This window comes from Enhydra lutris, unplaced genomic scaffold (assembly GCF_002288905.1).
Source record: "Enhydra lutris kenyoni isolate GAN:26980312 unplaced genomic scaffold, ASM228890v2 scaffoldscaffold1, whole genome shotgun sequence".
In the NCBI taxonomy this organism is placed as follows: Eukaryota; Metazoa; Chordata; class Mammalia; order Carnivora; family Mustelidae; genus Enhydra; species Enhydra lutris.
The window spans coordinates 92,468,049-92,540,137 of record NW_019154085.1 but is presented as its reverse complement, the minus strand read 5'-3'; the positions used below and the strand labels follow the sequence as shown (position 1 = coordinate 92,540,137).

Sequence of the window (72,089 nt, the reverse complement as noted above, 5' to 3'; positions counted from 1 at the left end):
AATATGATCTATTTTGGTAAATGGTTCCTATATACTTGAGAAGAATATGTATTCCACTCTTGTGTACAGGGTTTTATAAAGGTCAATCAGATCAAGTTGGTCATGAGTGTTGTTCAAGTCTTCAAGCTCATTTGTCTATTCCTCCTTGTGGTTCCATCAGTTTTTACCTCACTTTTTTTGAAATACTGTTAATAGTTGCATAAATCTTTAGGATACATCCTTTTGATGAGTTGACTACTTAATCCTTATGAAATGACCATTGTAATCATTACAAAATGAAAATTTTACAATAGAAATAAAAATCATTTCATAAGGATTATGAAGGATTAAGCCTGGTAATACTCTCCTCTCTGAAAATGTCTTTGTCTAATGGCCACCTCAGTGTTCTTTTGACTAGTTTTGGCCATACTGCATCTTTTTCCTATCCTGCTAACATATTTCTGTCTTTATGTATGAAGTGTACTTCTCAGAGGCAGCATATAGTTGGATCATGCCTTCAAATCCGATCTGATAATTTTACTGTTTTAATAGCAATGTTTACACTATTTACATTTAATGTGATTATTTATATGCTTAGGTTTGTTTTCTATTTATCTTTGTTAAATATGTTCTTTGTTCCCCCTTTCCTTTTTTCCTACCATCTTTTGATGAATTTGCTGCTTTGTTGGGTTATTCATTATGTCTTTCTTTACTTATTTTATTGATTGCTTTATCTTGTAATAGTCTATGTTCAAGTGATAGTATAACACTTAAGCTCTACAAAAACTTTAATTTCTCCTCCCTGACCTTTATGCTAATGTTGCATGCATCTTACTTATATGATTATAAATCCCACAGTATACTGTTACCATTATTTAAACAGTAAGTTATCTTTTTTTATTATTACTATTACTAAAGAGAAAGAGAGAGAAATAACAGACCAGGGGAGAGGGAGAAGCACAGCTGAGCAGGGAGCCTGACCTAGGTCTCAATCCCAGGACCCTGGCATCATGACTGAAGCCAAAGGCAGATTCCTAACTAACTGAACCACCCTGGTGCCCCTAAACAGTAAGTTATCTTTTAAAGGATTTGAGTAGAAAAATAGATATATATTTACCTATATAGTCACCAATTATAGAGTTCTTTATTCCTTTGTGTGAATTTACATTTCCACCTGGTGGTGGAAATTATTTTGTGTTTGAGGACCTTCTTATAACATTTCTTACAGTATGTGTCCAATGGTAATGAATTCTTCTAGTTTTTGTATGTCTGAAAATAGCTTTACTTCACTGTTGTTGAAAAATATTTTAGCAGGACATATAATTCTAGGCTGACAAGTTTTTTCATTACTGTAAATATGTTCCACTGTGTTCCCATTTGGATTATTCCCAATTAAAAAAAAAATTGTTTTCAGTCTTATCTTTGTTGTTTTGTATGTGTCTTTTATTTTTGGTACTTGTAGGTTTCTCCTTTTTTACCACCATTTTTTAACAATTTAGTGATGATAGACCTTGCTGTAATTTTCTTCATGTTTCTTGCACTTGGGCTTCATTGAGCTTCTTGGATATGTGGGTTTATAAAGTTTGGAAAGGCTTTGAACATATTTATCCAAAAAAATTTTTCTGCTCCTCTCTCTCTTCTCTGGTAACTCTAGGCCACTTGAAGTTGTTCCACAACTCACTAATACTCTTTAATCTGGGAGTTCCTTTTTCTCTGTGTGTTTCACTTCGGATAGTTCCTATTGCTATGCCTACAAACTCTTATCTTCTGTTACACCTTATTTGCTATTAATCCCATCCACTATATTTTTCATCCTAGACATTGTAGTTTTCATCTCTAGAAATCTGATTGGGGTCTTATTTTTTTAAATCTCTACTTATCTCTTTGAATATATAGAATGTAATCACAATTGTCTTGATGTCCATTGCTACTAATTATATTATCTGTGTCAATTTGGAGATAGTTCTGACCAATTGGTTATTCTTATTATGGGTTGTATCTTCCTATCTCTATGCAGGTGTGGTATTCTTTGATTGCATGCATACTTTGTGATTTTATTTTGTTGGGTGCTGGATACTTTTAATTCTCATAAATCTTCTTGAGTTTTGCTCAGGAGTAATGCTGTTATTGGAAACAGTTGATCTGTTCAGGTTTTGCTTTCATGGTTTGTTTGACAGATTGGGAGCAGTTCTGAGTCTAGAGCTAATTATTCCCTGCTAGTGAAGAAGACATTCTTGAGTAATCTACCCAGTATCTTATGAACTATGAGTGTTTCTAGTCAGGTTGGAGGGAACAGGCACTATTTCTGGCCCTTTATGTGTTCCAGGTATAGGTTGTCTTTATTCCTTCCAGATTCTTTCCTGGGCCTCAGGTAGTTTCCTTACAGCATGGGCTGATCAGGACTTTACTGAGCATTTTCACACCAGTACCCCTACACATTGCCAGTTTTCTTTCTGTGTAGCTCTCTGCCCTTTTTCCCTCAACCTATCAACTCTCACTGCCCTAATGTTCCTGGACTTATACATTTGTCTCTTCAATTTATGGTCTTAACTGGGCTTCACCTCAGCTTCCCTTCCATATGTGAGGGCCTGAAAACTCTCTCAAGTTAATATCCTGGGGCAAAAGTAGGTCTCATCTCTTGTTTCTTGTCTTTCAAGAATCAATTTGTAATAAATTGTCCTTTATTACCTGGTATCCAGTGTCCTAAAAGCCACTGTTTAATTTGTGTTGGTTTTGTTTTGTTGTTTGTTTTGGTTGTTACAGGTGGGAAGGCGAATTTAGACCCTGTAACCCCACCTGTAAGCTTTTCTTAAGCAGAGGTAGCAGGAAGCACTCTGAATGGCTCTTCATCAATGTCTTTTCTTCTTTATTGATGATGAGAATGAGAAATTTGGTCTACACACACAGAAACACACACACACACACACACACCGTTTTTTTGTTTTTCAGATCTTTAAACACATGCGTGCGCGTGTGCGTGCGCACACACACACACACACACACACACACACACAGATGGAGCAAACACTGATACCACAAACAAATTCCTTTTCCAGAAACAAGAGAATTCCACTGGGGAACACTCCTTTATGTTGTGGTGTGCTAGCCCAAGCTTTATCTTGATAGTTTAAAAATCCAAATTTCTCCCATAGATGGGAAGTTATAGGCCAGATATAATATACAATTTACTGGGGAAATCGCAGTGAACGTAGAGGTAGGCCTGGCCCAAAGTCATTCAAATTCAGTAGTATGACAGCAAGTAGGAGAGCCCTGACTTTCTGGCCCAACTTTATTGCACATCTTCACCCTCAATTCTTACCACCTACCTCAATCACAAGACTTTTTACTGAAATACCCTATGGGGAAAAAAAATCCTTAAAAGAAGAGCACTATATAATATTAATAATTATAGTTGTATTATTATTAATGCTGATAAGTCCTTCAAAGAGGACCTCTAGCCCCCCAAAGAAAGGTTAACCAGGAGGATACAAAATCATAGATGAGGAAATGAATCTAGCTGCCCTGAAGCAGTAAGTATCCTTTTTACCAGTTTGGGAGAGGCTGTGTGTCCACAAAGCTTAGCAATACACTCATGTTAAGGACAGTACATCTCTCTGTCTTCCCAGCGAAAGTACCCTATTACTACTATCCGCTTTATAATCTGCTTTGGATAATATTTCCTTAAGCTAGGAAGAATGCTAACCAACAGAGAGATGAGAAACTGCTCTTAGAAATCTGTTGACAATATGAGCTAAAAAAGACAGGTTTGGAAAGCTAGAATCAGTATTTTTAAAAATAATAATTTCTATTTTTTAAATAGCTATGGTTTGCTTGCCAGTGGTAATTTAATGATAACTAAGAATATCATATTAGGAATTATAATAATATGAAGGAGTCTACTGATTATGGGCTAGCCAGGATGCTCATAAAACTCTAACTCCTATTGCTACTAAAGGTAGTCTACGCAAGTACAGACCCAGAATATTAAGTCATATTATGACTGAAATATATGTTCCTACTAATATTCAATGATGTCTTAAAGGACATCAAAAGACAGCAACATATGATATTCAGATATAACGTATTAGTGTGTTTTTTAATACCTAATATAAATAACAGAAGGAATTAATTTTATGAAGAAAACCCATCTTGGTTAGGTAGTTTAATCACAATACTAAGCAGGAAGATTAGTCTCTCCAACGTAAATACTTAGTGAGACTCATCACTGCTGTTACAATAACCACTAACTTTCCCTGCAAGGTTTATTGATCGCTTAAGACAAGTTATGTTTCATGGCTGCATTTTTTAAAGTCCTCCCACATAGTCTTCATTTTTAAAAGTCCTTCCTCATAGTCTTCTTTAGAAAGCCAAACTCCATTATTTTTTTTAACAACTTAAATTAATAAGAGGTGACATTTTTCCAAATAGGTTTGGTTCGATCAGTGCTTTTGCTTCTCTTTCTCCCAGGGACATTTGCCAATGTTTACAAAAGTTCTGGTTGTCAAAACTGAAGGGGAGGGTGCTATTGGCATCCATCAGACAGATGCAAAGATTCTACTAAACCTTTTACAAAGTACAGAACAGCCCCCTGCAACAAAGAATTATCTAGTCCCAAATGTCAACAGAACTGAGATTAAGAAGTCATATGTTAGATGTAATGCTACTAAACTTCACTAAAATTCCAATTGGGAAATACCTTTGCTGCAACTTTTAAAGTTACATTTGTTTTAAGAAAAAATAACTAGTCTTACTCACAGTTTTTAAATAACCTCTTGCATTTGCTTCGCATTTTATTGCTTCCAAAATTTTTTCATACGTTTTAATCTCATTTGTTCCTCCCTCTGATGAAGTCATCTTTTCCCTGTTATACTACCAAGGACATGTTGTATAAGAGGAGGCTTGGGGAGGGGAGGGGGACTGTGCCTGGGTCCTGGGATCTAGCCCTGCATTGGGATCCCTCGCTCAGCGAGGAGCACGTTTCTCCCTCACCCACTCTCCCTGCTTGTGTTCTCTCTCTCTCTGTCAAATAAATAAATAAAATCATTTAAAAAGAAGAAGAAGAAGAAAAGGGTTAGAGATTCAAGTAACGTCACACACACAGATTCAAATTCTGGATGAAAAATCCATGCCCTTTTTTGCTATCCTACAGTTGTGACACTCTTGTTAAGAACAATATATAAAAATGAATTTAAAAATTAAAAAAAGCAAATAAATCATCGGCATCCATGAGGATATGACTCCAAAAGACAGATGTCATATGCTCTCAGGATGGAAAGTGGCAGAGAACAGGGAATGGGTTGGGTGTTTTGGGAGGTGAGAAGCAATATGGGAGATAAGAAGCAAAAAGAACAAACACATTAGTCAAACCATGGGGATAAGCACAGATAGATCCCTAAATTTAAAATGACTACTTCTCTGTGAAAATCATTTTTTCCCCTATAAATAGGATAAAATTCTTATGAAAACATAAAATGGACAAAAGTGCTGAATCCGACCAGTAAAAGAAACCACATTCATTACTTCAAACAGAGAATTTGATACAAGGAATCTATTGTACAGGTGATTGGAAAATCTGAGAAGAATCTAGGGATTAGTAACCACAGGAAGCCACAACAGTTTTAAATGGGCAGGAGAGTGGAAACAGTATTGCCAGGGCTCAGGGCCTGTCCAGTAGGAGATGGAACCTGGGAGGATAAACAGTTGTTGCTGAGAACAATGCCTAACTCAGAAAGAGAGGGGGAGAAATACACTGGTTTCTCCCTTCTTCCCACCCTCCAGGCGTCTGACAGTGCTTCCAATTGGCCTAACTCAGCAGGAAGCCAGCGACACAGGGCACAGGAAACAGCTGGGAGCTGGCTAAGATTGGGAGCATAGAAGAGCCAAGGGATGAATCTAAAGGAGACAAGCTTAGTGCCATCACATTGTCCTGTGGGCATTTTGCCAATGCAAGGACACCACAAATTAGTTCAAGGCAGTAAATGAATATTCCCGTACTAAACTGTTTTCCTGCAAGGCAAGAAAAACAGGTCTTAAGTCTATTCTGGACCCAACAAATAAGTAAACTAAAAATCAAACTCAGAAAAGGAATCTGACAGATGAAGCACGTAATAATTTTTCATAAATATCTAGACCTAAGTAGTGACAACTGAGAAAAAGAAAAATACACAAAAAATCCTGCTATAATAGATGCTCAGAAAGGAAGCTTGGATTTTGTCACACCTATTTTGCACACAGTAGGCTCCATATTCAGAACAGAGGCAATTTCTGAGCTCTTGACAACATGAAAATAAAAACATTCATCACCTTTCCTCTTAAATTTGTAGACTATAGCAGAACACGATTTTTAAAAGGCTAGCCTAATTTTCTTTTTGGGAAAAAAAATACTCAGAAAGTAAACTAAAGAGGCAATAATGTATTACTGTAATGTCTCCCTTTTAACTGGTTCACCGTGTGTACTGAATGTGCATAATTCAATTTAAGAAGTAGGTTGAAATTGTAGAAACACTAGTATAAAACTAGAAATCACGAAAAATAAAAGCCAAACTTCTAATGGTTATTTCAGCTAAGTAATGGTTAATATTTAGAAGAGATATTATCTAGGATAATTCCTGGCACATTTGGTTTCTTGTATATACTCTCAATCTGCAATAGTGAATGATCATTAAAACCTTCAGAAAATATAGCAGTGATGCTGTTGGTAACTGAGGCATAAAAGTCCCCCTTTAGGGAAGGAGATACCTAAAGCAGATAAATGTGAATAGGCACTGAAGTTAAAAAAAAAAAAAAATGTACAGTGTGATTTCTGGTAGCTATCCTGCCTCAGACACAAGTGGGCCTTCCTGGTCAGTCCCAGCAGACAGGGTAAGACTGATGCATCCAAAATGCAGCACTGGGCCTGTCTCTTTGAGTGGAAGAGCCACCAGACAGCTGGATGCAGCTGCAGACTTATGAGAGTTCAGTGTGTAGAGAACATCATCATAGCTACAGGGTCAAGCAAACAAATGCCATAGTCCAAAGCTGCAGTTTCCTAGGGGGAGGAGGCTTTAAGATTCTAACGGTGGGCCCCCAGTGGTAGAAGCACTGTGAAAGCAAATCTAGGGTCTTGTGATGCTGGGAAATCCCAGCAGGCCAGCTGGCATTTGGAATAAAGGGAGTGTCTATGTGAGCAGCGTGAATAAAAGGTGAGTGACCTAGGCAAGGAATCAAACAGAGAAGCCCAGTTATTAAAAACCAGAAAAGAAAAAGATTTAATTGATGATAGGAGGTAGAGGGGAGGGCTTGAACCTGAATCCAATGTGGAAGTGCTTATATCCTTCCCTCCCTCCCAGAGCCATTTTTAAAATCCTTTTAGGGTTCAGGTTCTAACTAAAGGCACAACCCCTAGAGTCCTTATGCTTTTCCAGGTTTTACCAAATGGAGAGCTGGAAAAGAAAATATCTTGGCTCTAAAAGCTACAGAAAACTGTGAGGTGAAATTAATATATATTTTAACAGGAAAATTATATGAATCTTTCATTTTGCATAACTGAACATTGTATTTGTCATGTGGGATATGACTGTATTTTTGAGTTTCACAGGATGTGGGCTAAGGCCTCTAAAAGAATATCCAGATATTATGGCAGCCCTTTAGTTGGCCCTTCTTTAGCGTGGCGTAGTTCAGGTGGGGAAGGTCAAGAGTGTGTCAGAACTTTGGCAAGGATGGGCAGGCAAGAAGAGGAAGGCAGAAACCCAAATCACCAAGACCAGATGGGGGTAGGGAGAAGAGGGAGGCTTGGGGGAGGGGTGTCTGAGACAGATGCAGAGGTTGGGCTTGACCGGGAGCTGGGAGGGGCAGTGCACTGTCCCTGGAGATGGCACAGTTTGGTTTCTAATTTTGGAAATGGCCATACCAGGGTTTCCAAACTGGCAGGCAGGCTGGCAGCAAAGGGCTCTGAATAGTAGAGAGAACCATCTGGAGGCAGGTGGCCACTCACTGTTATGGAGGGGTATGATGCAGAATCAGCAACACCTAGACAGTACGGCTTAGTTTCTAAAGGGGGGAAGAGGCAGAAGGGAAGTAAGGACTGAGCCAGAGAACTCAGTCCTTCTAAAGGAGCAGAGAAGTGAAAATCAATGAGTCAAGGAACACTGGGGCACAGAGGTTCCAAGGCTCCCAGGTTCACTTAGTGTGATTGGCTACTGGGCAACCCCAGGAACACTGCCAGAGCTCAACCAATGGACCTCCAGGACTCCTAGTCTGGGAGTCTGGAGCAGGGCCCAATTCTATATGCTTTCCCCTTGAGAAGAGGGGTACCTTAGTCTAAGTGAAACAGGGGGTCATCAGAGATTACTCTGGAAGCACGGCCCCTTAATGTGCCCAGAGAAAATGGCTATAGAGCTATTGTTCCTTGAATCAGGGTCAGAGGGGAGTGAAGTGAAGTGATTTCAATTTTCAGGGAGAAAGCTAGAGACAGGAACCACCCAGCAGGCTTTGCAGGGGCAGATGTTTAAATAAACTCCTCTAGCCAGAAATTGCCCTGATAGCCAGAAGGGTGTGTCTCTCTGGGAGGGGACCAAAGACCCTGACCCGGAGACATTGTGATGATTGAGCAGAGATAAAAGAGGAGGAGACTGAGCAGCTGTACCTCTACAGTCATTTGAGGCTGCTGCAGGGGCTGGTGACCTCTGGCTGGAGAACAGAGCAGAGAGCTCTAGGCTTCCCCTGGGACTATCTCCAAGGTCCAGGATCAACCACAACTGCTCAGGTTACCTAACAGCAGAGCAGGGCGAGGGCACCAGCAAAGGAGAAAGAGCTTAGCTAGCCAACCTGAAGAAGAAAGAGGTCATCAGGGACTACTAGATCATGGCAGTAGCAATCACCTGGATCCTGGCACACTAAAAGATTTCCAGCAACTGTAAGTGACCCCGATGAGAGTGAGTTCTCAGGGCATGCTTGGAGGGATGGTGTAGGGGCTTTGGATAATGTTGTCAAGGAGATCATTTTTGTTGTTTTGTCCTATTACATTGTAAACAGGGAATTTGTAGATTAGGGTAACCAAGATTTTTTTCCAAGACAATTTATTGCCTAGGTAAAAGTTTGCTGTTTCCCATTCATTGTGTATTAGTGATCAAAAATCTAGGGATAATTAATGTTTTAAGAGCCTCAAAAATGTTTCAAAACTGGTTAAAATTAATATCTAGTTGAATGGCTATAAAATAACAGTAAGCCAACTAGTGAACTGCAACTCAACACTTAACTCTTCACATGGTGATAGAACAAAAATAACAAAAATCATCTTTCTTATAGTAGACCCCACAGATTACCCAAAGGACCAAAGCATTAAATACATGAGTACATATTTAATTTGAAACAAGAGTATCTTGAAATATTTGCCATAATGTGGCTGGGGACATGAAAATGAAGGTGCCAGAGAAGGACGTAAAGGACACAAAAATGATCCTGTTCTCAAGATTCTGGGTGGGCCCCATCTCAGTTTTCTGGGAATGTCTTTTGAATAAATAGTACATCAAACTTGCTGGCTCTTTCTTGCTATAGGCATCGCTACACAAAGGTTGTAGGTACTTAATTCTAAAATTCTAAAATTTTTGGATCCTTAATGAGTATCATATAACGCAAAAGTACTACAAAACTAGGAATTCACATGCAAGGTGAAAAGCCAGAGACCCAAGAAAGAAATGGAGGTATGGGAAAAGGAAATGAAATTACGTGTAAATAACTCACAAGTTATTAAAGAGTTTTAGTGTTTTCTTCCAAATAAAAGACCTAAAATTTATAACAGTGAAAAATAATTAGCAACCAAGTTGTTCTTTTCTTTCCACATAAATTCCAAAACATAAATGTTATGTCAAATATTTGTCTGGTCACAAGTGTTAGTTTATGGAAGTAAAGCCTGAGTTTGGTTCCCTTGAAGAAAATTTAAGACAGAAAGGGATAATGGCTAGAAAACTATGAGGAAGCCAGCTCACCAGGAGAGAAGAGCTTGGTGGACATTGGGAAGGTTGGGTATAAGCAAAATGTCCAGGGAAGCACAGAGTACTTCACTTGGGATTCATGAAATATATCATGTTTACCAAAAGCTTAGTACCACTTTCTTGACTCTAAACAGAATAATGAATTTGGGAATTATTTGCTACTGCATGCTTTAGGTTTTTTTTGTTTTTTTTTTTTTTAAGATTTTATTTATTTATTTGTCAGAGAAAACAAGCAGGGGGAGCAGCAAGCAGAGAGAGAAGCAGGTTTCCCACTGAGCAAGGAGCCTGATGCAGGACTTGATCCCAGGACCTGGGGATCATGATCTGAGCCAAAGGCAGATGCTTAACCAAATGAGCTGCTCAGGTGTCCCTGCTTTAGTTTTTTTGATAGCTAGAACTGGAAAATAATAGTACAAAACAGGTGGTGGTATGGAAGGCAGTGATGAGTCTATTGTGTGTACCCAGTCACTAAATGGAAGCATTTGTGATTTTAACTTAGAAAAGAAAAATAAAATGCTGCAGTGACTAAAATACCGAAATGGGACGCATGGTTGGCTCTTCAGATGAGCCTCATAGGGTTAGGTCAAGAAGATCCAAAGTCTAGTCCTCATCTGTGCTCATGACACTCAGAGAACGACTCTTCTGATTTTTATTAACTGCCAACCTATTAATTACAATGAGTAGAACTTTCAAGTCATCCACTGAGGAATGTGAATGGTTTTCTACAGAAAACTAGCATTGGAGAGAAAAATGAGTATCAAAAGGTTATTGGTGTCTAAGGAGTTACAACACCTTGCATTGCCTTGAGCAATGCAAACCCGATAAATGACTAGTGGAAGTACACTATGCACAATACCAGTGATAAAGCTGTTACTTATTTATATATTTATAAAAATCACTTATGGCAGTAATAAACCAAAGCCTATAATAGTTTAGTTTTCCAGTAGATATCCAGTAAGTTCGAAATCAAATCAACAAAGGTAGTTCTTTAGGGGATTGATATAATAGCACCAAGGTTTAATCCAAGCTTATTGATCACTGTGTCATCTTTTACTTTGCCAAACCGTAACAGTTTTATTAGCATTAGTTATAAGCCATATTTACTCTTACTCTTTCTTATTACTTTATCAGTGGATAAAATCACCAAAAAAAGAATGGCATGTCCCAACACTGCAGAGAGAGCAAGCCTAGGGAAAGGACGCTATGAAAATACCCTGAGGAGCTATTTGACATTCTTGTGGTGGAACCACCTCCAACCAGAACCCAGTCAAGTGTCAAAGGTCACCCAAGTACCACTCATTCCTTAATACCCAATTGAAAATCTACTTCAAAGATTTATTATATGATTGCTTGGGTGTATTACATGTATCAGTGCCTAACAATGACTGATCAGTGGAAGAGAGGGTGTGATATAATTTAAGGGGTTGAAAGAGCTAAAAGGCCTAAAAGAAATCTTACACAATTTTCAGTGTTTCACATAATATAAAGTTAACACAGACCTACAATGAGTACAGCAAATAATTTAACTGTTCTTTGTGTTTGGAGAACACGAAATTTTGCACTAATATTTGCTTTCCCCACTCACAAGTCCCTAGCACACTAATGCTCACTTCCACTTTTGCTTTTTTTAACCCTTGACTAAGGTAATTTTGAACTTTATGGTTATGCTGATCTTACCTTTTTTTTTTTTTTTCTGATACTCTTTGGCGCTGGTTGTATCCCTCGCATGTTTTATGTGTTATATCGTGAATAACACAAAGTAGTATTAATTTGAAGTGAAGGAGATCTGCTTTCCTGGTATTCAAACTCCATTCACCCTTGAGTTACTTACTACTTCTGATCCTCAGCTCCTTTATCTGTAAGATGGGAATCATTTCTACCATGAAACTGTAAAGTTGCTGAGAGGATTTTAAAAGATCATCCAAGAAAAAAAAAAAAAAAAGATCATCCAAGTCTGTGCTTACAGTGCTCGATACAGAGAAAAATAGTATTTTTCTTCCACCTCCCCTTTTCTTGGAAAAGCAGGTAAACAGTGGACTGAGGCGCAGTTTTAAAAAGTTAAAGGAACTGGGGGGCGGGGAGGGGCTGTCTTTAAATGATATTCGTGCCTGCACTGTCCCTCAAAACTCTTTAAATGAGTGCATTCTCGGCAGCTAAAGCAAGATTTCTCTCACGAGTGCTGGAACAGTGTTCTGTAGGTGGTCATCTTTCTTTGAACTCCATGAGGAAGTCTCCTCATGTCTTAAGACGTTTGCTTAGATACAGCATTATTTACCGACGTTTAGTCATGGGATGCCACCTGTTCTTTCTTTTGCAAGCAAGCCCAGTCGCCTTTAGGCGGACCCCTTCCTTCCTAGGCCTGAGACTTCCACTGCAGGTTCATCTCCAACCAAAAACCGTTCCATTGTGGCATTTCATTTGCCGACCTGGAGTTGTCTTTATTTCTCCCTGGAGACTGTATATTGCTGTTTTCGTTTTCGCACTTCACATAGTTATGAACTCGCAACAGGGGCTCTGTAAAAGTTGCACCTTGGCTTTCCAGTCTGGTACAGCACCAAGGAAATCATACCGAGAAACGGTTGCCGCCTATAGCACCTACGTCTATCCATTTAAGAGGCGTTATCAGCGGGCTTTTTAGGCAAGGAAAGTTTTACGCTGGGTCGAAGGAAGGTCCCGCAAGAGGAGGGACTCCTGGTCCCCTCCAAGGTTGCCAGTGCTTAGGGCGCGCACAGCCTAGGGCCCACTGCCTGGCGCAAGCCGCGGCGGCAGCGGTGGCTGCGGCGGCTTCCAAAACCCGGCGGTGGATTCCGGCCAGCCCGGAAGTGCCCTGCGCGTGAGGGAGGGAGGAAGAACCTTGCGAGCCCACGCCGCCGCCGCGCGCACGCGCCCTCGCTGGCTGGGGCTGGGGCTGGAGTCGCAACTCGGAAGCCGGAGCCCGGACGGGCCCGGGTCGGGGAAGGGGGGGGCTGCGCGGGGGCGGGAGCAGCGGAGGCAGCCGCCCCTGGCGGCGGGTTTGTTTATCCCGGGGAAGAAGTTTAGGAGCGGGAGATAGGGAAGGAAGGCGGGCCGGGGAGGAGGGATGCGGCTCGGTGGAGGCGGCCGCCACAGGGACTCGCCGCCATCACCTCCGCCGCCGCGGCCGCCGCAGCCGCCGCCTCAGTGGGAGAGAAGTCGCTGCCGGGACTGCTCGCCGCCGCCGCCCCGCACGCCCGGGTAGGTGCCCCTCCCCCTCCGAGGTCCCCGCCGCACCTTGGTTGCTTGCTTTTCCAACTCCCAGCCCTTTCAGCTCGCTTGCGCTGGAGCGGGGCGGCCTCCTCCTCACCTACTGCACCCCCATTCCTCCGGGCTCCGGACCCCTGTTCTTGCGGCGTGCCTTCCCTTTCTCAGGGCTGCTTTTCGCCCCCCCCCCCCCGCCCCCCCCCCCCCCCCCCCCCCCCCCCCCGCCCCGCAGGCCTTAACTTCGCCAGTCTTGGCTTGCCCCTGGCGACCCCCCCCTTATCGATTTCCCAGCCTCCGCCTACCAGGATCCCCGAGACTTTCCTCCACGAACCTCGCCCCTTTTCCTTCTCCAGTCTCGCTCCTTTGTACCTGTGTATCTCCACGCCCGCCCCTTTATACCTGGTCTGTTTTCTTTCCCTCTTGGAGTAGTGCCCAAAGATGGAAGCCCCTTTGCCTCTCTTCTCCCCCCGCTCCCCAGCGTCCCCATCACCTCTCATCCCAAATGTGTGAAGTTATCCCTGTAAGCCCATTTTAGCGTGAATTCTCTGCTCTCCGGCTAGACCACTCAGTGTTTACTGCGGTGTTCAGGCCCTCAACCTACTTCCCTACCTCCAAGCACACCTTGCCCTTTCACAAATTCTCTGTCACGTTCACAAGGTAACATCAAACTAGCTCTGAGGTTCAGGGTTCAAATGTTCACTTTCCCCCTTTATTCCCTTGTGCTATCTTTTCCCCTAACTCCTCTTTCTTTGGAGTCCATGTGTACTGAATACAGGGGAGAGGATGGTCGAGTTTTCTTCCTCAGAGCAGTAGATCCAGTAGAATTAAGATTTACCTTTTACTTATCTCAACTTTTGACCTCTTTTTCTGTGAATTGTGTCATTCAGCCGTACTTTTGAGGCTGTTGAATCTTTGTCTATACTTGAATGATCCCGGGCCTAGATTATTCCATTGTAATACTTGTCTTCGCAGTTTTTCCTTATAGCTGAAGCCACTGTTTCTTAGGAAATTTAAGTAATAAAAGATTAATACCTTGGAAAATTACATCTCTGCTGCCATAATGGGAAAGCTGGAATATTTCAAATCATCATCCTGTTATTCTTAGGAGAAATGGCGCCTAGTGGTTAAGAGCTCTGATGTAGCTGAACTGCCAGGATCTAAACCCCTGCTTTGCCATCTACCAGCTCTGGCCTTGGGCAAGTTATTTAATCTCTATGCCTCGTATTCTTACACCTCTAAAAGGGGGTAGTGGTATTCTTGATAAGATGGTGGTGATAATTGTATAACTTACTGCAGGTAAAATACAACAGTTCCAGGCACCTGGTAAGCATTCAGTAAATGTTCTTGATCATCATCTCTTAGCTTGACTTCTCTTTTCTATTGGTAGGTTAATTTTGAGGAGGGAAGGTGGGAATGGAAGGCTGCTTTTTGCTCTTTTTCATTTAACACCTTTTTTGATGTAGTTATGATTCATATTTTGTTACTGTATAAATTAATTCCTTCTGGTGTGAAAAGTACAGAGGTTTAGCTCCCTGTTTAAGGGTAAGTTACAAGGCTACAAGCAAGTCAGTCCCAGCTTCAGGTGTCCTTAAAATGTTACATTTGTTTTGGGAATAGATGAAATACATAGCAAATTTATCGTAGTGGAAAATGATGGTTTTACTGGTAAATAAAACTGATTGTTCACACTTACCAGTCCTTTATGTTGAATTGGTACTCAAGAACTTGGCTTCATTCAAAAGACTGGTGGCTTTTCTCTCTTAACATATTATGTTTGTATGTATGTTTGTTTGTTTGTTTGTTTTTGAAAGATTTTACTTATTTATTTACCTGACAGAGATCACAAGTAGGCAGAGAGGCAGGCAGGGGGGTTGGGGGGTTGGGGAAACAGGATCCTTGCTGAGCAGAGAGCCCGATGTGGGACCCTGACATCATGACCCCAGCTGAAGGCAGAGGCTTTAACCCACTGAGCCACCCAGGTGCCCCAACATACCATGTTTATTAATACAGCCATGCCTTGATGTTTCCTAGATTTTACTCACTCTTTAGAACCCTGACAGTTTTTGTCATATTTGCTTACATCCTGTGCATTATTTTCTTGATTTTTTTTTTAATAACAACTCAGTTAAAACCCAAATAGGTACTGTTGGTATTGTTATAAATAGTGCCATATGCACTATCAAAATAAAGATGTTGCCCATGTATAGCTTAAAATCATATTTTATGTCACCAGGGGAATGTACTCCAAACTTTGAGTGACAGTGACTTTGCCTATGCTATTGTCTCACCTAAAATAACCTCTGCTCTTTTCCCCACATACCCAGGTTCTACCTATCTTTCACATAGTTTCTGCCAACACTGGTTTCTTTGTCTCTTGCTTTTCCTGCTGTCTGTATGCTGCATTTTTTGGCTTTGAGTAATATAAGCCCTGGTTCAAGAAAAATGACTCCCTTAGAGTAAGACTTCAGAAGTTTATAGGAACTTTGAAGGAGTGGAATGAAATGGACATTTAGCATCTACTTTGTGCTAAGCACTCTTGCTTTGATTTTGTACATATTCATCCTTTCTAAAAATATTTAATGAGCACTTACTTCATGCCAGGCATTGAGGATATGCAAGAGCAGTCCTTCTGAATCAAGAGTTCTAGTGAGTATCAAGCCCTAATGCTCTAGGGCATCCAAGGTATGTAATGAATTAACTCCCCTCCGATGTATCTAAAATGGTACTAGCTATGTACCTTGAGAGAGAGAACTGAGGAAATAATCACTTAACTCGGTTTCTGTAGGGCTTAATTCTCACAGAACCCTGGCTGAGAAAAGCCCCATCAGAGAATAATAACAGACTGCTTTTTTGTAAGTTATTTTAATGTGGCACTGACAGAAAATAAGCAGGAAGGCAGATAAAATTACTTTATAAGAGACTGGTAATATTGAAGATGACGATAATCACTAACATTTACAAAACACTGTACTAGGCACTGTTTAAAATAATTTAATATCTTCTTTAATCCTTGTAATAGTCCTTTGAAGACTTTATTGTATCTCAGTTTCACAGATAAGGAAACTAAGAATTATTTAAGAGCCACAAAATCACACAGCTTTGTAAGCAGTGGAACCAGATGATATTGTTGTAGTCTGTTACCTTTTGTTGCCTCTCAGATCTTTTAGTTCCTTGTTGGTTACTTTAGACAAAGTTCTTCACCTTTTGGGGGAAGAAAGAAAAAATAATTTTGACAGTGAGGTTTCCCTGTCTTTTTAGGTGGTTTAGGGAAGTAAAGGAGATGTAACTTTTGTAAAGCAGGGGGTGCATAGACTTACCCAAGTCTTATACATGACTAGATACTGAAGGCATTTGCATTTTTGTGGTCCTGCTCACCATTATGTTTCCTGACATAGGTTTATTCACTTACCAAAAATTTATTGAATGATGGATAGTGTGCCAGGCACTGTTCTAGGCTCTGGTGATGTATGTTAATGGAAGGAATGTACCTGTATTCATGGAGGCAAAAGCTATTGGGATAAAGAAGCTAAACAGCTAATTACAAAAATAATAATTACAATTATGATTACTGCCACAAAGGAAAATTATTTTAAGCATTGAAAGCCCACTAATGTTAACAGGGAATGCTTCTCTGAAGAAATGACTTTTAGGCTAAATTTGAAGGATTAAGTGAAGTTACCCAAGTGTTGTTGGCAGTTTCAGCTTTCTAGAACTGAAAATCCTGTCGGTGCTGGACCTTAGCATATGAAACTGGTTGACGCAAAATGACACCAGAGCAGATCACAATGGTCAATCATTGTTAAACATTTTGTACTTAAATTCTGGCAATGGGAAGCCACTGGATAATGTTAAAAACCTGAATAAGTTACTTAAGTTTTTACTTTAAAAATATCACTTGACTGCTCTGCAGAGCACACACTGGAGAAAGGCAAGTATAAAGGCAGGGAGACCAGTTAGGCCAGTCCTTCTCAAACTTAATGTGGAGAAGGACCAGTTTTGGTTGGTTTGGTTTGGTTTGGTTTCTAATCTGTACTGGTACTTTAGTGAAACAATAAAATGGATGTTGTGGCAGTTGTCAAATTGCTATAAAAATTTCTAAATACTTATTTCAGTTTCTGTATTTACCTTGTTTCAGACCAGTAACAGTAGTTCATGGATGACTGTTGGTCTACAGAGCACACCTTTGAGTAGAATTGAGTTCAGCTATTATAGTAGATTAGGCAGAAGAGATGGAATCCTAGTCCAGGATGGCAGCAATAGAAAGTAGCTTGAGGGGAAAGTTAAATTGATAGGATTTGGTGATGAGTTAGAGTAGGGGGTCTAGAGAGAGGAGAAGGCAGGTTTCCGGGGTTGGTGTTCTTGTTGGTAACACAGGGAATAATACTAGGGAGAGGAGCAGTTTTTTGTTTGTTAGTTTTGGGGAAGTGAAGAGAGTATTGATCATAATTCAGCTCGAAATCCTCGTTATATGGCTTACAGTTGATATCTTACTGTGGGAGCTGGTGAATGTGATTTCCCAGAGAGAGATGGTAAAGGGATATAATAATCCCCTGTGAATTTTCAGCATTTAAACATTGGGAAAAAGAAATGAAGCAGAGGAGACTGAGAAGGTGTAGCCAGAGTTGGGAAGAAATTTTCCTTGACATTGCTGAAGCCAAGGCAATAGACTGTTTGAAAAAGGAGTGGGTAATCAACTATTTCAACTATGTTGAATGAAGCTGAGAACTCAATTTAGTTGGCAACTAAAAAGTACTCTTTGGATTGAGCAACATGAAGGGAATTTAATTTTATTATTTATTTATTTATGGGGGGAGGGGCAGAAAGAGAGAATTTTTTTTTTTAATATTTTATTTATTTGATAGAGACACAGTGAGAGAGGGAACACAGCAGGGGGAGTGGGAGAGGGAGAAGCAGGCCTCCCATCAAGCAGGGAGCCTGACGTGGGGCTCCATCTCAGGACCCTGGAATCATGACCTGAGCCGAAGGCAGCTGCTCAACCACAGCCACCTAGGCACCCCCAGAGAGAGAGAATCTTAAGCAGGCTCCATCTCACAACCCTGAGATCATGAGCTGAAATCAAGAGTTAGATACTTACTCTAATGAGCTACCCACAACATCAAAATTTTTTATTTCTTAATAGTCTGTCCATAAACCAGTTGATGATGAATTTTGTTTTAACCTGCCAAAGCAACAATCCTAAATTTAGCATAAAATTATCATATCTATAGCATGAGCCATCTTCATTCATCAGTTTAGACCTCATGTTAGACCCATGTTTCTATTTATCACCATGTAGATGTTCTACAAGCATCTTAAATTCTTTCTACAACTCACGCATCAGAACATACTTAAACAGTGTTTTTTAAGGTGTTTATCAGGTGTTGAATACTAAACTTGTAGAAATGTGATTAGACTTAAGAGATTAGGGGCATTGGACAGTTAAATATTGTTACAGTGTATTTAGTGTTGTCACTGCAGCTTATTCAGGTTGCCTTGGAAGCACAGATAAGGCATTAGGGAAGACTTGAGTAGTGTCTGAAAGGTGGAGAGGTGGAAAGGGCAGTCCAGTGTAGTTAGTGATAGAGGAGTTTAAAGAAATGATAAAGAAGGGCTACTAAAGAGATGATACAAAATACAGGTATTTTGAAAGCATGCAAAGGCAAGGAATTGGGACACTAGCATGTGCATGGTAGTTTGGAGAGGTTAGTGTGCCATTCAAAAGTTTTTCTCTTCAACTTATGTTTCTGTTTGCTGTTGTGATTAATATCACTACCCATGTAAAGGCACCAAGCTTGGAGATACCTGCTGAATATTTTCAAAAGTTAAAGATAACTATGTTGTAGCATTTATTGTTCAAGGTGATTATTTTTATTGGTTGGCTTTATATTTCATACACTAACACCCATACTAACAGAATCATTAAGTAATTTATAGCATAATTTAAAAATATTGATTATGCCTTGGGTTTTTTTTTTTTTAAGATTTAATTTATTTATTTGCTAGAGAGAGAAAGAGCACAAGCAGGGGAGTAACAGGCAGAGGGAGAAAGAACCAGCCTCCCCACTGGGCAAGGAACCAAATGTGGGACTCATCCCAGGTCCCTGGAATCATGACCTGAACTGAAGGCAGATGTTTAACTGACTGAGCCACCCAGGCATCCCTGCTTTGGTGATTTTTTAACGGGAGAAATTTAATACATACAACTTTTTTCAAACTTGGAGAGTTGAAAATGAAGGCCTTGGTAAGGATTGCCAAGAGTTTACTACTAAACCTCAGGTATATGGTTAATGATGGTGTTTTTGGACAATGAAGAATAAGAAGAGGCCCCTGATACCGTAAACACTATTTTAGATAGTTGTCTAAATGTCCCTAGATTTACCCTCTTGCACCGTAGTAGAACACAGTTCATCTGCTGGGATTACTCTCTGAAGAATACTGTAGTTGGCAAAACCTTACTGGCACGATCAAAGGCTCATAGAAAATCGTGTGTTAAAAGGGAAAATGAAGTTAAATGTATTTTAAACTTTTAAAACAGTAAAAGTTCTAAAATTGATCTGGGATGGGTTTTATCAAAATTTGCTTCTGAGTTCAGTGAGTTACTGTGGAAATGTTGTTATTCTGATCTGCTAAGGTAGTTTCCCTTAAATTTTGTACTAGAAAATTGTAACTCTTAATTGTTTTTTAATATCTTTTGCTTTTGCCTTCTCCCTGGTTTTTAGGTCCTTAAATCTTGCTGAATTCTTGTGTAACAACTGTATATTTTTCATATGTTACCATGGTTCTTAGAGGCATACTTTTTCAGGCCTCTTTTTATATACATATGTAGAGCTCTGATGTTTTCAGACTTGCCTACATGTTCTAAAGGAGGACAGAATAATTACTAGCATTATATTTTGAATTGTGTTCTATAACTACTATATATGAAACAAAACTTTACATAGATAAAAGATAGCAGATTAAAAAAAATTATCAGCAGATAGAAAATTGTGTTACCTCAAACCAGGATTGGGATAGGTTGTTTATACACTGAGAACAAACGTATGATGGAAATAATACATTTATACAATATGAACATGCTTACAAAATACTCCTTTGAACTTGTTGTATTTGCTTTCATTCTTAATTGGATATGAGAATAAATAAAATTAGGAATGACAATTTAAAAAGAGGTACTTTACACTCCTATTAAGTAATGCAGTATCTCAAGGGTTGTAGTATGATGCTTTTAAAATACTACTTGAGATTTATTAGCAAAGAAGAAACCATTGTTTCCTGTCTGGATATGTTTTTTGAAGCAAATTTAACAATTTTTTTTTTTTAAAGATTTTATTTATTTATTTGACAGAGAGAGATCACAAGTAGGCAGAGAGAGAGGCAGAGAGAGAGGGGGAAGCAGGCTCCCTATGAGCAGAGAGCCTGATGTGGGACTCGATCCCAGAACCCTGAGATCATGACCTGAGCTGAAGGCAGAGGCTTAACCCACTGAGCCACCCAGGCGCCCCAACAATTTTTTTATTGTATATAAATGCATTTGTACTTCTCCTACCACCCTGTTCCCCCAAGGTAATTTAAGTGACTTTAAGGTAAAGAGTGCAGTTGATACAAGGTGTTTTTTTCAGTTGTAATTTGGATACGATTTTTGGTGTTTTAGTGGGAAATTCCCCTAAAGGTAAATAGTTTTCATCCTATAAAATCGAAAACAAACACACAAAAAATTGTTGTATAAATTCATTCTGAAATCATCAAGGCAGATGTCAACACAAGATGCTACCAAATACTTAAATTAATTGAATTTGTTTTAGTTAAAAATTTTGGTGGCAATTCTTAGGACCATTTTAAACCTTTTTTAGTTATTCAGCATGGAGGTTGAGCTTCAAGTTTAATATGTCCAGTTCTGTTAGAGCTCGAGTGGGCACACACTAAGCAGATTGGTCATTTCTGATTGCATTCAAAGTGTATTTTTTGTTATGATGATCATTATTATTTATTTATTTATTTATTTATTTATAGAGAACACGAGCTAGGGAGAGAGAAAGAGAGTCTTAAGCAGGCTCCATGCCCAGTGTGGAGCATGTCGCTCGCTCTATCTCATGACCCTGAGATCATGACCTGAGCCAGAATCGAGTCAGACACTTAACCTACTGAGCCACCCAGATGCCCCTAAACTGTATTTTTAAAACTTAAAAATATTTTTTTTATGTGAGCATTTTATCCGTGGCATTTGAGAACTGGCTTGAAGCAAGTGGTATTTGGGAGTATCTTAATTTGTGCTTTATTCTTGATGATTTTAATTTTCTCAGATGTCTTATTTTCACTGTTGTTTTGTCTGTCTGCTTCCCCCCATAGCGTATCCCTTATCAAAGAAAATTTCCTCATCAAGTTATATAATGAAACCAGTATTTCTTCCTCACAAAGGATATAACATGGTCTTTCTGCATATATAACATTTGCACATGGTCTGAGAAACTGACAGTACTGTAAAGGTATTTTCATAGAATTTTCTTATAGATCATATGGTTTAAAGGGAAGAACTACCCTTTAAAACACTTGTACCATATTTTTTTATATTTTACTACCTTAGGTATAGATAATAGCATAAATTTTTGAAAGCTGCTTGCCTTCAATTACTGGATGCATCATTATACATGTACCCCAAAGAGAGAAAATAGTATCAGTTACAAATATAAAATGCCATCAATTTTAACCCATTTTTTTAACCCACTGAGCCACCCAGGTGCCCCTAAAATGCCATCAGTTTTAGAAATGTTAAAATATGAGAGAAAATGGGCATCTTAGAATTAATGAAATGTGGCATTAATGTACCTCATTTTATGGTTATCACCCAAATTCCTCAAAATAACTAACCTCCCAACATGAAGTGAAATTTTATCCTGCTTTACCTTAGAGCTTTCTGAATTCTAAAATTCTGCTTTACTTCAGAGCTCTTTAAGTAGCATAGCACAGAAATTAAGAGCATGTAACCAGACTGCTATTTAATAGCTTTGTGAATTTAAGCAGTTAGCATCTTTGTCTCAACATTCTCATCTTTGAAATGGAAATGGTAATAGTACTTACCTTGAAAGAGTTTGTTTTATAAGAATGAAATGAGTTATATTTACATTTAGAGTTGTGCTTTATACATAAAATAAATGTTTTGTGTAAATGTTGGTTGATTAAGGACAATATTATTTCTGATTTAGGATATATAAGTAAATGATGTGTTTAAAAGGGAGGGACAAGGGGCCTTATCAAATGGGTCCTTGGTATTTTGGGCACCCAGTGAAGATTATTTTGTTGATTTGTCTTTTTTTTTTTTCCTGTGTCTTTTAACTAATGTGAGATTTCAGTCTTGACAACTTTGATAACAAAGTTGCATTTTTATTTTTATGAAAATAATACTCTATAAAGATTCAGCTGAAATTTGCTTTTCTTTCATCTGTATTATGATACAGTTAGAATTTGACATACTATGACGGATGTCTTGAAAATAGCTTGTGATATACTTATGATTCCTGTTAACCTCATAAGGAATTCATTCAGATATTTTTAAAGAGTTTCAAATTAAAGAACAATGGTTTTTTTTTTTTTTTTTTTAAGATTTTATTTATTTACCCGACAGAAATTACAAGTAGGCAGAGAGGCAGGCAGAGAGAGAGAAGGAAGCAGGCTCCCCGCTGAGCAGAGGGCCTGATGCGGGGCTCAATTCCAGGACCCTGGGATCATGACCTGAGCCGAAGGCAGAGGCTTAACCCACTGAGCCACCCAGGCGCCCCTAAAGAACAATGTTTTAATTTTAGTTTAAAACATCCTACTTTGACATTGTGAAATACATGGGGGAAAATAATGAGGCAGTTTTTGTTTATTTTGATGGTATATTTTATGTGTTCATAATTTTGTTGGTTCATTGGAGATTTAAAAATATTGTCATATGCTTTAATAGTAAAAGTAGATTAAGACCTTCCTTTGTACTTCCGAATTTTTTCCTCATTCTCACTTTTGCTTTGTTTTCATTTTTTCTGTTCTATTTTGAGCTCACTTCATTCATTTATTCCATAAGTGATTATTGACCCAACTACTAAAGATCAGGTTCTGTGTTTACACTGATGTATTGGAAATAGCCCTTGACCTGAAAGCCTCATTATTTGGGATATAATACTGTCTAGTCATTGAGTGCTTAAGCACAGGGCTGCAAATTGTATATGCACTCTTTGTTTTAATCCTTATAACTAGCCTGCTAGGGCAGGTTATTACTTGTCAAGTGTTTCTTCTAAATGATTGGCAGAAGAGTGAACTCTTTGCTGATGGAAGGAAGGTGAAAGTCTGAATGGTCAAGGTCATGGTGGAGGGGAGAGCTTTAGTGGTAAAATTTTTTTTCAAAAATTTTTAGTGTTTTCTTCTGGAAAGGATTTGGCTCTTGCATTCTATAACCTTAATACAACCTTCTTTGTTTTCATATAAAAATGGTTTTAAATTAGCATGAGAGAAGATTCAAAAAAGTGTTCTCTCCCAATTTTAGACTGGAAGGAGCATGGCACTGGGAACAGGATTTTATTACAGACATCTAGGCATCAAGCTGCTTAATTATTTATTAAATTTTTTTTAGATAAAATTTTTATTGACATTTAATATTTAAAGACATGCATACTACATCATATAGCATATACACCCTTGTGTCTGGCTTCTTACACAAAACATTTCTATTTTTTCTTACTTATTTATTTGTTTACTTATTTATTTTTGAGAGAGAGAAAGTGTGGGTGTATGTGCAGGGGATGGTGGGGAGAGGGAGAGAGAATCTTAAGTAGGCCTCACGCCCAGTGGGAAGCCAGATGCAGGACTCAGTCCCACTGCCCTGAGATCATGACCTGAACCAAAATCAAGAGTCAGATGCTTAACCAACTGAGCCACCCAGGTGCCCCCCAAAACATTTATTTTTATATGATCCATTCATGTAGTGTGCAGCAGCAGCTTATTCATTCTCACTGTTCTGTAGTATTGTTTCACTGTTTAGCTATATACCATAAATTACCCACTCTACTGTTAATGAACATTTAGGTTGTTTCCAGTTTTTAGCTACAGCGAATAGTGCTCCAGTAGAATATTCTTGTGTATGTAGTATACATTTTTGTAGTATATGTTCCTTGTAGTGCAACTGTTGGGTCATGGTATGTGCTTGTATTCAGTTTTAGTATGTATTACTCAGTGTTTTCCAAAGTGGTTGTATCAGTTTATACTTTCATCAGTAGTGAATGAGAATTCCATTTGTCCCACAGACTCTGCAACATTTGCTTGATATTGTCTCATTTATTTAGCCATTCTGGTGGGTGTAAAGTGGTACTGCATTGTGGATAGGCTAGGTTTTCAAAATAAACTTGATTTCCTTCCCTGCTAATACCCACATACCCTCCCACATGTGCACCAAGGAAAAGTGGAATAGAGACATGTTTATTTTCACAAAACCCATCAGATGATTCTGGGTGCATTGTCAGTTGATAAGATGCAGGAAGATAAAGCAAATTTAAGTATAGTTTAGGGAAAATGAGCAAAATGAGCATGTCATGAAAATGATAGTTTCATTGTATAGTTCACTGACTTTCTGACAGATGGCGCATTTCTGCCTAACTGTTGCTAAACGTGGGAAGGTTTTAAGATTTTGCAAGCTGGTGAAAAGTTTTGTAGGCTAGTTTATTGAGTGTGTCTGTGACATTGGCTCAAAGCTTTCATTACACAATGCTGGAATGCACTTGCTCTTAACTTGATTTCTACCCAGACTGCAAGTTGTGTAGGTTCATTTCTTTTGTGAAGTTTTGCTACCTCTTAAATAAGGGAAACAACGTCTATACAGCAGGATTTACTCAGTTTTCAGATCTTGAATGTTGAGAAGATTTTACCATATGCCCACAGCATGCTGTGTGCTGTTTTATATTTAATTTCTTGTTATATATGGAGTTTTTTCTTGTGTCAACAGAAGGTTGTGTTGCTAATATATTTTTTGTCATCAGATTGTGTAGTGAAAACCAGGGAATGTAAAAAATGTTCCTACCTGTGAATCCTATTCAGTGTTAGGATTAGGATTGTGGTTATTCCTTATTCTTCAGTGAATGTAGACCTTAGAATTGATGTAGGGAAGTGCCATTCCTTTACCTTCTATTCTTAATTAGTTGTTGACTTCTGCTATTAAAACACACATATGAATTCATAACTGCAGGTAAGATAGTTTTACCTTTTTAACATTCTCATATGCCTTTTCATAGCTAATATTTTTATGTCTGACTTCATTTCTTACTTCTGCAAAATACCGTTCCTGGGTAGAGCAGCTGTTTGATAAATACTTGTATTTATATGTCTACATCATTATACCCTGCATGTACATCACCATTAAAATGACTTTATTTTTCTTAAAAATATTTTCTTGAAGAAGAACATTTCACATAGCTGTTTAGTTTACAGGAATAAAAGAAGGAAAAAAACAGAAAAAAGGGAAAGAGAAAGAAGTAAAGCAAAATGATCCATGAAGAACAATGTGTTAGGAGATCCTAAATTTTAAGCCAGTCTTGTCTGAAGTGATGTAGCACATCGTCGAACTGAACTTAATAAAAGAATGTTATTGCCATCCACCTACCAGCCCTACCTCTCTCATAAGGAAATGCTTTGCAAAATAAACTGAATCGTTTTAATACCTCATGGAAATACTTTAAAGGACATGAATGCCATCTCAGCTCTTCTCATGAGCTAATAATTCCAAGATTCTTATGACTAGCAATAATCAGTAACAATTTAAGAATATGTAGAGTACAAGTATTTATCAAACAGTTGCTCTACCCAGGAATGGTATTTTGCAGAAGAAATGAAGTCAGACATAAAAATATTAGCTATGAAAAGGCATATGAGAATGTTAAAAAGGTAAAACTATCTTACCTGCAGTTATGAATTCATATGTGTGTTTTAATAGCAGAAGTCAACAACTAATTAAGAATAAAAGGTACAGGAGTGGCACTTCCCTACATCAATTCTAAGGTCTACATTCTACATATAGACTACTGCCCTTTATCCTAAAGCATACTATTTTGCCAGTTTTTTCCCAGAGATTTTAATAACTGAAAGGTCCAGTAAGTGTAGTTTCTCTTATCTTTTTCGAGGATGATGGTTTATCCTGCTTTTATTTAAGATAGTACTAATTTTAATTTACGTCTTGTGTCCCAGCATCCTGGTCTTATTCATTTGTAATGTTTAATTTTTAATAAAATACTATTAATAGTTGAATTAAAATAAGCCTAGGTTGGTTTGGTAGATTTTTACTTCCAGCTGCTGCCACGGTCTAGTGTAGTGGTATGTGAGATACTTGTAGTAATGAGTTCTGTCTTTAACAGGTGGTAAAATCTGGAATCTACTAAGTATACCTCTCTTTTTCTAACCCTTCTAAGATACAGTGCAACCAACACCTTCCTTTAATAACAGTATCAGCATGGGGATTTCTACAATTAGAAGTGGGCTGGGATGCAAATGACTAGGAGCAACAAACTCCTTTTGGTCTCAGGTGATGGTAAGAGATAGGTGTGATGCCACTGCCCTTATTGACTGCTTTAGGAACCATTTCTTCCGTGTCGGGTGCTATAGCTTGAAGTCACGAGGAGGGCAATAGATAGTGGGAAATTACAGGTCATGTGAGCCAATATAGTGACTGAGTAGTCCTACAATGGAGTGTGTAGAGCAGCAGTATTTAATAAAGCTTTGTGCAATGGTGGCAGTATTCTATAATCTCCACTTTCCATTTTGGTAGCCACTAGCTGCTTGTGTCTATAGAACACTTAAAATTAGCCTAGTGCAACTGAGGAGCTGAACTTCTAATTTAACTTAATTTAATTTGTTTTATTATTTGGTAAGATTTATTTTGCAACAAACCCTTTTGACAATGGTTAAAAATAGAAATATGTACTTAATGAAAGCATCCACTTAAGAAATTACTCTTCTGCTTATAAAGATTTTTTACATACTCAGAAACCTAAATAAAGGAGCAGACCTTGGGTGGTTAGGTTGATGAGGAGTAGAGGGTTTACAGAATGGTTGTAGTAGAAGAGAAAGGGAATGAAATGTGAAGCATGCTTGCCAGAGAGTGTTTTAAGTGAGGCATTGTGGGTTTTGAGTTTGATAAAGAAGGAAATGAGCCCAGAATGGGCATAATGACTTAAGAATGGAGAGGGCTCAATGAAGTATTGTGAATAAGTATTGGGGGATTAAATTTGTGACAGATGGGAATAAGTTCTCTTATGAAAATGATATACCGAGGGTTAACTTTCATAGTTGGCTTAAGCTATTTTAGGTAATAAGTTCCAAGTCAGGATCTTTGAAAAAGATTGCTAAAATTTCAAGTGGGTGAGATCATTCAGGAAGGTGAAGGAGTTCTGATGCTGGTAGACTGGAAATCAACAGGAGTGCAGTCATCCAGTGTGATGGCAGGAACTGCGAAGAAGACATGGAGACAAGTGTTGAAGTCTTCCACTGTAAAGGAGCCTATCTGGAAGAAAGGTGAGAAGATGAAAGAAGGGAGAAGAGGGTGAGAGAATATAACACTGGAGTCATGCAGTTCTCATACAGTTTTGGCAGAAGATTAGAAAAGTGGTCTGGAAGCAACTCTGGTTGGAAGCAAAAGTGGTTGGAAGAGGGGCACCTGGGTGACTCAGTTGGGTAAGTGGCTGCCTGCCTTTGGCTCAGGTCATGATCCCAGGGTCCTGGGATCAAGCCCCACATCAGGCTCCCTGCTCAGCAGAGAGCCTGCTTCTCCCTTTCCCTCTGCCTGCTGCCTGTTTGTGCACTCGCTATCTCTCTGTCAAATAAAATCTTAAATTAAAAAAAAAAAAAAAAGTGGTTGGAAGAACTGTACTTCCAACTCCCTTTTTCTAGATTCTTTGCAGGTATAAGGAAAGGACCTTATTTTAGTAATTCTGTTTTATCTGCTTTAGTTAGGTATTTATTTCTCTGACCTTATATTTGTTTCTCCAGTGCCTGACCTATTTAGATACTTAATAATGTTTGTTCAGTAAATGCTAGATGAATGTGAAATTGTTCCAGTGTGCTGGAGTTCTAGAACAAAGAGCATTGCTTAGACACTTTCAGAAAATGATTTGAGGGCGCCTGGGTGGCTCAGTTGTTAAGCGTCTGCCTTTGGCTCCAGTCATGATCTCAGGGTCCTGGGATGGAGGCCCACATCCAGCTCCCTGCTTGGCAGTGGAAAGCCTGCTTCTCCCTCTCCCACTCCCCCTGCTTGTGTTCCTCTCTCTCTCTGTGTCAAATAAATAAATAAAAAACCTTAAAAAAACTGATTTGAAAACTAGTAAAAGGAACTGTTACTTTTACACAATTACCCCAATTTAATTAGATATGTTTGTATTTGAAAGGGTAATACCAGAAGTAAATTATGTAACTTTACATAAATCAATGGATGGTAGTTTCTTAATGGGTTATTAAGGGTAGTTAAAATATTTGGGGGACCGTTCTTGATTTTTAAAGGTTGACAAGAGGACATTGCAAAATTGATATATGTCTTTCAGATCTTTAGACAATAAAATTCTAATCTCTGACAATACGTTACTGTGTTGTTTTTGTTATTGGAACATTAAACTCCTGGAGAAAGGAATTGTAGCAGATTGATTAACTTTGCACAAGACAGGTAAAGAAGTCTTCACTTATTTAAGGTAAAAATTTTTGATCCTCGCTAAATGAGCAGGAGGAGAAGTATGAAAGCAAAACATTCCATTATGACTTTGTAAACAAGCAAAACACAACTGGGGGCAAAAACTTTAATAAAACAAAGTTGAGGGGAAAGTAGGAAAAGGGAAATACAGCTTTTATTTTAGGTACATGTTTTAGGACTTAGGTAAATTTGAAAAATGTCTAGGGTTAATGTTAGTGGATCCAGAACTGGCAACTAATGGCAGAAACTACTGTAAGTACTTTTCTGACCTTCTCTCCTTCAGTACTAAAATCTTCCTGGGTGAGTAATTACTCCCTTTCTGAAGATGAGAATGCTAAGGGTCAGAAAAGGAAAGTAACTTGTTCAAAGGTTGTAAGTCCTAATTTTTTTTTAAATTTGCATTGTTTTATATACAGGTCTTTCAGTTATATTTCAGCAAGTTTTAACAAATGTATTCACCTGTGTAACAACAGCCCAGTCAAGATATTGGTCATTTTCATTACTCCAGAAAGTTCCTTTGAATGTTACATAATTCCTAAGAGATATTTGGACATCAGTCTTAACTTTTTCCCTCTATGCCTCCACATTACTTGCATTAAAAGGGAACTGAAACTGTTAGAAATAGCGATGTGAAAGCAACAGAGTTAATAGTTGATATAATATTTATTGGAGAGCCAAGTGATAAAGGTTGAAAAAACAAAAATAGAATCTGAAAATACACATTTAGGGAAGTTTCACTCTGCTCTTCTTAATAGTTCCTGAAATTATTACTGTTTTGTAAACTACTACTATCTTTGAGTTTCATATTGATATTCATACACATTAAACTAATTTATTGAGTGCTTTCTATGTACCAGACACTATCCTAGGTGTTTTCTATACATTCCCACTCAACACAGCAGTCATTTGAGGTAATTACCATTTATTATTTCATTTGTTGAGGTATTACCATTTATTATTATTATTATTACTACTGTTATACAAACAAGAAAACTGAGGCTGAGAGCCCTGACACAGTTTTAGGATTTGAACTTAAGTCTAATATCAGAAACCAAATTTTTAACCCTGATGGTACTCCCTGGATCATTCTGTAGTACTAAATTATATTTGGTACTTTGCTTTTTAGGAGGCAATAAATTATACGCTGCCTAGGAAATATATAATACTTTTCAAGTAACTAACTTCAGATCCAGTCAGTATGTCTTTGCTTACTATCTGCTGCCTTGTATATGAGGCAATGGTTACATAAATGTGAAAGTATAGTACTTAACACATTTGGTTAATTAGAAAAATTATATTATCAACTAAAACTCTTGGATATAATTTTTGACTAATAGGGGTTTTTTGTTGTTTCTTCACTCTATGACCTTAGAGCGCATTGCTTCTGTGTTTCAGTTTCCCTAACTATAAAATAGAAGTAAGTATTTCACAGGATTGTTTAGATGGTCCCATGAGATAATACATGTAAGAGTCAAGTTCTAAAGTGTAAAGTAAAATCTTACAGGTAATTGTACTAATAACTACAATAGATTTGATTAATTATTTGAGAGAGAGAGCGCAAGCACAAGCAGGGGGAGAACCAGAGGGAGAGGGAGAAGCAGGCTTCCCACTGAGCAGGGAACTTGACATGCGGCACCATCCCAGCACCCTGGGATGATGACCTGAGCCAAGGGCAGACGCTTAACCCACTAAGCCACCTACACACCCCTAACTTTGATTAATTTTGTGCAAGAGGCATTGGTTATAAAAGTACTTGAGTGGCTAGGGTATAATTCATTTTACTGAAAAAAATGGTATGGGGGGCACCTGGGTGGCTCAGTGGGTTAAAGCCTCTGCCTTCAGCTCAGGTCATGATCCCAGGGTCCTGGGATCAAGCCCCACATCGGGCTTTCTTCTCAGCAGGGAGCCTGCTTCCTCCTCTCTCTCTCTCTCTCTGCCTGCCTCTCTGCCTCCTTGTGATCTCTATCAAATAAATAAACATTAAAAAAAATGGTATGGGGTTATAGATTGGTTAGTAAAAGTTTTACAAAAGAGGTGGCACTTAAGATGGGCAGATTAAAAGGTGTTGGTACTTAAGGGTTAAGACTAAATTATCTTTGTTAATTAAGATAATTTACTACTCTGAGTTGGGTAAAAGAGTGTGGTATGGTACTGTAACTAACAATGCTTAAAATAAATAAATTAACTTTAAATTTTTTAAATTGTATCAGAAGTTTATAACATTGTATATAGTGCCATGCTGTCACACATGTTTTAAATAAATTATGCACTGGTAATTTCTGATTGTCTTGTTAGGACCTTTAAGCCACTGCTAAAATTTTCAAAATTTAGGCTAATATCTAGGTAAATTTGCTTTTAGAGACTATAGTGAACTCAGAGGTACTGCTTTGGTATTAAGAGTATCTGGATGATCTTGTTCCCTTAATCATGTTTGTGCTGCTCAAAAATATTACGGGGGCACCTGGGTGGCTCAGTTAGTTAAGGGTCTTGACTTTCGATCTCGGCTCAGGTCTTGATCTCAGGATCATGATGGGTTCAAGCTCTGTGTTGGGCTCCACACCCCTACTTTAAAAAGAAAAAAAAAAACACACACACACACACACATTTGGGTAACAACATTTAGTTTTAGTTTTCTGAAATTTTTACCAAAAAAGGCATGATTAAGTTTTTACTTTGTTCTCTTAAGCACATTTGAAATTACAGATTTTCCCTGGGAGACCTATAAGATCTAGTTCAAATGATGAGGTCAGGGGCTGTCTGTCATCCTTCCTTGTTTCCACAGGCTCTAAGTGTACGTTCTCCAGTGGGTTAGTGCATAAGAGAGAATGACTAAAGGAAGGAAGGAATGATTTAAAAAAAAAAAGATATTTTGTAATTTGGCCATATTGAATGAGTAGTCTCCTGACTGCTGGTCTCACCCCTTTTTAGTTTACCACAGTTTATATATTACTACAATTTAATATCTTACCTTATGAGATTATTAACCATACTTAAAAAAACTATCATGTTAACTGAAGCTGATTTTTGAAAACTCCAGTACCATCTTTATGAGATTTCTAGAAATAATCTCCTTTTAAAAAGTGAAATATTTATTTGTAGATAGACTTCTGTTTTTCTTATTGTGCCTTGTATATGATGTATCACATAAGTAATAAGAAAACAATTGAACTTGCAGCAACTAACAGGAAATACAATTGTAGTTGTTTGCAAATGGTTTTTTAAAAGTGGCTTCCAAAGAGCCAGAGTGTCCTTATTATTTTATGCTGTAGGAAAAGCAGTCAGGTTCTGAAATGATCTATAGTTGATTTTTTTTTAAAAGACATACATTGCAGTTTGAGAAATACCATTATTTGATGATACCAAGTAAGTCTTAGTCTTAATGTAGGATATGAGACTTAATAATTCTTGCCTCAAACCCTTTGTGTAGCTAAAAGCTCAGTGCTGTGTAAAAGGGCATGTGGCCTGAAATCTAAAATGGCTGGGAATAGAATCCAGATCTCTCAACACATGGTCCTCAGAGGTTCCCCACCCACCCACCCATTTTTACCATTCTTTTTTTTTTTTTTTAATTTCTTTCTTTATTTGAAAGAGAGAGAAATCACAAGTAGGCAGAGAGCTAGGCAGAGAGAGAAGGGAAAGCAGGCTCGCCACTGAGCAGAGAGCCCGATGTGGGGCTCGATCCCAGTACCCTGGGATCATGACCTGAGCCGAAGGCAGAGGCTTTAACCCACTGAGCCACCCAGGCGCCCCCATTTTTACCATTCTTAAGGAAAATGACATACCTATCTCTAGAAATGCTGTTAAATGACTTCTTACTTCTAGTCTTTTCTTTGAAATTACAATAAAGAAACAGAAATGGAGTGATTTTGGTGGAGTTACGGTGTACGTACCCAGGGGTTGTGTAGTTTGTTCTTGGTTTTTGTTTTAAGGGAGAACTTCGGTGTTGAATGACAAGGCAACAGTAAGGAGGGGCTTTAAATCTCTGTAGAAACCTTCACCAGCATGTATTAATGGCCTTTAGGAGTTACCAAATAGAAAAAGAGTTGGCATTAAATGTCTATAAGTATTTTGCCTATCCTTGAAAAGTTTCTGTGAATGTCTGCAATTAAAATTACCTGCTTACTTTCAGTGTTTGATGTTGAGGATTTCAAAAGAGATTCCATAACATTGGAATAAGACCCTGGAACAAAAAAAAATTGAAAGCTAGCCCAACTCCCCAGGATAACACTTAGATAAAATGGAAGATTCAGTCAGAGCTGAAAGGACACATGGATGGTCAGGCAGTGATGATGAGATTCTTGTGTTTACGGTATTAAAAGCTTTCTGGTCTAACCCTCAGACTAGATCAGTGGTTCTCAAGGTGAGATCCCTAGATCAGCAGCATCAACACCAACTGAGATCTTTGTCAGAAATGCACATTCTATGGCCCAGTTCAGGCACACTAAATCATTAACTCTGGGTTTAGGGCCTTAGCATTCTGGCTTAACGAGCCTTCCAGGTGATTCTAATGCACACTTAAATTTGACAATCACTGCCCTTGGAGAACTATAATTTATAGTTATAATATATAGTTATATAAATATATAGTTATTATAAATCCTTAGCCAATTTTTTTTTTGAGGGTTTTTCATCACCACCTGTTCCTTACCCCTAAGATTCTTCTCAGTAGCACCTGTGTCTAGAAATACTGCCTCTGAGTCAAATTATTATACTGAGTCATAGCTGTTTCTATTTGGAAGAAGAGACTTTCTCACACGGTATGCACATTTTAGTGAACTTTAGATATTTAAGCAATGGCAACTATAAGATGACTTTTCTGTTTTCGTATACGTATATTATAGCTATAATTAGCTATTCCATTAATCCCTTAGACCTTGTAATTAATCCTTCTTCTTCTTTAAACACTAAGGCTTTGCACTATAGAAATAGATAAAACACAAAAAACCTTCAAAAGAGATCATAGTAGACTAAGTAGTAAAATGCACTAAATGAAAGGGGTGATGGAGGTGATAGAGTAATAGAGGAGTGTTTAATGTGAGCTCACTATGGCAGTGAGTAAACAATTTCAGTTTTCTAAATGGGCATACTAAAAAATAGTAATAAAATAAATGGGCATACTGTGTTATATACTGCTCCCCCCTCCTGGCTAATAATACTTTTCAAAAATAGAATCTTAATTGTGTTGAGATTCATGTTACATGAGAGTGAAAAAGATAGAGGATAAGATAGGGCTTCCCTCTTTCCCCTCCCAGTTCCACTTTTCACTCTAAATGGTGCCTGCTTTTATTTCTGTCAGTGGTTTTTATTGATAATGTTATTTTTTATTTATAAGCTCTAGACAGTAGTACCTTCAGGAATGATAGTCTTGGTCCTCTCCTTACCCCCCCCCAATCTCCCAATTATTCATTGTTAATTTTATATCTACATTTTGTTTTGTAACTAAAATTCTTTTTTGCTTTACTTACAGATCAGTTCTAAAAACTTTAAACCTTGAAATATGTACAATGTGATTATATAACTTACTGTAGAACAAAGTAGAATGGTCTTACAGAGAACAAAATGTAATCGTATGTACATTAAAACTTTATAATTGAAAATTTTCCAAATATCAAATTCTGGTGGATTCACCTTTAGTTTTTTTCAATTTCCTTTTCTTCTTCGAGACCTGTTCAGTTCAGTTGTTTCTTCAGTTCCATGTTTTTTTCCCCTTGGATTTCTTTTTCATGTGGTTTAGAGCTGTGGTCTTCAAAATGAGGCATCCATCCACATTAAAGAGGGTATGTGGAATAATTTGGGGGTGTTGGAATATCCTTGAAATTACGTGTTTCATCTGATGATTATTTTTTTTAAAGGTTTTATTTATTTATTTGACAGACAGAGATCACAAGTAGGCAGAGAGGCAGGCAGAGAGAGAGAGGAGGAAGCAGGCTCCCCGCTGAGCAGAGAGCCGGATGTGATGCCGGATGCGATGCGGGGCTGGATCCCAGGACCCTGGCATCATGACCTGAGCTGAAGGCAGAGGCTTTAACCCACTGAGCCACCCACGCGCCCCTATCTGATTATTTTTTAATTTTTACTTTAATGTGCTTTATAATACACAAACATACTAGTATTATGGTGTGTTAATTTTTAAATATAAGATATTATAAAATATTTATAAATATTGAGAGCATATGTTCAAATGGTTTTTACTCATAAAGGTGTGTCATAAACAAAAACATCTGGATTTCTTTGGGCTCAGAATACCTCATTGAGTAATTATCAATATAGACTGGCACATTTTTAAGTATTTGCTGTCTGAAAATATCCTATATTTGGCTTGCATTTATGAATACATTTAAGTATGGAATTCTAAGTTTACATTTTTTCTCTTTATAAATCTTAAAAGCATTAGTTCTGTGTTTTAACAGCATTTAGATTTCAATGTGACTTGTTTCTTTGTGGATAACATGGTGAAATGGAACACTTTTACTAAGATGTGTCTGTGTATAGATATATTTTTCACTAAGCATTTTGGTACTTGGTGAGCCCTGTCTATGAAGTTGTGTCTTCCTTCAGATCATGGTAATAGCTTCGCTTTTTTTTTCTTTTTATATGTCCCTATTTTTTCCTGTTTTTATCCCCTTCAGGAAGCATCTATTAGCCATATTGTATCTCTTCAACCTGACCTTCATGTCCCTTGTTTTTCTTATTCCAATATTCTTTGTGTTTTAGTCTGTATCGTCAAAAATAGTCTTCAACTTTTATTTTGCACTCATGCATCAGTTATGGCCATTTACAAGAATTATAAGAATTAATCTTTTCTGACCACTTTTTCAAAGCAGCTTATTCTTGTTTTATTCAGGTGTACTTTATGAGAAATTTCTTTGAGTGTGCCATTCTGCCCACTGTATGGTCTCCATTTCTATCAGTTGTTTTGTTTTGTTTTCATTTTTGGATCTTTTCCCAAATGTCTGTCGTCCTTGGTTTTCCATTAATATTTTGGGATGAAGAGCTAGGTTATTAAATAACGGTGTCTGTCTGGCATGGTTTTCCCTGAGGTTGCATAGGTCTCTTCCCCATCAGCCTTCTTCCTTGAATGGGAAGGCTGTGCACGAATTCAGTGTAAGTGGACATAGTGTTTCAACATTATCTACTTCTCTGTAGATTGTGTCGGTAGGTTGGGGACTACCCCCTTCCCCATTCCCACACATTTCAAAATAAAGAGGACTTTATTTCATGTAGTAGAGTATTTAATTTCTGTTAGGAATTATCTCTTCTTGTCCCATTCCTAATGTCTTTTATTATATTCAGAGTTTGTCCAGTCTGTGTCCTGTTTGTCTCTTAAGCACTGATAACTCTTATAAGGAATGTATCCAGACAGGTGGCCAGTTTCCCTTAGGGAGCAGTTCTTGGGCTTTGGCATGATGGTAAAAGCCACAGCAGCGAGCCTTGAGAAAGGGGAGGTCCCAGCTGTCTCAGCTAGCCCAAATACTGTTTCTAAAATAATTAACCTTATTATTGCCACTTGGCCTTTTCCTGATTTTTGTATTTGGTGAAAGGTTGGTTCTTCTTTGGGCCTCTTTGAAAGAACTGTGGATACTTCTACTATCTTGGATTGTGATTTTTCTCCCTTAATTTTTCCATAATTTTCCCATATGATTGATGTCTTTGCTAACTTATTCCCATTTATGTGCCTTGAATTTTTCAGAATTTCTGATCCACCATTATCACCCTTATTTTCCAATCCTACTAATGTCTTTATTCTTTTGTGAAAACTTGTCATCTCACTGATAATGTTGGAAAGTAAGAGACAGATAAATGTGCTCAGTTCTCTGCCTATACCTATATTCTGTTTTTGAAGTTCCATCCTAAGTGCAGTATTTGATCTAGGTATTTAGAAATTAGAAAATTGATAGAAGGCTCTATATCTTTCACATGAGTTTGGAAGAGGGTATGAATCTCCTTTGTTCTGTTTTTGGTTTTTTTTTTTTTTTAAGTATTTTTATTTATTTTTGCAAGAGAAAGAGAGAATGAGCAGAGGAGGGGGGTGGGCAGATAGAGAAGCAGGCTCTCTGATGAGCAGGGAGCCTGATGTGGAACTCGATTCCAAGACCCTGGGAACATGACCTGAGCCGAAGCCAGATGCTTAACCCACTGAGCCAGCCAGGTACCCAGTGTTCTGGGTTTTTAAAGCCAGGCTTAAAATTACTTAAAAAAACATAACTTACCAAAACTGAACACAATATGAAAGGGAAAATCATAAGCAGTCCTATTTTGATTAAAATTGAATTCATTATTACAAACACCCCCACAATGAAAACTTACACAGATGGCTTCACTGCATAAGCTCTTCTGCAGAATAGGAGACAGAAACAAACTTCACAGTATGTTTGATGAAACCAGTGTTAACTTTTATACCAAACCAGTCAAGCATTATCATAAGGAAGGTAAGGAAAATCTCTCATGAGCACATATGTAAGAACCCTAAATAAACTAACAGCAAATCAAACCTAGGACTGCATAAAAAGTATTACAATTTCATGACCAATGGGATTTTATTTGAGGAATGCAAGGGCGATTAGTATTAGAATCTATTAATGTAATAGATTCTGTTAACAAAGAAAAATAGATCACCTTGATACATCCAGAAAAAACATTTGATGGAATTAAGTGCCCTTTCAGAACAAAAAAATCTTTACAACTAGGGATTAAAAAAAAAAAAAAAAAAAAAAAAAACTTCCTTAATTTTACAAGTGTCTTAAAATACACACCAACACCCCTACAGGGAGAGTTTCCACTGAGATGAGATAGGGGGCCGTTACCAGTGTTTTCATTCAATACTGTACTGGAATTCTAGCCTTAAGGCAAGAAAAATAAAAGGTATAAGAATTGAAAAAGAAAAGAAAATAATCAGCACTCATAGATAACATGATTGTATAGAAAATAATGAAATTAACAAGCAGTTTTGTTCATGCTGTTGCACACAAGGTCAACATACAAAAATCCATTTTATTCCTATAAGTTAGCAACAAATAACCAGAAAATAAAAATGTTAAAAGATGCCATTTATAGCACAATTTAAAAACCAACTTCTAGAAATAAATCTAGTTAAGGATGCTCACAATTTCTACACAGAAAACTACAAAATGCTGTAAGAGAGCAAAGTTAAGGGTCATACTCTGAATGATTTCAATGACCTGAAATTTGTTTGCAAGGCTTTCTTTATCATGCAAGAATATGATTAGTTTTGGTAAATGTTTTCTGTGTAGTTGAGATGACTTTATTCTTGTGCTGTTGGGTGTTGTGTTCTGTCTCTGTATATGTATGTATATATGTCATTAAGGTTGTTCTTTCACTTGTTGAGGAAATTAGTCTCCTGCTATAATTTTTAGAAGCAGTCCTGTTGTATGCAGACATATTTAGAACTATGTTCTTGTGTGGTTCAATGAGTTGAGCGTGCAACTCTTGGTTTCCAGTTTAGATTTTGATTTCAGGGTGTTAAGATTGACCTGGATAGGTTCTAGTGCTTAGGGCAGAGTCTGCTTAGAATTCTTTTTCTCTTTCTCACTTCCTCTTTACCCCTCCCCCATACATGTGCATGTTCTCTCTCTCTCTCTCTCTCTCTCTTTCTCTCTCTCTCAAATAAATCTTAAAAAAAAAAAAAAAAGAATTACATTCTTGTGATTGACCTTTTTTCTCTTTTTATTACTTTTCTTTTTATCTTTCCTGAGGTTTCTTGCTTTAAAGTCTGTTCTGTCTGATTCTAATGTAGCTATACCTGCTTTGTTTTGGATAGGATTTGTAAAAAAGTATACATTTTCCCATCCTTTTAATTAAAAACTTTCTTACCCTCATATTTGTGTCTTCTGCAAACAACAAATAGTGGCAATTTATTCTTTCCTCACATAGCTTCCCATCCTGTTAACACCATATTAAGTTCTATGTTAAACAACAATTAAATGTAAATGCTTTGTTATTATTGAATAAAACAACAACATTAAATTTAAAAAAAAAGAAACTACCTTTTGTATAACATACGGTTAACTAACTGTAGACTTGAATCAGATTTTTGCCAGTATTCCCACTACTGCCTTTTTACCATTCCAAGATCTGACACTGAACTTAGTAGTTTTGTCTTTGAGTATATTTAATCCAGTCTGATAATTGGCATAGGTAACATACTTATATGTAAATGTAGTATATTTACATTATATATTTAGTATATATATATAAATGTAGTTATTTATATCATCTACCATCTTGCTGTTTCACTTTTATATTTTTTTCCTTTTTTGTTGTTTATCACATATTTTTTAAAGATTTACTTATTTTGGGGGAGAGAGAGAATGAGCATACGTGCACATGAGTTGGAGGGGCGGAAGGAGAGGGAGAGAGAATCTCAAGACTCCATGCTGAGCACAGAACCTGACCGGGGTGGGCAGGACTTGACTCTGGGCTTGATCTCACAACCCTGAAATCACAACCTGAGCCGAAACCAAGTCTGAGACCTGACCCACTGCACCACCCAGACCCCCTTGTTTATCATAGTTTTAGTTAAGCTATCTCACTTCTCTTTTAGTGGTTACCCTAATGATTATAGTATGCTTCATTGACTTATTACAGCTAATACCAGTACTTAAACTTACCATTTCTCCAAGAATGCTAGAAACTTAGACACTTTTTATTCCATTTATCCTGATGTCTTTTACATTCTGGAATTTTGGGATCCCCTGTCCTGATTGCTTGAGCAGCTCTAGATAGATGCCTATAAACAGATTTTATTTTTTTATGTCAAGTTTTCTACTTAACAGCAGAATTTAAGTTGCCTTTTTATATACATTAATTACTTGTTTTGGTTATTATTCACCCTTACCACCACTGCCCTTAACCACCATTTACCCTCAAATGTCACTTGTGAAATTTTCATTATTATATGTGTTTTCTGGTATTCAGTTTGTGCAAAGTGTAAGCATGCACATACCTACCCACATTTTACAATGAAGGAATCTAAAGAAATTTTAAAATTCCATTAATAGAGAAAGGAAAGGCCCAGTGAGTGTAAGATTAAAGAATCCATGACAAAACAGTGATCCAAGCTGGTCTCAGCTTAGAACACTTGCTGTTAAAATCTGTGCTGTAGTTTGTGGTCTTCCTGTCATTTATTTGCTTCTTCCAGAATCCAGCTCAGGGACTATCTTCAGGATATCCTTCTTGTCCTGAAAGTGTTCATTATTACTGTGTACATGCCTCTGTCATATTATCATAGCAGAAGTATGCTACCATGTATCTGTTTCTCCTACAATATTACAGTCTTTTCCAGAGCAGAGACTATATGTTATTTCTTTGCAGTTAAAGGTCCATTAGAGTGCATGATATATATCTAAGCATATAGTAAATACTTATTGTTCTCTCATGAAGTCATTGTATGCTTAATTCAAGAGATTTAAGAAATTTATGATACATGTATTATTATCTTATTTTATAAACATTTTTAAAAATGTTGGAAGAAACTTTTACTTACTTGTTAATATGTGTTGATTGATTATCTTGTATTATTCTCTAGATCTAAATGTCTGCCTCTCTGCAGTTTTGTTGTCTGTACAGAGATTAATGATTTAAAATAATCTTTGACCATAGTATAGGTAAAAAATTGAATGTGTTCTTTTGTATTCATTGATTACAAAGGAGGTTAAATTTTTTCTTTTCATGTGACTTGCTTATATATCTAGCTATTTTTCTGAATATTTTTTGAAATCATTCTAAGTTGCCAGAAATTATATAAATTGTTCTCAGGGCCATCAAATAATGCCATAGGTGTTCTCATACTTAAAATAAAATTTGTAGGTTTTTTTATTAGCATTATTTCCTTCTCTTTTGCCAGGAATTTCACCATTAAAAAAAAATAAGAAGGGTGATTATTAAAACAGCTTTATAATTTATATTCCCATTAGAAATGTATGAATCTTTTGGATTGTTGTTGCCAGTCTGATAGGTTAAAAAATAAATTCTTAATTTTCTTTTAAGTTGTATTTCTCCAATAATGAGAAAAGTTCTTTTTCTGTGAATTATTTGTATTCTTTTTCTAATTTTTAGGAATTTCTTACATACTGGGGAAATTAACCCCTCATGATGTAATACAGTGCAGATATTTTTCTTGGTTTGTGTTTTTGAAATTGTTCATAATGGTTTTATCAGCTTGCTTTAGAGCAGCTGACAAAGTATTAACTAGGATAGGGCCCTTTCACATATTTCTAACAGGTATCTCTGATAATCATTACTCTTTTTAGTACATTTATTAATTGAATTTGGTTAAGAGAAATATCCAATTCATATTTCTGCTCATATTTCCACTCCAAGCCCAGTAAACAACAGTGGCAGTTTTTTCAGTCTGGGCCTAGCCAGGAAAACAGCAGTTTTGCCACCAGATTAGGTCGATTTGATTTGGGGCCAGAGGGTGGGGAACCTGTAGTTTAGTCAACTAAAAGTAACAGACTCAGCAGAAGGAAGGGGAACAGCCTGCAGTTTTGCTAAGTAACTAGACCCAAAAAAAAAAAAAAAAGGTAATAAAAAGCCAGGAGGAACATCAGCACCCACACAGTATGGTGGCAACAGATACTAGTGTTAATTCCAGGCAAGTTACTAAAAAGAAAACAAAAATCCATAGAAAAACAAATCAGAATTCAGAGTTACTACAATATATTAATCATTGTCCAGCTTTCAGCCAAAAATTATGAGATATGCAAAGAAATAGGAAACTATAACACACATTCAGGAAAAACAGTAGAAGCCAGACTTAAAACTACACATGATACAGTTCTATTTAAATGGAACATCTAGGTAAGGTATAACTATGGAAAGCAGATTTTAGTGGTTGCCTAAATGTGGGGGTACAAAGGACCTTTGGGGATCATAGGAGAATTATAATACTGTATTGCATTGATGAGTGCACAACTGTATAAATTCACTAAAAATCATTCACCTATAATGAGTGAATTTTGTGATATGTAAATTATACCTTAATAAAGCTGTTAAATATGTAGGGAGAACTATTATCTTTAAAGTGACTGTTAGTGATCTTAACTTAGTGTTTTGAGTGCTTGTCTTATGTTCTGCTTTCAGATAAAAGTAAATAACCATCTGTGTTTTATAAAAGCAGTTGAAGGTGACAACTTGGAGGTATTTAAGACCAGTACCTAAGTTTTATGCATAAATGAGAAATTCTTGTTAAAGTGACAATGGGCAATGCTCTTAAATTACATATTCACTTTTCTTTGAGGCATGCTGTTTGCCATCATTCATCGCTATTTTGGCTTTTTTTTTTTTTTTTTTTTAAGATTTTATTTGACAGAGTGAGAGCGCACAAGCAGGGGGAGAGTAGAGGGAGAGGGACTCAGAGTTCTGTCCCAGGATCCTGGGATCATGACCTGAACCAAAGGCAGATGCTTAACCCGGCTGAGCCACCCAGGTGCCCCTATTTTTGCTTGTTTTGTTAAGGAACATCCACTTTTTTTTTTTTTTTTCCCTAACCTCTCCTTTAATGCTGTTGTGATTTTTAAGTACTCCTGATAGAATAATCCCAGTGTTATTATTCTGACTTTCTTGCTGGATATTTTGGTGATTCTCACATTTTGCTGTGCTTCAGATACATCACGTGACAAGAACTCTTGTATGTGAGGAACTTGTACAAATATAAGTACATTTGTGTGAGTGTTATTAGTTGTCATACTTTAAAGGAGAAATGACACAAACAGTTTACTCATAAAGGATTAATTTTAAAGTTGTTTCATTTGAAATATTTTCATCATTGCACATACCACTTTAATGAAGTTGCATCCCCTATCCACCCCAAAATTAACTCTTTGGTCTCAGTCTTTCCCATCTGAGTATATGGCATTGCCATCCTCCCCATTCCACCAGTCCCAAGCTATAACCTATCTTTGATTTATCCTTCCTTTAGTTTTATTCTATCACAAATTCTGTTGATTTTTGTGTTTTTAATTTTTTAAAAATTCTTTTTATTTTTAATACTTATTTCAGTTGACAGGACCACATTCCTCACCTCCACTGTTACGCTGTATTAGTCTGTTGTCATTGTCTCTTGCCATACAATTCTTAATACCCTCCAATTTGTTTTCTTGCTTTTATTCAGTTTATTTCCTGAAAAGTTGTAATTCTGATCTTACTACTATCTAAATTACATTGTTAATCTGCTAAAAAATCCATCAGTGACATGACTCCTTTCTTTTCCTTAAATTTTCTCAGATTCTTTCTTGCCCTAGGGACCTGACAATGGCTGCTCTTTCTTCTCTTACACACACCTTCTCCTTGACTTGTCTTTGCTGTTTTTCTTACCTTTTAGTTCTCAACTCAGATATCAACTCTCAGAGCATAAGACATAACAGATTTTCCCCATATCTAGTTGAAGAATTTTCAGCTATTGCATAAAAATTACTTTCCTTCTTTCTCTCTTTTCTTTTAGTTTCATTTACTGTCATTTATTGACTTACTTAGTAATTCATTTAGTTTATTTTTTCCCATGTTTTGTTTTTGAATGAATTAGTTTTCAGTGGTTCAGTGAATTATAATTAATTTGTCAGGTTCTTTTCCTTTAAACTAAACCTTAAATCATTTAAGTTAGTGAGTTTTTTCCCCACAAACCTGGCTTTTGATTTGAAGTAGCTATTTCTTGATCTAAGGATCAGATGAATAGCACCCCTTCCTTTGTAGATTTCTACTGATTTTGTGCCTTAAGAATAACTTACTTCATAATTTTACTTAATATTTTATTCATTTGACTTATTTTGTCACAGTGCTCTAAGAACTTTTTTTTTGATGTCTGTAAAGTTTTAAAACATAGATTTGTTTTACATGTTCAGAGGTATAAAAATGAAAACTTAACATCATGGTGGAAGTTTTTGTCTCTGTTCTTGCTTTTGATTCATCTGACTTTGGCTGGAAAATAATTTGCATGAATTAATCCCTTTAACAAATAGCTCTGGAGGTGGTTTACGTATTTTTACACATCTGGAAATGAATTTCTGCTGCTTTAAACATGAATAAAAACATGATAGAGTGTAGAATCCTTGTGCTACAGCTCTTTTTCCCTTAGAACTCTATAGTAATTATCCTGTTACCCTCAGGCATTTCACAGTGAGGGGAAAAATAGGGCCATCTTGATTTTTGTTCCTTTAAAGGAACACATGTATACTTGTAACATTTTCTTTCTCATTTTGAATTTCACAGAAATATATCTCAGTGGTAGTTTTGTATTTTTATTGTTTATTTCTGGTGCAGATTTTTAATGTGCTTCTTCATTTGTACTTCTAAATTTTTTTATATATTTTATAGGTCCTTTTGTTTCTGTGCATCTTTCCGATAGCTTTCTTCCATCTTTGTTTTCTTTTCATACTACGGTTTCATTGTAGACACAGAACAAATATTTTCTTACGAATTTTGGATGATGTGCCTATGTTTGAATGTAATCTTCAAACACCCCCACCCACACACCTACAAACTACACTTAGATCCTCTTGAGTTTCGCTTTTCTTTTATAGACTTTACACGTTGCAAAGAATCATCCTTTAGTCACTAATATCCTGGCAAGATTATGCTGAATTAATTATGTGTCTAAATGAATGTAGTAAGACAGCAGCTAACTAGGAGGAAATTTTATGATAAGTACATATTATCTGGTAGGGGACACTCTGATTGGGACAAAATCTTCAACAGAGACCTGTTTATCTGAGATAGAGGTAGACTTCTGTGGAAATCTGTGTTATTCTTCACATAAAATATTGCTTGTTAGTTTCTACTCTTGTGTTTTGACCAAAACTTAGACAGATGAGTGACTAATATTTGTAGTTTTCAGGACTGCTCTAACTTCGCAATCCTTTTGATATATCAGAAGATAAAGGTGAATCAGATATTAGTTGACGCTTGAATAACATGGGTTTGAACTGTGCAGATCAACTTATATGAAGATTTTTTTCAATAAATATTGTACAGTAAATGCATTTTCTTTATGATTTTCTTTTTTTTTTTTTTTTTAAGATTTTATTTATTTGTCAGAGAGGGAGAGAGAGCGAGCACAGGCAGACAGAATGGCAGGCAGAGGCAGAGGGAGAAGCAGGCTCCCCGCCGAGCAAGGAGCCCAATGCGGGACTCGATCCCAGGATGCTGGGATCATGACCTGAGCCGAAGGCAGCTGCCTAACCAACTGAGCCACCCAGGCGTCCCTCTTTATGATTTTCTTAATAACTTTTTTCTCTAGCTTTATTGTAAAGATACAGTATATAACATATGTAAAATATGTGTTACTCAACTGTTATGTTATCAGTAAGATTTCTGGTCAACAGTAGGCTATTAGTAGTTAAGTTTCTGGGGAGGCAAAGTGATATGTGCATTTTTGACTGCCAGGAGGTTCAATGCTCCTAACCCCTACCTTGTTCAAGGCTCAATCATAATGTTATTAGTAAGCGTCCATGTTATTTTATGATTTTATGTTTATACTCTTACTATTAAACTATATGTTATTTTTTGCTTTGTGGTATTTTGATAAGTATACCTTTATAAAATAATATCTGTAAGCATTAAGTTTGTTTAGATTTTAAGTGTTATATGGTACAAAATGTTTTTTTTTCTTTTTTAATTATTGAAATAATGAAATCCTTGCACGTTCCCTCATAATCAAATTTGGGAAACTAATTGTCTTTTGACTGTTTAAATACTCCCTCTTGATTCAGTCAAATCTTTTGATCAGTAAATGGAACTTCTTTTCTTTGTAGTAAAGTATTCATCTGTGTGGGATATTGCATAAATCTTGGAAGAGTGCAGTAAAGTGGCAATGTCTCGGGAACCCAGCCCACCTCTCCCTGGAGATATGTCTACTGGTCCTATAGCAGAAAGCTGGTGTTATACACAGGTACATGCTGTTAAAAATGCCTTACTTTATATCACTTAAAAATTTTATAGTATTTTGAAAATATTGTAAAGCATTTTGTTAGAGTTACTACAAGTGTTAAAAAAGTAGGTCACGGGATTTTAACGTGACAAGTTAAAAGCAAAAAAAGTCATCATTATAAAAGTGGTTTTCTGAATCTCTTAGGTTAAAGTAGTAAAATTTTCCTACATGTGGACCATTAATAACTTCAGTTTTTGTCGAGAGGAAATGGGTGAAGTGTTAAAAAGTTCAACATTCTCATCTAGCCCCAGTGACAAAATGAAATGGTAAGATTTTTGTTTTGAATTTTTGTTTTTGATATTATCAGCTACTTTATGGTTTTGTTACTGTTTCTTAATGGGTTATATTAGATTTATAATAAGTTCCTAATAGTATAGAGAATTATAAAGAACTGGAGATATTTAATAGGAGTGCTATTTATGAGATTTAACAACTAATTTCAGCATTGCCTCTCTCTTTTTTGAATGTTTTAAGTTTTATATTCCTCCATATGAGCTTGTTGTTTTATTTTAGGTGCCTGAGGGTAAATCCAAAGGGATTAGATGATGAAAGTAAAGACTACTTGTCCTTATATTTGCTTTTAGTCAGCTGCCCAAAAAGTGAAGTTCGAGCAAAATTCAAATTTTCCCTTCTAAACGCCAAAAGGGAAGAAACAAAAGCAATGGGTAAGTGGTTTGGAGTAAAGTCTCTGAGTAACTATGTGTTAACTTATGTACTTTTGCCTAGAAAGGGATATATTTTTTTTCCCCACTGAAATCTGCTTAACCTCAAACATGCCATGTAGCCATTGTTTAATTTTAAATGTTGGTCTGGACTTACGGTTATTTCAATGAATCTTAGACTTCATAAGACATGTAAAATTTGTTTAAAATAATACTAAAATTCTGCTTTTCATGTCCTAAAACAATATTTACTTGTCACTTAGAAAAATAGTTGCTTTTAGGGCATGGTGCCTGCTTCAATTCCTGGCAAATATAATTGGTGTTCAGGAAATAGTTCTCCTTTGCTGTTTTTCCAGATAATAAAATCTGAGGAACAGTGTGAAAGGAGATTGAATGTTCTGGTATTCTGTCACTAGAATTTTTTTTGAGGGATGGACTGAACACTGACCAAAAGGAAATCAGTTTTTCTTAGTCTTAGGGCCTATTAAGTTCATTTCAAAGCTTCATGTATATAGCCAACTGAAACTCTTCATGATAGAAGAGCATTGTAGGAAATGTATAGTGTGCATAGTAGGAAAATATATCATGAACTGCCACATTAATTTTTTTTTAATTTTATGTGATTTCTAGAAGTGAATCATAAAATCAAGTAATATCATTACCAAAAATAAAAAATAAAAAAACCTTCCTCCAGATAAAATTTTAAATAATACCTTTTATTGCCAAAATAATACAAAGCTTTATATATATTTTCCTCATGTCTGACACTTATGGTAGTGGAGTGTCTTGGTTTAGGCTGCTATAACAAAGTACCATAATAAACAACAGACATTGGCTTCTCACAGATCTGAAGGCTGAAAGTTCAAGATGAGAGTGCCAGCATGGTCAAGTTCTGGTGAAGACCATCTTCTGGGTTGTAGACTGCTAAATTCTCACTGTCTTTATATGGCCAATGGAGCTAGGGAGCTTTGTGGAGTCTCCTTTTTAAGAGCACTAATCACATTCATGACGTCTCTACCCTCATGAACTCATCTAATTCTAATCACTGACCTTCTAATACCATCCTTCAGGGGCATGTGATCACAACATAAGGATTTTGAGGGGATACAAACATTCAGTCCATAATGTGGAGTCTTTCTATTAGATTTATTACTTGTTTTTCACCTCTAGTTAGTACTTTCTGTAACAGATTGTAAATACTTTCTACTGAGGATCTTGTTTATTTTATAATACACAATTCTGTAGTATGCTAGGCATTTGAAACATCTACCTCAGACATTATTTGTTGTCTTTTAAAAATTGTACTAAAATCATCTTTTAGATTTCATGAAAGTTGTTTTTAGGGATGAGGGGATAGATCTAGGAGTGATAAGAGACTTTGTTTTGTTTGATGGATCTTTCTCTAGTTGAGTAAAACTTAAATTAGTGGGATAGATGCCCCAGGAATGTTAAAGGATGCCCTGGTGATACAGAGCATCCATTTTTAGAGGGAGAAGCAAGAATGAGGGGTATGTGTCTATAATCAGGTTTTGATGAGGAGGAATATGACTATGCCAGTGTATTTTGTTCCTCCTCCATTATTCAAGGGCCCACACTGTTAGAGAGATGTCTTCCTTCTCCAAGAGTTTTGATATGGCTTTTCTTCCACTTAGAGATGCAGAAATCTGAATGTGAGCTGATTGATGGTGGCTAGAATTTGAATACTGCTGTGAAACAATCTTGTCCTATGTGATATAACTCTTAAGACATTTCATTTATAAACACATACATCTATAATTCTTATAATGGATATATTGGCCAAGTTTTATTTTTGTGCATTCATTTAACTGTTATCAATTAGATGATTTTTTTTATTTAAACTTCTATTCTGTTTTCCACCAGAAAGCCAAAGAGCATATCGGTTTGTACAAGGGAAAGACTGGGGTTTTAAAAAATTCATTCGAAGAGATTTTTTGCTTGATGAAGCTAATGGTCTTTTACCAGACGACAAGCTTACATTATTTTGTGAGGTGGGTATATTTTTTATTTCAAGGAACTCCAAAGTTATATCTCATGATAAACAAAAATAGAAAGTAGAACAATATTGGGTATACTTTTTTAAATTTAAGGGTATATTTTTAAAATTAAGTAATTGGTATAATTGATAAGGTTTCATTTGTAAGTGTTTTACCAGTAAGACTAGATTGTTTCAGAAATCAGTGTAGTAAGTAGCTCATCCTGAAAAAACTGTCATGTGTATAGCTATAAATTATATATGGTAGTTATACTACCACATACTAAATACTTCTTCCTCCTAGGAAGACTATGGATATGTATATCTTTTTATGAAAATGTGTAAGTATGTTCTTCATTCTGAATAATTCTAACATAGATGTTCATCATTTTTTTGTCATTTTCAGGTCGACCATATTAAACATGATGAGTAGTATATCAATTTGAATACATACTGAAATAGATACATACATAATGAAAGTGCCTGAAAAGATTGGGAAGCTTTTTGTTTATTCAGACATTTGGATTCATTTAATTAAATAGATGTTAGCATTATAAGGAATAGCATCCCAAATTTTTAAAATTTGCCTGTGTCTGTTCACAAACTTGCGAGGTATATTTATTTGTATAAAATGTCATATTTTAATAGTTACCAGCATAGCCCCTGTAATAATTTACACCTATGATTTGTCTTAATTTGAGGCTGGAATTTGCTTTTGTCATTGTTGCCATTACATGGTTTTACTCATACAAATTGTTGAGATTCCTCTTTGGAGTGAATTCAAGGATTATGTTATGTTACCAATACAGTTTATAGAGAATATACATAGTTTTATCAAAATGTTTAAGGTAGTTGATAATTTTCATAGGAAAACTGATTGAAAAGTTATGATCAAGTAAACTCAGTGTTAAATATATTTCAGACCAATGAGTGTCTTGGAAGTATGGTAACTTACTTTAACAGCTACAAAATTAGCCTTAATCTCATTGTAGGAATATGTAGAATTTCTTGGCAACATTATAAACTAATTGTATGATTTTATGCTGTGTCAGAAAAATAATTGAAATGTGGCTCTAGAGACTACATAATGCAAATACAGTGCATCTTATTTTCACTTAGGCAAGTTAAATGAACTGTAGGATGAATTTGTTATGAATATAATTATTTGGTTGGTAAAGCACATACCACTAGTGTCTTCAGCAGAGTTTATCATTAAATAATTTGTAAAACAAATACTAAAGCATTTGTTGCCAATAGACATATATTCAGAGTAATATTTTAAATAAATACAGGTTATATTATTTTAAAATTTTAGCATCCTTAATGTAGACTCTTCCAGAATTTTAGCAGTTATCTTAAATTCCAACATGTTAAATTTTTTAAGTCATATAATCTTTGAATTTAAAGGACCTTAAAAAGTTATGTAATCCAGTTTCAAAAATTTATTGCAGTTAAAAGTCTTTATGTAAATAAACTCTTTTAAGAAAATAATTTCTTTTTGTTGTTGTTGTTAGAATTCAAATAGTGTTAACAGATATTTTCCTAAGCATATTATATTGGAACCTAGTCAACCAAGAAATTCAGAATGAAGGCTGAAATTAAGATCTTTTTTCAATATATACTTTTGAAGTATGTTTTTTAATCCACCTACTAGTGAACTCCTAAAAATATAACCCACCATGACTTGTAAGTTGGCATTGGTCAGATTCAGTTTTGGATAGTTGTAATATGTACCTTTTTACTGATGTAGACTTATACTCTGGGCACTGTATTTAACATCGGTGGGCAAAAAGTAATTTGAACAAACATTCCTCATGCCCTCCACCATTTCTTCCATACCTCTCATTGATGCCCTTCCTTCTACAGCACCTTCAGCACTGCTTGCAGAAGAGGAGGAAGCATTGCACTGCCCTACCTAAAGAACTGCCTCCTCCCCCTCCCCTGCAAGTGGTGCTGTAGACAGGTAAGGCAGTTTGGTGCTACCCTTTTTCTGCAAGACCTAACTTCATCTTGCAACTTCCATATCATGAATCAAGTAGCCAGAGGTAGATATTTCTAGCAGTGTAAAGATCTCTGCCCCTTCTCTCCTTCCCAAAATGATGCAGAAAACAAGACTTGAGGAATATGTTTGAAAATAGAAAACTGTTTAGATTAGTCCCATCTTTTTAAATCCAATAGATTTTTTTTTTAAGATTTTATTTATTTGACAGAGAGAGAGATCAGAAGTAGGCAGAGAGGCAGGCAGAGAGAGAGGGGGAAGCAGGCTCCCTGCTGAGCAGAGAGCCTGATGCAGGGCTTGATCCCAGGACCCCGAGATCATGACCTGAGCTGAAGGCAGAGGCTTAACCCACTGAGCCACCTAGGCACCCAGTCCAATAGATTTTAAACTTCATAGTTTATAGACCCATAGTATTCCATGATTGCAGAAGATTATGTATATACAGATAGAATATATGTATGTATTGAGTTTTTCTTGAAGTTAATTCATTTAGAAGGATACACCGTTTTTCCCATCCTTTTTGTTGCTAAGTTATCACTTCTGTTTTAAAATATTTGTGATAATGGATGGAAGTTAGGTTTTATTCTTTAAAAAGCCCTTTTATGGGGGCACCTGGGTGGCTCAGTGGGTTAAAGCCTCTGCCTTCGGCTCAGGTCATGATCCCCGGGTCCTGGGATCAAGCCCTGAATCGTGCTCTCTGCTCAGCAAGGAGCTTGCTTTCCCCTCTCTCTCTGCCTGCCTCTCTGCCTACCTGTGATCTCTTGTCTGTCAAATAAATAAATAAAATCTTAAAAAAAATTAAAATTAAAAAAAATAAAAGCCCTTTTATGACAAAATGACAGCCTTGTTTCTGTCAACCAAATTTTTAAGAAGGATACCTATCTAGGACAGAAAGTCTAAGATCGGCTATTTTAGAAAATGTGAAATTGGACTATCGAAAGTTTCTTACTGTGGAGCCACTGTGAGGGATCATTAGATAGTTGATTAAGAGTGGCAAAATTTGTACTATGAAGAACCATTGTAAATTCCTAGCTTTTAAAACTAGTTTGGAGAATTGAGATTTTTTAAAACTGGAAACATAAGTCCTTCAGTTGACACTATGGGAGACCCAGGTTTCTAGGGTAGTCACAGTTGATTAGAATTTGTACATGTTCATCTTTAGTCTAAATCCTAATTCTCACAATTGAGCTAAAACCAAATTTGAAGGAGTTTTCAGATGTGTTTCATGTTTTGCTTTGCAGCATTTGTCAGTTTTGAATATTATAAGTTTGCATTTTTATTTTGAAAGAACAATTTAGCCATAGAAAAGAATCTCAGACTTTTTTCTGAATTTTTTACTCTAGGTTCCATTCAGTAAGAATGTTCATTACCTGTGTTTGAAATGTGCTAGAGAAAACTAAATGTTACCAATTTCTTAATAATAGGTATCAAGAAAATAATCAGATTTTATTCTGTTAATTCTGTTAATAGGTTGTTAATTTTTGCTGCATAATATACCTTGAATATACCTTGAATATGTGAAATTGGACTATCGAAAGTTTCTCGCTGTGGAGCCACTGTGAGGGATCGTTAGATAGTTGATTCAGAGTGGCAAAATTTGAATATACCTTGAATATGCCTTGAAGTATGAAATCTTAATTAAGTCTTAGTTAAAATTTGTGGTCACCATGATGATACTGTGTAGGTGAATGTTAATAATACAACTTCTGAATTATGATCACTTATAAAAAATAAAACATTATCAATATCTGTGCCTCATAAAAATAGCTTTATTTTTTCATTTTATTTTTTCTGTCACCTGATTTTGGCCAAATTTTTATATTTAATATATTATTTTGAGTTAGGATAATAGACAATAAATAAAATTTTAAAAATCCTTTCCTAAATTATGTTGTCACATTTTTATGACTTGACTGCATACTTTATGCAAGTAATTGAACTAGTCCACTTCTACTGTCTAGAAATTTTTAAGAGCAGAGCTTGATAGGAAGAAGTAAATATTGTTTATGTGATAAAAAAGTGATCTCTAGGGGTACCTGGGTGGCTCAGTGGGTTAAAGCCTCTGCCTTCGGCTCAGGTCATGATCTCAGGGTCCTGGGATCGAGCCCCACATCGGGCTCTCTGCTCAGCGGGGAGCCTGCTTCCCTCTCTCTCTCTCTCTGCCTGCCTACTTGTGATCTCTCTCTCTCTCTCTGTCAAATAAATAAAATCTTTAAAAAAAAAAAAAAAAAGTGATCTCTAACTAAACCCTGAGTATCAACACCAGCATTTTTTAAGTACCGCTAAGTTATAGTGGGTGGCAAAACAGGATAATTAGGTAGGGATTAGTGAAGTTCTTTTTTTCTTTTTTGTAGTCATTTTAGAAACAATTTAGAAGTTAACAGAATAAAGAACCTTTACTGTTGGATTTCATGTATTTATATATGTACGTACATACACAATATCTTGGCTCCTATATGTAGAAAATCATCTCACAGTGTTTTTGCAATAAATCCTTTTTGAACCATAGTTGCATTAAAGTAGCACTACTGATTTTAAAAGATATCCAAAGAAGTATTTGTGTAGTACAAAGAATGGTCTAAAAACAAAAGTATCTTGAGAATTATAGTCTCTAGTCTTCCTTTGATACTGATTGCTAGTGTGATTGACACATTAGTTACCTTCTTTGATCTTCCTTTGAAGTCTTTCTATAAAACAAGGTGATTAAATAAGATGATTTCTATGACATACAGGATTCCAAATAGTTAATAATACAAGTTGTAAAAACAAAATGGCTAATGAAAATATCCTCAGAAAAATAAAATTTTTCTCTAGAAGTATCTATGTATTCACATGTGATACATGTTTTTATACATCAGGATGAAGGAGGACTTCCTGAAATTTAATATTCTTCAGACATTTTATACTGGGCCAATATTACATGTTCTGTGTTAGCTAACAAATGACCACAAAATTTAGAAGCTTAAAACAGTAGATAACTAACACGTAGCACTAATGCACTAATGGTTCATTTACTCTGAAATATTTGCTTTACTAATTGACTGATATTTTCTTCCACTTATTAAATGTAATATGAACTTTCTAATATTAGTAACATACTTTTTCTAAAAAGACATGCACCAGAATCAATGGTCTTTTAAGATTTTTCGGTATATCGTCATCTTTAATGAGATAAATTTAATCCAATTATATTGAAATCTTTATAAAAGCAGTGTTTTAATCATACTAATTTTCATTTATTATTTCATAGATAAACAGGTCTACAGATTGAACTAAATTGTATTTGTATTATTCTTACTGTTGATTATATTAAAAGATTTCCATGAATTTTAATGAGCACAATTGCTTTTGTGAGAATTCTTGTACTTTACAATTTAAATCATTATTACTAGATATTTAAATCAATTTTACTAGAGTCAAAACATGTAGGAATTACACTTAAAATACTTCAGAAATTGCATGTCATACACTGTAGTTGTATAACCTTTTTTAATACTCTAAAAAGTCCTTTTGAGTGTGATGCCATGTTTATTACATGTATAATAAACTTTAAATGTTGATAGGTCTTTGGTGTAAGTGAGAAAAATTAAAGAAATTTCTTCCTTCATCTCTCAGAAATGTCTCCTGCTTGTTCAGTTCGCCCTTATCTTATGACTTTTATTTTCCTGAGAAATAGTTTTTGTGATTAATTTAATGACCAAGCATTCCAACCAATCGATAAGTCATCTATTTACATAAAATGTCACTTGAAAATGATCTAGTGTTTCTGATCTTTTTCTAGTCTCTCCTTTAAATTGTATCCTTAAATTTAGTTCCCAGTATTAACATTTATGATCAGGAGTACTTTGAATTATCCAGATGATTTTAATGATAAGAAATCTAAGTATAGACTTAATTACTGATACTAATTTATAAAAGTGTTTTTCTTGCTGTCCTTTTTTTATTAGGTGAGTGTGGTCCAAGATTCAGTAAATATATCAGGACATACTAATACAAATACTTTGAAGGTGCCTGAATGTCGACTAGCAGAAGATTTAGGTAATCTCTGGGAAAATACAAGATTTACAGATTGCAGTTTTTTTGTGAGAGGACAAGAATTTAAAGCTCATAAATCTGTACTTGCAGGTACTTTCAACTTTTGGGCAATATTGTACATTTTTTCCATACATCTGTGCATTAAATAATGATGCTTAATCTTGTTACAGCTCGATCCCCAGTTTTTAATGCAATGTTTGAACATGAAATGGAAGAAAGCAAAAAGGTAAACATAGTTTAAAGGCTAATATTTAATTTATGCTAATGTAGAATAGTGAAATGTATGTTTTGAAAGTAACGGTTCATGTTCTCATTCTTACATTATGATTTTAGAAATAGAGGAATAGGGAAAAAATAGGGAAAAAAAATGTTCTGTAGTAGAACAATAGATGTAGCCTAATGTGGGTGAATATTCCAAATAATAGCTATTTTGATGTCCATCTGGTGGCAAAATAAGTGGGTAGTTCTTATCCGAAAGAGTGGTTCTGCTCCATAGCTATTTGAGAGTTCTCTGATTAAGATGTTTATTCTTTTCTAAACTATCCGTTGATCTTGGAATTCTGCATTCTTTTTACCACTAAAATAAGATATTTATTAGATTTTTTTTAAAATGACATAAATTACATCAGTGTTACTGTATGTCTACGGTAACCAGTATCTCTTTGGTTTTCCCGAATGTTTGTCCTTCACTGTTGTCTTAAAATGTAGTCAGATCAAAGATCAGAAATTGATTCTTTGCTGGTTACATTACATAGCAGCCTTCATGCTCTAACTAGATAACTCCAAAGTTGATTTATATGGCTCTCCTTCATTTTTTCTGTAGAACTAAAGGCTGCAGCAAATAGCTGCTTTCTTTCCTTGGATTGTTGTTCTGCCAGATACTATGATCAGCTTTCTGATGACTTCCACACAAGGAAACATGAATAATGTCAAATATTATTGTCAGCAAAGGGTCAGAAAAGTCTGGTATGGTTTAGTGTTGGATGTTTAGCTTCATTGATCCCTTGAGAGAAATCAGATACAAAGATGTAGGAATAAAAAAGGGATTACTGCTCAAAAAAGGGGCGGGGGAGGTGGGGGATTACTGCTCATTGGACTTGAGTATGTTTTGAGCAAAGAGGTGATATGCCCATAGATAGTATGACATGTCATTTTTGCAAAAGGGAAAGTTCCAAGGTAGTGGCTGTGGAATTATATGAAATACCTGACCCTGCTTTTGCTTAGTGCTAGGGAATAGCACCATTGGTTTTGGGGTCATAGGCATTGTGCTACGACCTTGGAATTCAACAAAGAAAAAATTAATAGCTATCTTCTTCTAAGAGAGAGGTTAAAAACTGAACACACATATTTTGTTTGGCCTAAAGGCTTTTGTTTGTTTTTTTACTCTTTTTTAATTGAAAAATTGAGGTTTTATGTACCTACATGGTAGTACTTGTCTGGGTGTGCTTCTGTTAGACCTGCTTGCTTCACTTTGCCTGCTTAGCTTGCTGAAGATTTACTTATCTCCATTTCAAAGTAGAGTTTAAAATAGAGCACTTGGGTGCAGATTTAGTTAAATTATTATCAAAGTTTTGCTTTGGTTCATTTGTGCGTGTGTCTGTTCTTTGAGTGTAACTTTTTAATGTTGTTTTCAATATCAGAATCGAGTGGAAATAAATGATGTAGACCCTGAGGTTTTTAAAGAAATGATGAGATTCATTTACACAGGGAAAGCACCAAACCTTGACAAAATGGCTGACAACTTGTTGGCAGCTGCAGACAAAGTAAGTAATTAGGTCTTAAACAGCTGAAAAATCTCCTCAACTTGTTGTATCTAGAAAGCTATCATCAAAGAAAAACTCCAAATAACTTAAAATATTGAAGAATTAATTTATACTCTTTATAGATGGCTCTTGAGCATATTATGAAATAGCAGACAGTGAAGATAATATGGAAATTAGATTTTTTTAAATCAATAAGGCATCAAAGTATCTTGAACTAGTTAGAATATATAAATAAAATAATAAGATAAAAAAGAAGAAAATATTGGATTTTTTTTCTAACTTAATTCCCTGTATTCAGATATTTATTTTTTAACATGATAGCACAGAAAGAGAAAAAAAATGTTAATGTTACAATGTTCTTTTGTAAGATTTTTGTAAGATTTTGTAAGGTGATTTTTTTTTTTAAAGAAGATTTATGTATTTATTAGAAAGAGAGAATGTGCCCATAAGTGGTGTGGGGAGAGGGGGAAGAAGCAGACTCTCCACTGAGCAGGAGCCCAACATGAGACTTGATCCCAGGACCCCAAGATCATGACCCGAGCTGAAGTCAGATGCCCAAACAATTGAGCCACCCAGGTTCCCCTATAATGGTGATTTCTTAAAGTTTGAGAATCAATGCAAAAATGCCAGAAAATCTCAAATCCAGTAGTTCTCAATCCTGAAGGACATCGGGAGGTTTTTCTGAAAAGTATTGATGTTCATGCCACTTACATCTATGTATATAATATGTAAGTTTATGCATACGCCTATGTGTGTGAATATGTGCATGTATATATACATACATATATACACATATACAGACAGAAGGAAAGAGAGAGTATGTGATATTATACTTTTTTTTTTCTTTTTAAGATTTTATTTATTTATCTGACAGAGAGTACAAACTGGGGGAATGGCAGAGAGAGAGGGAGAAGCAGGCTCCTCGCTGAGCAGGGAGCCCAACCTGGGGCTCAGTCCCTGGACCCTGGGATCATGATCCAAGCTGAAGGCAGACGTTTAACCAATTGAGCCACCGAGGCACCCCAATATTATACTTGTTTTATAAAATATTACCAGCAGGGCCATTACTAGGCCAAATATGTATAGAATCTGATATTTCTTTTATTCCCCCAAGTTGTTATTTAAATTTTTGTTAGTTAGCATACAGTGTAATATTAGTTTCAGGTCTACAACATGATGATTCAGCAATTCCATATATCACCTGGTGCTCAACACAAGTGCCCTCCTTTATTCTCATCATCCATTTAACCCATCCCCCCATCTACTTCCCTTCTGGTAGCCAGCTTATTCTCCATAGTTAAGACTCTGTTTCTTGATTTGCCTCTCTCTGTTGTTTTTTTTTTTCTCTCTTTGCTCATTTGTTTTGTTTCTTAAATTCCACATATAAGTGAAATCATACGATATTTGTTTTTTTCACTTAGCATAGTATTCTCTGGCCCCATTCATGTCACTGCAAATGGCAGGATTTTTTTCTTTTTTGGCCGAGTAATATTCCATTCTGTATATATCACAACTCCATTACCCATTCATCCGTCGATGGACACTTGGGCTATTTTCTTAAATTGACTATTCTTGATAATGCTGCCATAAACATCAGGGTGCATGTATTCCTTTGAGTCAGTATTTTTGTATTTTCTATTTTTAACTTTTTGAGGAACTTCCATACTGTTTTCTAAAGTGGCTCTACCAGTTTGTATTCCCACCAACAGTGCAAGAGAGTTCCTGTTTCTCCACATCTTCACCAGCACCTCTTGTTTCTTATGTTGTTGATTTTAGCCATTCTGACAAATGTGAGGTGATACCTCATTTCAGTTTTGATTTGAATTTCCCTGATAATGAGTGATGTTGAGCATCTTTTAATTGGTCTGTTGGCCATCTGGATGTCTTTAGAAAAATGTGTCTTCTGCCCATTTTTAAATTTATAAGTTCTTAAATTTATAAGCTCTTCATATATTTTGGATATTAACCTCTTACTGGATATATCATTTGCAGATATCTTCTCCCATTCTGTAGGTTGCCTTTTAGTTTTGTGGATTGTTTCATTTGCTTTCAGAAGCTTTTTATTTTGATGAAGACCCAAAACTTTACTTTTGCTTTTGTTTCCTTTGTGTTAGGAGACATATGCAGAAGGAAGTTGCTACAGCCAATGTCAAAGAGTTACTGCCTGTGTTCTCTTCTAGGATTTTTGTAGTTTCAGGTCTCACATTTAGGTCTTTCATTTTGAATTTATTTTTGTGTATGGTATAAGCTAGTGGTCTGGTTTCATTCTTTTGCATGTTGCTGTCCAGTTTTCCCAACACAGTTTGTTGAAGAGGCAGTCTTTTTCCCATTGGATGGTCTTTCCTGCTTTGTTGAACATCAGTTGACATATGATTGTGGATACATTTTTGGGTTTTCTATTCTGTTCCATTGTTCTTTGTGTCTGTTTTTGTGCCAGTACCATACTGCTTTGATTATTACAGCTTTGTAATACAACTTGAAGTCCAGAATTGTGATGCCTCCAGCTTTGCTTTTCTGTTTCAAGGTTGCTTTGGCTATTCAGGGTCTCTTGTAGTCCTATATTAGTTTTATGATTGATTGTTCTAGCTCTCCAGAGAACGCTGTTGATATTTTGATAGGGATTGCATTAAATGTGTAGATTGCTTTGGGTAATAAAACATTTTAACAATATTTGTTCTTCCAGTCCATGGGCATGGAATATATTTCCATTTCTTTGTGCCATCCTAAGTTTTTTCATTAGTGCTTTACATTCTTCAGAGTACAGGTCTTTCACCTCTTCGGTTAGGTTTATTCCGAAGTATCTTATCATTTTTGGTGCAGTTGTAAATGACATTGATTCCTTAATTTCTCCTTCTGCTGCTTCATTATTGGTATATAGAAATACAACAGATGGTTGTATGATGATTTTGTATCCTGAGACTTTACTTAATTCATGCATCAGTTCTAGCAGTTTTTTGGTGGAGTCCCATCTTCTGCAAATAGGGACAGTTTTACTACTTCCTTGCTGATTTGGATGCCTTTTATTTTTTGTTGTTGTCTCCTTGCCATGGCTGATACTTCCAGTACTATGTTAGTGAGACTAGACATCCTTGTCTTCTTGTTCCTTAACATAGGGAAAGTCTCTCAGTTTTTCCCCCAGTGAGGATGATATTAGCTGTGGGGTTTTTATATATGGTCATTGTATGTTGAGATGTGTTCCCTTTAAACCTAATTTGTTAAGGGTTTTTATCAGGAATGGATTTTGTACTTTGTCAAATATCTTTTCTGCACCTATTGAAATGATCATATGGCTCTTATCCTTTCTTTTATTAATGTGATCTGTCATGTTGATAGATTTATGAATACTGAACCAAACTTGCGGCTCAGGAATAAATTCCACTTGATTGTGGTGAATGATTTTTTTTAATGTATTGTTGGATTCAGTTTGCTAGGATTTTCATATCTGTGTTCATCAGGGATATTGACCTGTAGTACTCCTTTTTAGCGGTGTCTTCATCTGGTTTTGGTATCGGTAATATTGGCCTCATAGAATGAAAGTGGAAGTTTTCCTTCTTTTTCTGTTTTTTAGAATAGTTTGAGAAGAATAGGTATTAACTCTTCTTTGGATGGTTGGTAGAATTTGCCTGTGAAGCCATCTATCTAATCCTGGACTTTTGTTGTTATGAGTCTTTTGATTACTGATTCAGTTTCTTTGCTGGTTATCAGTCTCTTCAACTTTTCTATTTATTCCTGTTTTTGTTTTGGTGATTTATATGTGTCTGGGAATTTATCCATTTTTTCCTAGGTTGTCCAATTTGTTGCGCATATAGTTTTTCATAATACTCTCTTATAATCGTTTGTATTTCTGTGGTGTTGGTTGTTATTTCTTCTCTCTTTGTGATTTTATTTATTTGGGTCCTTTCTCTTCTTTTTTGATAAGTCTAGCTGGAGGTTTATCAATCCTATTAATTTTCCCCAACTCCTGGTTTCATCAGTCTGTTCTGTTAGGTTTTTTTGGTTTTTTTTGTGTATGTGTTTGGTTCTGTTTTTAGTTTCTGTATCATTTATTTCTGCTTTAACCTTTATTATTTCCTTCCTTCTGCTGGCTTTAGCCTTTGTTCTTTAGCTCCTTCGGGTGAAAAGTTAAAGCTTGAGATTTTTCTTGCTTCTTAAGGTATGCCTGTTCCATCTTAGGACTGCTTTTGCTGCATCCCAAAGGTTTTAAACCATAGTGTTTTCACTTTTGTTTCCATGTTTTGTTTTGTTTTTTAATTTCATTTTTGATTTCTTGCTTGACCCATTATTGTTTAATAGCATGTTATTTAACATCCTGTATTTGTGGTCTTTCCAGATTTTTTTCTTGTGGTTGACTTGTAGTTTCATAGCATTGTGGTCAAAAAAGGTGCATTGGATGATTTTAGTTTTCTTGTATTTGTTAATGGCTCTTTGTGGGCTAATTTGTGATTATTCAATTGTTATATCTTGTTGGATTATCCCCTTTATTATGGTACAGTGTCCTTCTTCGTCTCTTGTTACAGTCTTTGTTTTAAAGTCTAGTTTTTTTGATATAAGTATCACTACTCTGGCTTTCTTTTGACATTCATTTGCATGTTAATTTTCTCCATCCCCTCATTTTCAACCTGCAGGTATCTTTAGATCTCAAATGAATCTCTTAATAGGCAGCATATATGGGTCTTGTTTTTTTAATCCATTCTAACACTCTATGTCTTTTGATTAGAGTATTTAGTCCATTTACATTCAAAGCAGTTATTAATAGCTATGTATTTATTGCCATTTTATTACTTGTTCTGCCATTGTTTAGAGATTTTTCTCTGATCCTTTCTTATTTTTGTTACTTTTGGACTCTCCTTTGCAGTCAAAGTACCCTTTAATATTTCTTGCAAGGGCTGGTCTAGTGATTAAGAACTCCTTTAGTTTTGTTTTTCTGGAAGCTCTTACTCTCTCCTATTCTGAATGAAAGCCTTGCTGGATCGACTGTTCGTGGCTACGGATTTTTCCCACTCATCACTTTTAATATATCATGCCACCCCCATCCGGCTTGCCAAGTTTCTGTTGAGGAATCCCTGGCTAGCCTTATAGGTCATCCCTTTTAAGGACTTCATTTGATTTTCTGCTTTTAAGAGTTTTTCTTTATCACTATATTTTGCAAACATAGTTATAATATGTCTTGGTATGGGCTTGCTTTAGTTGATTTTGATGGAAATTCTCTATGCCTCCTGGATATGCAAGTCTGTTTCCTTTCCCAGATTAAGGAAATTTTTAGCTATTATTTCCTCAAGTAAATTTGCTGCCCCCTTTGCTCCCTATTCTTCTTCTGGACTCTTAAAATAGGAGAGTTACACATTTGATGGAGACACTCGAGTTCCTAAGTCTTCTCATGTTGTGTAATTCTTTCTCTTTCATTCAGTTTCATTATTTTCCATTATTTCTAGTTCACTAATCTGTTCCTCTGCTTCTTTCAGCCTTCTGTCCATTGCATCAAGCCTGTTTCTGATCCTGTTTATTGTATTCTTCATCTCTGATTGATTCTTTTTTAATTCCTTTATCTCTGTGCTAGGGGTCTCACTGATCTTCCAGTCTTTTCTCAAGTCCAATGAGTATCCTTATGATCATTGCTTTAAATTCTCCATCAGGCACGTTACTTATATCTGTTTAACTTTGATCTCTGGCCATGACCTTATCTTGTTCCTTCACTTTGGGTAATTTTCTCTGTCTTCTCATTTTGTCTCCTGCTTCTCTGTGTTAGAAAAGCCAGTTATGTCTCCTATACCTGAAAGTAATGGCCTAATGAAGAAGAAGTTATGTAGTGCCCAGGGCCTGGCACTTCCAGGGCACGTCTCGAGTGTGTTCTGCATGTGGTCCACTGTTGTATTCTGGTTACTCTGTCCTTTAAGCCAGTTGTCCACAAGACTCTTCTTCTTTGCTGGAGGCCATGTTTCATCCCTAATGTAGATGTGGCAAATTTTAACTAGCTATGCTCTGGGCTGTTTGTGAAATGTGACCTGACACTGCTTCATCTGGAACTGAGGCCCTCAGAACTATGGGCAGGGTTTGTGCTGATTTTCCGGAGGAAGGGCCTGCTATGCTGGGACTGACAGAAGCTTGACTGAGAAGGGTGGTCCTTCTGGAGTGCAAGGGAGTGGGGCTTGGTGTTAGCAAGTAAGGCAGCCAATGTGGATGCAGTGCTGGGTCTGTATTTATGCTGATGGGTGGGGGAGTTAACTGGCACTGACTAGCTCCTTTGTTCTAGGAAAAGTGTCACTGTGAATGCTGCCTCTCAGGGATGTCCTCAGAGAAGAGCAAATAATGTGACCCTGATGTGTCCCAGACATTCTTCAGATAGCTGTTTCCACACAACCTACCCCTGGGTTTTTTGTCTGCCTTCTGTCCAGGAGCAGGGCATTACCCTCCAAACTCTATTCTAGCCAAGCCCACAGAACTCTAGCCCCACTTATTGCAAGAAGTCATGAAATTCAGGTCCTCTCATTTTACAACCCATCATTTTTGGAGAAACATTCCCTTTTGAATTCCTCTGTGTGCTCCTCTCTCCCTCATCCTTCTCCATGACTGCAACTGCCTCCTCTCTACAGCACCCACAATCCATTCTCCACTAAGCCAGGTCTCCACACTTCCTACCTTTATCAGTGTGGCCTCTTCTCTCCCTTTAGCTGTGGAGTTTGTTCTTTCAGTCTTCTAGTCTATTCCTGGGGTATTTAGGATAATCTGATAGTTACCTAGTTGTGTTTATGGAACAAGAGGAACCTAGAGTCCTTCTACTCTGTTGCCGTATTTCTCTCAAGCTGGAATCTATTAATTTCTTAAAACTACACATGAACCATAGCTATCTCAATAAAAATTTAAATTAAAAATGACATTTGCAGTAGCATCAAAAATATTAAATATATAGGCATATATCTGGCAAAAGATATCAAAAGACTGAACTGATAATTATAAGATATTGATAAGTGAAATTCAGGGACTACCTGAATAAATAAAAACAGAAATTTTGGGGGCGCCTGGGTGGCTCAGTCATTAAGCGACTGCCTTTGGCTCAGATCATAATCCCAGGGTCCTGGGATCAAGCTCCATATTGGGGGGGGGGTCCCTGCTCAGCGGGAAGCCTCTTTCTCCCTGTCCCACTCCCCCTGCTTGTGTTTCCTCTCTTGCTGTATCTGTCAAATAAATAAAAAAAATTTTTTTTTTAATTTTTTTTGTTCATGGATTAGTAGTCTCAATATTAAAATTACAGTTCTTAAAATTCACTAGTAGAACCAACATGTCCTTAGCAGGTTTTTTTGTTTTGTTTTGTTTTTTGACAAGTGGATATAAAATTTATATGCAAGTGCAAGAGCCTAGAACAGTCAGATAACTTTGAAAAAGGAGATCAAAGTGAAAGGCTAAAACTGCACGATAACAAGTCTTCCTATAAAGCTTCAGGATTTAAGGGGCACCTGGGTGTCTCAGTCGGTTAAGCATCTGCCTTTGGCTCAGGTTATGATCCTGGGGTCCTGGGATCAAGCTCTGGCATCAGGTTCCTGCTCAGTAGGGCGCCTGCTTCTCTCTCTCTCCTGCTGCTCCGCCTGCTTATGCTCTCTCCCTCTTCCTCTCTCTCAAATAAATAAATAAAATATTTTTAAAAAATAAATAAAGCTTCAGGATTTAAGAAGTGTATTGGTTACAAGATAGACAACTTATTGGAACAGAATGGAAAGTACAGAAGTAGACTGTTACATATATTGATACCTAATTTTTTTTTAAGATTTTATTTATTTGACAGAGAGAGATCACAAGTAGAGAGAGAGAAAGAGAGAGAGGAGGAAGCAGGCTTCCTGCCTAGCAGAGAGCCCGAGAGAGAGAGAGAGAGAGAGAGAGAGGAGGAAGCAGGCTCCCTGCCTAGCAGAGAGCCCGATGTGGGACTTGATCCCAGGACCCTGAGATCATGACCTGAGCTGAAGGCAGAGACTTAACCCACTGATCCACCCAGGCAGCCCCAATACCTAATTTTTGATAAAGGTGAAAAGACAATTCAGTGAAGAAGGGATAGTGTTTTCAACAAGTGATACTAGAACAATTGGATACCTATATGCCTGAAAGAAAAAAAAATATGAACTTCTTATATGAACTTCAAGCCAAATACAAAAAGTAATGCCAAATGGATTATAAATCTAAAACTTAAAACTTTGAAGAGAAAACATAGAATAAAGTCTTCATAGTCTTGTGTTAGGCAAAGACTTTTGAGCTATCACACCAAAAAACACAATACATAAAAGAAAAATTGATAAATTAGGCTTAAGTAAAGTTTTAAAACTTCAGAAAACACATAATGAAAAGACTAGACACAAACTAGGAGAAAATACTTTGCAAAGCATCTATACAGTTAGCAGCTTTTATTCAGAATATAGCTGCTAAAAGGCTTTTTTTTTTAAGATTTATTTATTTATTTTAGAGAGAGAAAGAGCACATAAGCAGAGGGAGGGGCAGAGGAAGAGAGAGAGGATCTCAAGCAGACTCCTTGCTGAGTGTGGGGCCTGATGTGGAGCTTGATCTCACAACCCTAACATCAGGATGTGAGCCAAAATCAAGAGTTGGCTGCCTAACTGACTGAGCCACCCAGGCACCCCGGCTAAAGGACTTTTGCATTCAAACGATATAAAGAATTGCCAAAATTCAATTATAAGAAAACAATATTTTTTTAAAGGAAATATGTATTTCCTTTTTTTTTTTTTTTTTTTTTAAGATTTTATTTGAGAGTGAGCATGAGCCAGGGGAGGGGGGGTAGTGGTTAGAGGGAGAAGCAGACTCCCCTCTGAGCAGGGAGCCTGATTCAGGACTCAATCCCAGGATCCTAGGATCATGACCTGAGCTGAAGGCTGATGCTTAACTGACTGAGCCACCCAGGTGCCCAACAATGTTATTTCTAAAAATAGAGAAAATATTTGAACAGATATTTTCTCAGTTAATGTCAGTTAACTGTATCAAAAGATACTCAACATAATTAGTTATTAGGGGAAGGTAAATTAAAACCATATGAGTTATTTCTACACATGTAATAGCTGAGATTACAAAGACGACATTAAGTATGGTGAAGGATGTGTAAGTTAGGACTCTTATACACTGCTGATGGAAATGTAACATGTTACAACCACTTTGAAAGATTGATGACTTCTTAAAAGTTTCACACCATGTGATCTAGTGAGTCTACTGTTTTATCTAAGAGGGAAAAAAAAGCATATTCCCATACAGTGACTTATATGTGAATATTTATAGAAGCTTTATTTGTAATAGCTAAAAACTGGAAACACCCAAATGTTTATCAACAGAGGAATGCAGAAACAAATATGGTATGTCTCTATGCAATGGAATTTTTTTTTAGCAATAAAAAACATTGAACTGTTGATAAAATAGCAGACATGCATGAATCTCAGAATAAATATTCTGAGTAGAAGAAGCCAGTCAAAAATGAGTACATATTTTATGATTCCATTTATAGAAGACACCAGAAAATGCAAACTACAGCAGTAGAGAGCACATCAGAGGTTTAGCCTGTGGTGGAGTGAAAGGGGAGGATTACCAAGAGGTAGGAAGAAACTTTTAGGGATGATGAATATGTTCAGTGTCATGTTTTAATAACGGTTATAAGTTATAAACTTACCAAAGCATGAACTTTAAATATGTGCAGTTTGCCATATATCACTTATACTTCAATAAAGCTGCTAAACTTGTCATAATAACTAAAGAAGTTATCAAAATTATTTTTTCAGCTTTATAATTCATTCTTCAAGATTGAACAGTGGCAACATACATGTACCTCCTGGTACACTTTGGCGTTTAAAATGGAGAAGAGAAATTCACTCATTAAGACTATTGAGGAAGAAAGATTTTTTTTAAAGGAATAAAACTGTTTTAAAAATTGACAGTATGTATTTTGCATAAATTGAAATTTCCTAAAGAAAATTAGTCTTTCTCTTGAGTCATTCAAGAGAATCTTCTTAATATTAATCTTCTTAATAGTCATTCAAGAGCATCTTCTTAATATTAGGTTAAAATAACTTTGAGGTTTTTTTTTTTTTTTATTCTCAGTCATAGGGGCACCTGCGTGGCTCAGTCCGTTAAGCATTGGCCTTAGGCTCAGGTCATTATCCCACAGTCCCCTAGGGTCCAGACCCATATCAGCCTCTCTGCTCGGTGGGGAGTCTGCTTCTCCCTCTGTCCCCACCCCCCACTCATGCGCACTCACGCGTGCACGCACTTTCTCTCTCTGTCTCATAAATAAATAAATAATCTTTTTAAAAATAAAAGACTTTTTCTTAATTCTCAGTTCAGAGTATAATGTGCTTTAACTTTATTTTCTAGTTTACAGATGCCAAGTGTTCTCTAAATTACAAATACCGAGTGTTTAAAACTTGGTAGTTTGAGTAAATGTTTAATTGTTATGTTTTCCTTTTGGATAGTACGCACTGGAACGGCTGAAGGTCATGTGTGAAGAAGCTTTGTGTAGTAACCTTTCAGTAGAAAATGTTGCTGATACCCTTGTCCTTGCAGATTTGCACAGTGCAGAACAGTTGAAAGCACAAGCCATAGACTTTATTAATAGGTAAGCTATGCCTGTATTTCAGTGGGCGTGACACCTTCAACATTTTTTCACCGGACTTTTTTTTAAGTGTGTTTAAATCTTCAATGCAGGTGCAGTGTACTTCGACAGCTTGGGTGTAAAGATGGGAAAAACTGGAACAGCAAGTAAGATGACATCAGTTTCTGACTTAAAGTTGATCTGCATACATGAAATTAACTGTTTGCATAGCCTTTTGCTCATCTGCATAAGTATGAATCCAGATATTAGTTATATCAAGTAAACTGCCAGTTATTTTAAAAACTAATAATTTGACTTAGTGGATTCTTGAGGCTATGCTTCCTTGTAGATCAGCTTCTAATGTGAACTGGGATCGACATTTTAATTTCTTATGCACATATGCTTATAGTATTTAACTGAGTCCAGGTATTTCAATGGCTATTGGCGATCTTTTCCCTGCCCCTTCAGAAAGCATTTCTAAAAATGTAGGAAATACTCATTTTATCCTCTAAGGTGTGTTCCTCCAGATTTGCTTAGAAAGTCTTTACATTTGAATGCTCATCTACTGCTTCTTAGGTTAGCCAAGTAACTTGAATCATACAGTATTTTAGACTAGCTCCTGGTTCAATTTGGTCTTTCCTTTCTCTGGTAAAATTGTAAGAGGTGTGATAGTTGTTACATGTTTCTAAGCCTGGGCCTTCTGAGTATGAACTACTAGAACTTACTATTCCCTTCTTATGTTTTCTTCTCTCATTTTTAGAATGATTTGTCTACGTTTTATAATTTTTCAAAATCAAAGAAGAGTTGATAGTGTAAAGAATTTGTACCTGCTTTTGATTAGTTTTTACCTGTAAACCCTTCAGTTCCATTTTCACATATTATCAAAAGTTGATATAAGTGAAAAAAGACAGTGTTAGAAACAATAAAATGAGTGTTGACCATTTAATTACTTCCCATTGTTTTCATCTATGAGCACTTTTAAGTTATTGGCTGTTCTGTATATTGATTGGTGTGATAATACATTATCATCATGGCATTTGATCCTAAAAAATACATTTGAATCAAAAATATAATGTATTAGCTGTAAATGATAATTTTGTGATCCTTTGTACTTAGCCACTTTCAAGTTCTAATTGTATTCTGTTAAGAAAATATGACATTGAACAACTTTTTTCCACTGTCAACAAATGCCAGTTTATTTCACATCCCCTGGAGAAGCTGTTGTAGATGCAGATTTTCAATAGATATTTGTTGAATTAAATAAATGAAAATGCCAGGTATATTGATAGGTATCTTTGTGATTCTGAACAATTAGTTAAAATTATAAACACAATGACATAGAGGTAATACAATGTCAGGCAAATTTAAAAAGTTGTTTTATTGTTATTAGCTACTGTTTAGTTCCACAAACATTTACCTAGTACTCTTGTGTCTCAAGCACCATGCTAAGGAGTTTCATATAAAAATGAGTAGGAAAAATCCTTTCTTGAGAAATTTATCTATTGATAAAAACTAAGTACATGAATATGTTATTATAATGTGGTAAGTAATGTGATGAAGATATATACAGGGCACTGGATAAAGGTTGGATGGTTTAGGGATGGCTTTCTGGAGATGACTTCTGAGCCTTTAAACATGAATAGGAATTAGTAAAACTAAGAAGGAAATAACAGGCATTGTGAACAGAAAGGATAGCTCCATCCAAAGTATAGAAGCATGAAGCAGTAGGTGATCATTCATTTAACAGGTATTTATATTTACTATCCAGTAAATACCCTAGGCACTGTGCTTATACAAAGAATATCGTGGTGAACATGATGATGAATATTCCCCTGCCTTCATGGGCTTTATAGCTTAGCAGGAGGCAAATTGGAATTAGGCAAGTAATTGAAATAAAGTGTAACAATAGATACTATATAACATACCCATCCAAGCATATAGCAGAAGAACCTTATCTAAGCTAGGGGAAGAAAGCCTTTTTGAGGAATTATTGAAAAAACACCTTAAGTATTAGGAGTTGATAGTATTGAAGTAGAGGGAGAAGAGCAGAGGGCAAAAGTTGGAACTCTAGAGAAAACCTGTGTGTAACAGCCAGGGAAAAGAGCTGTTGAAAGAGCTGATACATGGTAACAATGGGAGTTAGGACTATGGAGAAAAGTGTAACATAGTTCCAGAGTATAGAACTTCCAGAAGAATTTAAGAGTTTCTGTTGCAACATAAAATACCAGTAAGGTGAAGATGGTACTTTCATGAATGCATGGGGCCTGATGACATAGAGAAATGAAGTGTTTAAAACATTTTGAAATTTGTAAGTTTTAAAAATAATAATAATGTGTTTTGAAAAGTACTCTTTAATAAACATAGTATAACTTTATTTTTCAGCCAAGCAGCAGACATAATGGAAACATCGGGGTGGAAGTCCATGATTCAGTCTCACCCTCATTTAGTAGCAGAAGCCTTCCGAGCACTAGCATCTGCACAGTGTCCACAGTTTGGCATTCCACGCAAACGGCTAAAACAGTCCTGAAATCTTCCACGAACTGTAGAAAAATGGAATTGACTTTTACTCCTCCAGGTCCGGAAGGATTCTAATATACAAACCATAAGCAAGAGTTGTTTCTGTTGTCTTGTCCACAGAACAGAAGCTGAAAAAGCATATTGCTTGCATTTCAGGTGGATAATTTATGGTTTATTCTTCAGCTTTAAATTAGACTGATTATACTCTAATTCACTTCAAGGCCTTAAATTATCTTCAGTGACTTCTCTTGTTCATATAATACTTTAATTTTTTTATTGTGCCTTGTCATTTTGACTAAGGCTATGCAGGATTGCACTAGGTCCATAATGCAGTAATATTGATAACTGAAGATATTAAGTTTCAAAAGGATCTTCCATTAGTTTGAGAAAAAAGCAAAATGAATTTTATAGGGTTTGTCCTGTGCTGTCTCAAAGTTTAAAACTAGGTTCTTCTTAAAAGCACTTGAATTGGAGATTATGGATAATGTCTCCAGTCTAAGTTCTATACATATAGGAGAACCTGCTTACCTTCAAGGTAAGTTACGGCAATACACTGCTTCAATTCTAATTTATTTTTCATTTCAAGGGGCAAATATGCAATGAGTTGGCCCAAATTTTTAGTAAAATTTGTGATGTTTGTCTATGTGTTGACTGTCCAACAAACTAAGAAAAGCATAACAAACTTTTGCTTGTGTTTTTTGTGGATTTATTGAAGTTTACAATGATTGAGAATTGATTGAGGTTAAGATTTCAATAAAAAGAAAGCATGTTTTATGCTGAATTAATTTTTTTAATTTATAGTGACATACATTTATATGAAGAATTCTGTCCATGTTGAAAGTAAGGATGACCAAATGTAAATTTAAGGAGTGGGCCAATTAAGAAAGATATAATGCACTTTTAATGTGTAACTTTTGTATGCTAAATGGTACATATATTTTTTTTTTGTTTTTGAGGGTATTAATAAGGTATAATTAATTGTGTCTTAACTTTTGAAAGAATTTTTTAAGACCAATGGAGGCAATTGGGATGTTTGTGATAATAGATAAGAATGATAGCCTTGATTATAGTTAAATTGGTTTAAATTTCAGATATTTATTATTGAATTTATTCCTGTCTTATCACACTTTGGAGAAGGCAACTGAATAAACAAATCCTGGATACTCTACTCCCCTCCTGAAAACAGTGAACTTATATTATTTGCAGACTAAAGGAGAGAGCCCTTAGAAATATGTCAGGCCACACTCTGAACCTTTTTTCCCCCCTAGCTTTCTCCTTTCTGTTTCAGTTACTGTAATAACATTGTGGATGATATTGAAATTCTGCATAATGTGAACAGGATAAACTATTTATAAACTGCTTTTCATGGGCCAGTTCTTTATTATAAATGAATTTAGCTTTAAACACATACACATGTTCAGTGTTTGGATAGCTCTGTTCACAGTGGAGTCTGTTCTGGTGCGTTATCCCAGAGAAGTAGGAGTGATCAGTGGCAAGTCACTGCATCTGATTTTCTGTGATAGTGACAGTATGCTTCTTAGGCAAGATTTATACTTGACCACAAGGGAAAAAGTGTCACTGGAAAAAAACAAAACAAAACAAAACACATATACCTATATATTCACGTACATACTTTATTCCCCAGATTAAAATTTGTATGATATGTTTGTTTAATTTTTGAATTTAGGACAAAAGGAGAAAAATGAAGCCTGAGGTTTTAAAATAGATTTCGTTTTTGTTATCTCTTTGTTAGGTAGTCACTGAAGCAATTTTAATATATAAAGAGTGATTCATACTTACATTAAGCAAGCACTGTCAAATAAGCATTTGTTAATCCACAACAAACTGTAGTTTGAGAAGATCATATTTTCAGATAGCTTCATTTCTTTCTGTGTAGTTTAATGGGAATCTTTCTTATGTTAACTTATATTTGAAATTGGAAAAATCCCTTGGGATAGAAGGATTCTTACATGTTATTGGACTCCATCCTGTGTAAGAATACTGTAGGGAGTAGAACCTTGCTTCCTTAACCAGATTGAATCCATTAAATTTACAATGTACAAATTTTATACACACACATACATATACATGTTAAGATTTTAATATTTTTTCAAGGTCTTAAAACAAAATGCCTCAGGCTGTAGAACCTTGTTTTCAAAAAAAAGTACTGTTGTGTCCATTTATATCAAATACGCACAGGCTCATTGTGAATTAATTCAATGCTTATATCTACATTTCTAACGATAGTGACTTCAGTAATAACACCCATATAATGAACACTGCAGCTTGCTCCTACCTACCTAATTTAGTGTTTATTGCAGATCTTAAGGTTTTTATTATAAAGTTGTTTTTTGGTTTTGTTCTAAGTTTGGTAGCACATTTTGTACCAAAAACGTCAAACACTGTGCTGTGAGGAGATACACGTTTGTAGAAATGTCCACTTTTCAGATTATATAATGCCTACCATTATACTAACAGAATCATATCCTAGTTGACTTATTTTTTTTATTTATTATGGGAGATTTTTTTTTTTGGTATTGTGGGTTCTTGAGGCAATGAAAAAAAAATGTATTCTGATGTGAGTGCTCTAATAGCCTTTTTATTTTTTTCATTTTGAAACTACACACATTGTTTTCAGTAGGGACAGAATCTGTCTGTCCTGAACAATTTTGCCTTTTATTAGCCTGCTCTTGTTCCCCTTTTGTCACCTAAACAGAGCTTTTCCTTAGAAAAGTAGTGACTGGTTTT

General features: G+C 36.1%; 1 protein-coding gene across 3 annotated transcripts; it reads left to right on the top strand.

Annotated features, from left to right (window-relative positions):
* The first annotated feature begins 13,022 nt into the window (after positions 1-13,022).
* On the top strand, positions 13,023-70,701 carry LOC111144761 (speckle type BTB/POZ protein like). Of its 3 annotated transcripts, none has more exons than XM_022499211.1 (11): positions 13,023-13,163; positions 45,627-45,763; positions 45,947-46,068; positions 46,316-46,467; positions 48,346-48,473; positions 54,404-54,581; positions 54,662-54,717; positions 56,132-56,254; positions 66,706-66,848; positions 66,938-66,991; positions 69,207-70,701. In XM_022499211.1, the coding sequence occupies exons 2-11, from the start codon at positions 45,686-45,688 to the stop codon at positions 69,349-69,351; spliced, it is 1,179 nt and encodes a 392-aa protein (XP_022354919.1). In that variant the 5' UTR covers positions 13,023-13,163; positions 45,627-45,685; the 3' UTR covers positions 69,352-70,701. The 3 variants fall into 3 exon arrangements, with proteins under 3 accessions (XP_022354919.1, XP_022354915.1, XP_022354926.1); XM_022499207.1 differs by lacking the exon at positions 13,023-13,163 and adding an exon at positions 26,566-27,695; XM_022499218.1 differs by lacking the exons at positions 13,023-13,163; positions 56,132-56,254 and adding an exon at positions 26,566-27,695.
* Positions 70,702-72,089: the final 1,388 nt, after the last annotated feature.

Excerpts from the sequence above, each read along its gene's own strand:
- LOC111144761 (XM_022499211.1), top strand. The coding sequence starts at position 45,686 with ATGTCTCGGGAACCCAGCCCACCTCTCCCTGGAGATATGTCTACTGGT. Across the intron at positions 54,582-54,661 it reads TCATAAATCTGTACTTGCAG|CTCGATCCCCAGTTTTTAAT; the intron begins GTACTTTCAACT and ends ATCTTGTTACAG. Across the intron at positions 66,849-66,937 it reads GCCATAGACTTTATTAATAG|GTGCAGTGTACTTCGACAGC; the intron begins GTAAGCTATGCC and ends TCTTCAATGCAG.